We start from the raw sequence: 71,471 nt of genomic DNA on the forward strand, positions 1-71,471 counted from the left end.
TCTTCCCATTCCTGATAGGCCTTGGTTGGATATAAGCATGGATTTCATTGAAGGGTTGCCTAAATCTCATGGTAAGGATGTTATTTTGGTAGTGGTTGACAGACTCACCAAGTTTGTGCACTTCTTCTCTCTTCATCATCCTTTTACTGCTGCCAAAGTTGCTGCTGTGTTCATGCAGGGTGTCGTCAAACTACATGGCATGCCCAAGTCAATTGTCAGTGATAAGGGTGTTGTTTTCACTGCTGCTTTTTGGAAGGAGTTGTTTAAGTTGCAGGGCACTAAATTGGCCATGATCTCAGCTTATCATCCACAGTCTAATGGTCAGACTGAGGTTGTTAATAGAAGCTTGGAGCAGTACTTGAGGGCATTTGTGAGTGATAGACCTCATGAGTGGACTGACTGGTTGCATTTGGCAGAATATAGGTTCAATTCTAATTACCATACTTCTGCCAAAATGACCCCCTTTGAGGCCTTGTATGGTTACCCTGCTCCTAGACTTTTGGATTATGTTTCTGGTGTCACTAAGGTGGAGGCAGTGGATCATTTTTTACGTACTAGATAGGAGCTTCTTCCTCTTTTAAAATAGAATCTGACTTCAGCACAGGCCAGAATGAAGCTTTTGGCTGATCAGCACAGGTCTGATAAGTCCTTTGGTGTTGGTGATTGGGTTTACATTAAGCTTCAACCTTATAGACAATATTCTTTGCGAGTGAAAGGGTACAACAAGTTTTCTCCAAGGTTCTTTGGTCCATTTCAGATTGTTCAACGCATTGGTGAGGTGGCTTCCAGGGTGGCTTTACCAGAAGGCTGTCCTATCCACCCTGTGTTCCATGTTTCTTGTTTGCGACAGCAATTGGGAGATCAGGTTACTCCACTTCCTTCGCTGCCTTCTATGGATTCAGCTCGTCTACTTTAGCCTGAACCTGTTGCCATTCTGCAGTAGCGGTCCAAGCAGTTGAGGAGCCATGTCATTACTGAGGTTTTGGTTCAATGGCAAGGACAATCTGCTGAAGATGCAACCTGGGAGTCTCTTTATGTTCTTCACAACAGATTTCCTCACCCTGTGGGCAAGGTTCTTTGATTGGGAGGGGGGGGGGGGAACTTTGTTGTGATGTATGTCTGACCTTGAGGACAAGGTTTTTTTAAGTGGGGTGGATTGATAGGAATGTGGTGTATTGAGCTTCAGTGTATACATGTATGTTAGTTACTATGCCAGCTGTATCTGTTAGTTACTGTTACTATGCCAGCTGTATGTACCAGCTAAGAGGGGGTTGATTAGTCTAACAAATTGTAACTATCTGTAACTACCTGATTGGATTGTACTAAGCTGTATATAAGGTAGAGAAGGGTGTATGGGAAGTCAAGCAGAAAATAATAATAATTCTTTTTGTCTCATTCTTTCCTAATCACTAAATTTCTCTCTGATCTCTCTATTTTCCATTTTCCTTTCCTTGGAGGCTGGGTACCTCGAAATAACCCTTGAATAAAATTCTATCAGTTATAAGCTCACATCACACACACACACACACACACACACACACTTATATACAAGAAGAAGAAATACATATAATTTGAGTACAAATGAATACCTTCTCGCACTTCAAGTAAATCATATATGTGAAATGAATACAAATCTTTTGTGCAACTTTTTTTTTTTTTCCACTTTATATTCTACCAATCACAAATTGCCACGTATTTTTTTTTTCACTTTCCTTATAAAATAATCACACATTTATTACATAGTCTTAAAAACAGTCAAAAAAAATAAAAAAGAATCTGAAAAAAAAATTGAGTCATATATGTGAAATCTGTGTAAGATACACTATTCACGTGAAAGAACAGGCATGTCTAAGGTAGATAATTTGCCATATAAAGAAGATGTATTTTATTGTTGAAATGTTATATAAACTGTCACCTTGATTCTATCCCTGCAATACAAATTAACGCACTCATCTTTCTCAGAGATAATATTCATGGCTACTAAAACTAAAAGCATTACTGTTCGTTTGGCTCTTTTTTCAGTTGTCTTTGCTGCCCTCTTGGCTCTTCATGAATGTGCGTTTCTCTAAATTGTATAGTCTATGAGTCTATCATGCTGCTTCTTCTTTTTTGGACCCAATGTCTATCATGCTTAATGAGATTTTATTAAATTTTTTTTTGGGAATGAAATGCTAATTGCTATAAGTTCCTTGTGACTGGTAAGCAATATTTTAGGTTTTTAGTACATTCTCGTCCAAACATGTTTTGAAGAAGAAAAAAAAAAGATATGTCCACACCAAGAGGCCATGAAATTTGAAGTCTCGACAAATAGAAAGAATATCAGTTTACAGTAATTTTAATATTTCTTTTCATTGCTTTTTTCAATCATATTGCTTTTAATTTTCATTTCTTGGTGTTTGTTTTTTAGTATTTTGAATAGAATAAATATGATTTAACACCCAAAATTGATTTGTGTCTTAGCCAAATAATATGAGCAATTATTATAGAGTGAAACACACACACACACAAACACATGCATATGCATGAAAAATGATAATATATATCAATAATTATCGATAGCTGTATTGATGTAAAACTCGGGTTGGGGGCATATTTCTGAGAAATGACTACTTTGGGTAACCTAAAAACAAGTATCATGATTTTCCAAAATGACAAATTTGATTTTAGATTTGTAAAGAATAAAAATGTTAAAGAATTTGAAATAATATTTTAGCAAATAAATATTTAACACTTACAATGATCAAAGAACACCATCAATCTCGATAAAAAATCAATATAAAGTCTCTTGTGGTCGAATAAAAGATCTAGGGTTCGAACTCTGCTTACAACAAAGACCAATTGCCTGATGATAAAAAAAAAATTATAATATACAAAATGGATGTCATAAATTAAAAAATATCGTGTCTAAAAAAAAAAACAACAGAAGAACACCTTATTTGTACCGTCTATATTCTGTTTAAAAAATAAAGAATAAAAAGAGAAGAAACTTGAAACAATGAAGTGATTTTTGATTTCTAGCACATTTCTAGATTATTCTCTTGAATACTACTAGCAAATATTGCAATATTTCAATTATTTAGTAATTGGCCATAGTGAGTAATAAATTTATATTAAAAAAAGCTTAAGAAATTTTTTTTGTAAATTTATACTGGTGTTATATAGAATTTTTGTATGTCGAAATTAATAAAAAAAATAAAAATATGGATTAATTATGTGAAAAATTATATATTAGAATTCTTAGATTCAAAAATTATTAATAGTATATATGTGTTGGTGGTGCAGACAATAAGTTTCAAGTAAATACAGAACCAAACGAGGAAGTTGAGACTCTCTATTAATGCCAGTATGCGATGATAAAGCTTGTAATCAATTTTGTCAGTCCAAATATGGAAGTGGCAGTTATTCTCATGGGTTTTGCCTTAGTGGAAACACTTGTGTCAGTTGTGTGTGTCGTCATCCCTATAATAATTAACTTTCATTCTTAAGGGTAAACAAACTACCCTAAATCCAGGGGGTTGGTTGAGTTGGTTGGGCTCTCAGTCTCAAGGTGCTTGTACTGGGCTCGACTGGGTGTGCTCCCTAGTTCGAGTCTTGCTACCTACACTTTGAAAAGAATTTCCTGGACCAGCGCTTTACCCCTCCGTGGGCCCTTCCGGCGCGAACAGTGATTAGTCTCTGGTTGAAAACTTTAAGGAAACACTGTGGGAAACCAAAAAAAAAACTACCCTATAGGACTTGATTTTTATTATTAATTATAACAGAAAAAGATTAATTCCATCTCTCTCTGTATTTGAAATTTCACGTCATGGGGGAAAAATATTTTTAGAAAATTTTTAGGGAAAATAGAAAGGAATTTTTTTTTTTTTTTTTGACATAGGGTGCAATAGCTTTAATACTAGCCATGGATTAAATCCAATGCTCAAAATATTGACACGTTATCTGCCCAAGCTGGGAATCTGCATGCTTCAATTTCTCCCATCTATTTCTCTTCTCTTTTCAGTTTTCACTTCGCAATAGTTTATACCAAATAATTTCAGAGAAATTCTCTCTCGTCTCTTCTTTTTCCCTCACTCTCTGACTTCCAGAGGGATTTTGCAGGTTAGCACAGTGAGGGGAAAAATATAATAAGTTAACATACGGTCAGAAGAATTCTGGAAACTAGCATCTTGAGTTTTAAAAACTTGAGATCGATGACGAAAATCGAGGCTTTCAAACTCGAGTTCTACTGTTGCCGTGGAGCAATTTAGCCACATAGATCTCGAGTCTATAAGACTCGAGTTCTAAAAAGCAAAACCAAGTCTTTGAAACTTGATTTTTGTCAGACTTGAAAAAGAACAAACCTGAAGAAGAACGCAGCGCTGAAGAAGACGATTTGGTCTTGAGCAATGAGGAAGAACGAACAAACGTGAGGAAGAAGAAGGAAGGGAAAATAAAATGGTGGAACTCAAGTCTTAAAAACTCAAGTTCCATGTGGATTTTTTTTCACATCAGCTACCACAACTTACAAATTGAGACTTAGAAACTTGAGTTGTATCTTGAAACTCCAGATTGTTTTGAAACGTGACAGCTAACAAAATTGTTTGATATCTAAGGTTAATTGGAAAAAAATTCCTCACTTCCACCAGGGATTAATTTTTTTCCCTGATGCTCCTCTCAACCCCGACTATCCCTCTAGCATAGCCATTGCTCCACCTCGCCAGTTTTGACAAGAGCGGGCTTGGTCTGTCGGATTACCCCGAAACCGACAAATTTCTTTCCCCACTACTGCCTACACTATTCTCTGAAACCCACACTATGCTCTGAAATCTTCTAAAAGCAATAGACGGTGTCAATCAACTGCTTGTTCTTTGTCTCCGTTGAAGTCTGACCGTTCTTGGAGTGATTCATTTTCAAAGAATCTATTTAGCGGCTTTGTGCGTGTGTTTTTGGTAATGGGAAATGTAATGGTTGCAGAATTATGCTTATTATTAGTTCTAAGTTTGGAATTTTATGAGTTTTAATTAAAATCCAGTTTCTTATATTGCCTGCATTTTTTGTCTATTGTATCAAAATGCTTAAATCCTTGTAATTTGTATTCAATGGGTTATTATTATGTTCCTAATGATGAAAGTTAAAACCTTGTGGAGTCTTCTGTTTGAGTGTTTGATCAAAAAATGAATGTCCAACACATTAAAAAATGCTTTTGTGGACTAGTTTGACAGCATATATTTCATCTCAGGTTGTGAAAAAAGCATGCTTTAAATAGTTAGCATTTGGAGTTTTTAACTTGCATTTGGAGGCAATTATGCAAATTTGACTTTAAAGTCTTCTTGTATACAGTTTGTTAAAAAAAAAAAAACATTCTTTTATTGTCTTGGATGATCCATATTGAGTGTCACTTGGGTTGTACATATTTTCAAGTTCGAAATTATACAAAATGGACTTTTTCAGACTTTCACTTGTTGTGGCATCCCCAAAAACTATTACAGATGTAGACTATTGGCCATGAAGTTTGTTATTTATAATGTCTATAATGAAATTGGTTCTATAATCTTAGTCCTTATGGATTTAATTTCTAGGCACTTTGGTTACATGTTTTTTTTATAAACTTTCGGTACTTCCATAACTTGACTGACAACCATCATAGCTCATTATTGTGCTTCAAAACTAATTTTCTTATGTTCATGATGGTTAGGACTTAGGAAATTTGGTGTTAATCGTTACCATACTTTAAAGACTTCACTCTTACCAGTTACCAAGTTATCAACATAAATACGTAAATTTTAGTTTTCATGACTATGAAGCTTTTAACTTGCATTCCTTCTTCTCCAGTCCTTCATAGGTGGACAAGTTCTACACAGGCAAGTTTTAGAAATGGGATTTAATGTACCCTTGCTGCGGAGTCAAAGTTACCAACAAGTTGATCTTCATGCACGCAAGACTTTTTTTTTCCCTCTTTTCTAATGGAATTATGTATTGTGATGGTTGAAAAAGTTATTTATTATCAACTATAATATTATTATGACCTTGTAATCAAAGTGTATATATCAATAAAATTCTTGTTAATTATTATGGCTGAGTAAAGTGTACAATTCAATACAATTTTGTTTTTTGTATTCTTTTGAACCATTGGATGGTAGGGATGACTTCAAAATTTGGCCGTTCTCTTCATCTATTAAGAATTAATTATTCTTTTGGATTTCAAAAGTGTAGTTGTCAAAAAAAGAATAAATAGAAGCATTATTATTATTAGAACTCTTGTTATTATTATTATGTTCTTGTAATCAAAGTTTACATTTCAATAGAAGTTTTTTCATTCTTGGATCAAAATTGTTCTACTAGTTCAACTTGAAGCATTAGAAATTAAAAATAAAATCACACAATCAATTGCATTCTCAAAATAATATCATGAAAGGATAAAACATGTTAGTACATTCTCTTGGTTTAAACTCTACATTCTTGTAAGATTGTTGTATAAATAAATAAGGAAACTCTTGCGTCAAAATTAGAGAATACATTCAATGTTAATAGAAAATTTTATTCAGAGAAATGTAAATCCATATACAGAATGTGCTTGAGTAGCCGATAGCTTGTGATATGTCTCCAACATCACTAAAGCTCCCTCCAAAGATGGCCTTTGGTAGAGTCTAAATTTCCTCAAAGTAAGCTTTATTCTTGCATTCCAGATTAGACGTAGTGGCCCATTGTTCTAGCTCCCTTTTTGACATGGTGCTTCAATTGATCAATTGATGCATTATCGTAGGTTGATTTCAAGATACATGGTGCTTCAATTGATCATGGAATGTTTCAAAAGCTTTTCTCACAAGATACATTAAACTTTTGGCCAGCAAAGGCTAATTTTTTTTTCCTATTAACAAGAAAACAAGGGACATATGGTCATTACTCCATATAACATTTCAGCCTCAGTAAATGAAAACATAAAACAAACTAGGCTATTCATATGATCAACTATGCCTAACAAATTAGTTGCAATTATTGCTATATTGTACAAATCAGAACCATATCTGAACAACATATAAATGTCCAAGTAGAATCAAAGTCCATCGAGAAATATTTGATGTTTTATTAGAAGAAAAATAGAATCACCAAATTTTGGAAGATTATTTTGAACCAAAAACCCAAAATATTTTGGACATGCACTAACAAATATATAAAAATCTGTAATTTATTGCTTAACATTTGGGCCAAACTTGTAAAGTATGACTGGTGACAATTCAAGACAACAAAAAGTTTCCTCACAAGTTCACCTTTCTAGGGCCATAGTTTGTATGTATAATATGAACTACAACATGCCAAATATATTATCCTACTAGAATAATACACAGCTGGATAATCAATCCAAATTTAAGGAAAAAGAACATGTACTTAAGTAAAATTAGAAGGACAAAAAAGAAAAGTATTTTTTAGAATCCCTCATGACCAAGCAACAGAATTTTCTAGCTAATGTCCAAGAGGAAAAACCTACTAAAATTGCTCAAGAGGTACCAAAAATAGAAGGCTCAAATGCGACAACAATAGCAACAACAAAGAAGCAAGATAATAACAAAGATCAGAGCAAAGGAAAAAGAAAGACAACAAGAACAAGTTTATTACATAGAACAAAGCCTTTACATACCCAGATTTTAAGGCCAGCAGTCTACTCAATGTGTTTACACTAATTTAAGCATAAACACAAATTTCACTCACACTCGATCACTCACGCACACAATGACATGTATTTAGTATTTACACAACAAAACACATGCGCATATCAAAACCCATTTTGACATCAACCCCCAAGTCTGTAATTAGTGGCGGCGCCACGTTATGGTCAGGGTGTTCCCAGGAACACCCTGACTTGAAATTTATATATATAATTTTTTTTTTTTTACCCTTAAAAAATAAAATAGGAACACCCTCAATTAAAATTAGGAACACCCTCACATTAAAAAAATATATATATTTGTTCTACTTCCAAGCCAAAAAAAAAAACCCAAAAAAAAAAATTCAACTAAAATCTGAAAAAAAAAAAAAAAAAATTTGTAACAGAGAAAAAAAAAAAATGTAAGAGCAAACTGCAAACGGATCACAGCAAGCCCAACAGAGACAGATCACAGCAAAATGTAAGAGAAAAGAAAGCGAACAGATCACAGCAAGCCCAACATCAAGCCCACTGCCCACGGCAAGCCCAACAGAGACAGAGGAAGCAAACCCACGGTTTCTCAACCAAAAAAAAAAAAAAAAATTACAGACCCATCAGAAACCTCAAATCAGTTCAGAGTTCAGTACATCATCACTAAAGCTCTTCTCAAAAAAATTAAAAAAATTAGTAAAGCTAAACAAACCTAAAAAAGGAGAAACAGAGCAAGTGAGCAACGGCGCTCCCCTTCGAAGCTAGATCGATCCACCGTCCACGGTTCCAGCCGCTCATCGGACATCGGAGATCGCCAGATCGGTCTAGCTCCAGTCGCTCATCGGAGATCGGCCTCGTCGCATCGGAGAAGGAGATCGGTCCGCAACTCCGCAACATCCAGTCGCAGCGCTCATCGTCGCCGTCACCATCGCCATCGCCGTCGCCGTCGCCGTCGCCATCCCAGGTATTTCTCTCTCTTTTTCTCTCTGACTCTCTGTCTCTCTCTCGCCTCTCGGTCTCTCACTCTCTCTATACTCTCTCAAGTCTCAAATCTGAAATGAAATAGGAATAAATGAATGAAATGCCTTTAATCTTTATTTATGACTCTCTCTCTCTTTAGTCATTATTAAATTTATGACTTTGTTTGTTTCAATTGTTTGTCATTTTGTCTGTCTGTTTGTCACTTTGTCTCGTTGTGGAACTGGACCAACTGGTGATCCGTGATTGGCTGCTGATTCCAGCAGCACTCAGTTTTGCTTCTTTTTTTTTTTTTTTCTTTTTTTTTTTAAGTTAAAGTGTTACTGAGTGCTTGAAGCACTCAGTAACACTTTACCTTTTTTTTTTTTTTTTTACTTTTTAAATTTGACATTTTACTTTTGGCTTTATTTTATGATTGAATCTTATCCGTTGATTGATGTGTAAATTGAAATGTGTTGGTATTGGTGTTGCCGTATTGGACTATTTGTGTGTATTGATATTGGACTCAACTCAAAGACATTAATTGTCTTTTAGCGTTATTGTGATTTATAAAATTGTGATTGTGAAATTTTCTGATTGGTAGCTAGATTTTGTGAAATTTTCTGATTGTCTTTTAGCGTTAATAATTTAATTAATCAATACATTATAAAAGACAAAAAAAATTAAATTATGTTAGACTAAAAAACAATTAATAATCTTATAATTAATGAAACAATAATATAACAAATTATAATTTATAAAAGACAAACAAATTAATGAAACAGCTAAATAATAATTAATAATTTATTGATATTTCAAATAAACTTATAATTTATTTTTTATTTTTTTGCTAGAATTATGGACAAATACTTGATAAAAAAACCGCGTACCCAAGATTCATCTCCTGTGCAAGATTCATCTCCATCTTCTAAGCGAAGTCGTGTTGACTTTAACTTAGAAAATCTTCCTTCGAATCGAGGCTACGACAAAAGATATCATCTTATCATCCTAATAATCATGATGAAATAAGAAGATATTATTTAGGAAAAGGCCCTTGTTGACCTCCTCATGATTACCCGGTATCATATTTTTCTAGAAAGCCCCGTCGATTTAGAGTCGAATGGTATGAAAATAGAAATTGGTTGGAATATAGTATAGCCAAAGATGCAGCATTTTGTTTTTATTGCTACCTATTTGGGAAAGATGTTGGTAAGCAAGGAGGAGGTGACACTTTTGTAACGAAGGGATTCAGACTTTGGAATCAGGTTGGGAAGTTAGATTCCCATGTTGGAGGAGTTAATAGTGCTCATAACCAAGCTGTCAAGAAGAGTGAAGATTTACAGAAGGAAAAGCAACACATTCAAAGTGTCTTGGTTAAGCAATCAAATCAAGATAAAGCTAATTATCGGATTCAATTAAACGCAATAGTTGATTGCGTAAGATTCCTTTTATTCCGAGGGTTAGCTTTTCGTGGTCATGATGAATCTCAAGGTTCAAGTGATAAAGGAAATTTCCTTGAGCTTCTACAATTTTTGGGGGATCACAATGAATCTATCAATGAAGTGATGCAAAATACTTGGAAAAATTGCAAGCTTACCTATCATGATATTCAAAAAGACATGGTGAATGCAATTGCACGTGAAACATCTAAAGCCATCATCGAGGATCTTGGCAATGGGTTCTTTTCAATATTAGTTGATGAGTCACGTGATATCTCAGTGAAAGAACAAATGGCACTCGTTCTTCGTTATGTGAACAAACAAGGAATTATTATAGAGCGGTTCCTTGGTATTGTACATGTAGCAAGTACCACCGCTTTGTCACTCAAATGTGCTATTGAAGGTTTACTTTGTGAACATAATTTGAGTTTATCAAGACTACGTGGGCAAGGTTATGACGGAGCTAGTAATATGCAAGGTGATATCAATGGTCTCAAAACTTTAATTTTGAAAGAGAATAAGTCAGCATTTTATGTCCATTGTTTTGCTCATCAACTTCAATTGACACTTGTTGCCGTTGCTAAAAATCACATTAACATTGCTGATTTTTTTTATGTGGTTAGTAATTTAGTAACTGTTGTTGGAGGCTCTTGTAAGAGACGAGATGCTCTTCGAGATGCTCAATTTGTCAAAATTAAAGAAGATTTAGAGAATGGTGTACGAAGAAGTGGACAAGGTTTGAATCAAGAGACAAATCTTAAACGTCCTGGTGATACACGTTGGGGATCATATTATGAGACTATTCTCAACTTGATTTTGATGTTCTCTGCTGTTGCTGATGTACTTGAGATTATTGAAGAAGATGGGCTCTCCGACCAAAAAGTTGAAGCTCGATCTATTATGAGGTCAATTCTATCTTTTGAATTTGTTTTTGCTCTACACTTGATGAAAAACATTTTAGGGATTACAAATGAGTTGTCAATAGCATTGTAAAAAAAAAAATCAAGATATAGTAAATGCTATGGATCTTGTTAAAGTGTCTAAGCAACGATTGCAAGTGATGAGAGATGATGAATGGACATCTTTATTGACTGAAGTGTCTTCATTTTGTGCCACACATGAAATTCCTATCTTGAACATGGATGAAATATTTGTAGTTAGTGGGAGGCCGCGACGCAACACCCAACAAAATACAAATTTACATCATTATCGTATTGAGCTATTCTACACAGTCATAGATATGCAACTTTAAGAGCTAAACAATCGTTTTTCAGAGGTGAATACTGATTTGCTAATTTGTATGGCTTGCTTGAATCCAAGTAATTCATTTGTGGCTTTTGATAAGGAAAAGTTAATACATCTAGCAAAGTTCTATCCATATGATTTTCCTGGGACAGATATCTTGGCACTTGACTCTCAGCTTCAGAATTTCATTTTTGATATGCGCAACAATGACTTGTTTTTAGAGCTTCAAGGAGTTAGTGAACTTGCTGAAAAGTTAGTGAGCACGAGGAAGCATGAGACTTATCCATTAGTCTATTTGCTTGTGAAGTTAGCTTTGACCCTTCCTGTTGCTACGCAATAGGTAGAAAGAAGTTTTTCAGCAATGAAATATATAAAGAATGAGCTTGCGCAATCGAATGGGAGATCGGTGGATGAATGATTGCTTGGTTGTATATATTGAAAAAGATATAGCTTGTAGCATTGATAACGAGACTATCATGCAACGATTTCAAAATATGAAAAATCGTAGAAGGCAATTGTAAATTTTATGTATTTACATGTTTTTTGATTGTTGTTGTCAATATATAAAATTTTCTTTTTATTAGATCGTGTAATTTATACTTATTAAGGAACACCCTGGAAAAAATTCCTGGAGCCGCCACTGTCTGTAAACGGCCATCCAACTGCCATTCATTTGAAACCCAAAAATCCAAACCAATTGGCCATACCCAAAGCACCCATTTTTCAAACCCAAGCAAAATTACACAGCTCTAGTCATCAAAATAATTAAAACTGAAACAAAAAGAAAATAAAAGAGAAAAGATATTTGAGAGAGAGAGAATTGAGACCTGGTGTGGGTCCAATGAGAAGAGAGAGAGCTACGAGAAACCCATGAGAGAGGAGAAGACTACAGCGGGAAGCCCCGATGGTGGTGGTGATCTAAATACTACTATGACACGATTTGATCAGATCGTACCAAATTAAATGCTACTATGACATGATCTGATCTAATTGTACCAAATTAACTCAAAAAAAAAAAAAAAAATTTTGGTCCTAGAATTTGAGATTACAATTCTATTCTTACGCTTTAATAGCAACCAATTTAATTTCAATTATTTTCAACTTGTAGTACCATTACTCCACTAACACGAAAAAATGACTACCTAGCAAACAACCTACATTGTCGATGCACACCTAGCTAACATAATAAAAAAAAAACATTAAATTGCAACTTAACAAAAGCCACGTCAATAATTTTTTTTATTTTAAAATTCCACCTCATAAAATAACAAATTTGAAATGATGAATTTAAATAACTAAATAAAGTTAAAAATAAAAAAACTGAGCTTTTCTTGAATTTCCTTGACAACCAAACATTGCAACCCAGAAAAATACAAAATGACATAACCCAGCCGCTACTACTTCCACCGCCACTTTCCTCCACCAACAGCGAAACTCAATCTCCCAACAAGTAATCCAAACACTACAAAATACAAGAAACTTAGAGAGTGTTTGGTAAAGGTATTTAAACAACAGTTTTCATTATTTGAACAATATAGCAAGTATTTTCACAAAACTTTTTCGCCTATATATATTTCCAAAAAACTTAAACAACATTACCAAACGGGTCTCTCCTAACAGGTAATTCAATAACACAATCAAATTGTCTCACTTTTTTTTTCCAAGTATTTTCTTAGCTACCAAACACGAACATTAACTCACAAAGACACAAAAAACACCTCTCACCATATTTTGCTGCACGTCAATTAGTCTCATCGTAGCTGACCAAGCACTTGAATTTAACTTCCCAAATATGAATATGCATGTAAAATACAAAACCCAGCCGTAGTCACAACTACCACCATCAGTCTCCTCCAACACCAAATGCTATCCAAACACTAACAAATACAAAGTATGCGATGAAATGCCACAGAAAATTTTCAAACATTACCAAGCACATTAAAAATAAAAAATAAAAAAAAACCCTCGCTAACTAGCTTTCACAGAAGCATCGTCTTAGCAATATTGTACTCCTGACTCCGACTATTTTTTTTTTAAGTACAACAATCATTTTGCCAACATTTAGCAAATAAATTTTTAACAAAGAGTTAGTCCAAAAGCATACTTAGTTTATACTTTATAGGTGATTTAAATTAATTTCATCTTTCATTAATAACATGTATGTGCGTTTTCTTTTCTTCTTTTGGAAAAATTATTAGATTAGTAGACTATTAGAATTAATTATCCAAGTGTAAACTTAAAGGCATTATGTATCAGAGAGAACTCTCTATTATTAGAGGTGGCGAGAGGGACTCCGATTGAGAGAGAACTCTCTCTCTTTCTCTCTCTCTCTTGGAGAACCCCTCTTTTGCCGTCCCTCTCCTCTTTGTTTTTCTAATTTCAATTTGTAAATGATTATTTTTTCACGTGTTTTCATATGATAGGCACATGGTTTATGTTACTCAATTTAATAGAAGGTACTAATTTGACAGATGAGTAAAGTTCAAAGAGTAAATTGGTTAGGGGTGTAATAGCCACCACCAAAAATTCAAGGGGTGTTTTAGGATTTTTCGCAAAGGTTGTTTCTGAACCTTCGTGAGTGAAAGTGTGTCCATCACGAAGGTTAACACTATAGTCTAATCCTGAGAGTTGTTTGGCCAAGAAAACTAGTTCACCAAATTTTACTTCCGGTGACATGAATCAACTTTTATAGATAACTTTTTTGTGTGATTCTATAGCACTTAAACACACACACACATATATTATTTCTAATTTACATTCTTGCTAATTATTTGAGATAGCTTTTGTTCTATCAAACTTGCTTATTCACTATTATATTTCCAACAATGTATATTGAGAACGAATTATATAATGGATTGAAGGATTTGATTATCAAAGGTGATACAACCCTAGCATTGACACTCTGGGAGAGTGATTGCACTATTTTAAACTAATTATTGTTTCTTTTTTGCTTCATAATTTATCTGTATAAATATAATCAAGCTAGTATATTATATACTTCCAGTTGTCTATACCATTAAGTATCAAAAGAGAAGACTACCTCATGCACACATGGTTGCTTCTTTTTATCTTATGTTTGGTTACACTATTTATCACCAAGCCAAAACACTAACTGGTTTTTAATGTAGGCCTAGTTAGAACTCCAAATCTTTTATTTGATGATAAGAAATTTTACCAATTTAGGTAACTAGAACTTACATGTTTGGTTGCACTAAAGACTTCTAATGTGTTTGTTAGACCTAAAATATTTTCTGATCATAAAATATATATTTTATAACAAACATTTTATAGTGCTTGACTCGTACTGAAAATATTTTATTTTCTAGTGTTTGGTTCAATGGAAAGAAAAACAAAAATCCTATATAATACATCACACCCATGTACTGGTATATATCAAATATAGGCATACTTGTATACATCCAAAATTCACACATAATAAATCATGAAAGTTCATGTTCAAAATAAAGTGTTTTTGAAACATAAGCATTGATAATTATGACACTACCATACTAATATACAAAACCATAAATTTATCATAGTTCCATACCCGTGATATTACCATCCAAGTTCTAGTACATAACCATTTCAAAACGCTAAAATTGTTCCATAACCATCCAAATTCTTACATACATAACCATAATACTGCCATTAAAAACACATTTGTTCCATGACCAAAATCTAATGTTTTTCCCAAGAACATTGTTGCATATCCAAAACATGTAATATCCTGGGTTTCACCAATCCTTGAAGGCACCTAGGAGAATAACATGCCTTTGCCTTCTTTAGCAAAAAAAGTAAGCCCTCCTGTATAAGATCAACATACAAGAGAAACATGAATTCAGACATGAGCTTAGTACTTGAAGCTGAATATCAAGTAACATTAGTAGAAACATCATTGAGCTTAGTAATTCAACTTGAATATCAAATAACATTAGTAGAAACATAATTAAAACCGTATACCTTCAAACATTTGCATGCAACTAGGTAAATTTAACTTTCTCTTAACTTATCCATTTTCATGTCTATAGATTGAGTTTCTTGCTCTGTTATAAAAATTCCTTGAGAAAATTAAAAGTTCTAGCTTTGGTTGTAGAATTGTAACCAGCCCTAAAAATGACAACTTCATGGTTGTTAGGATAGTCAAATTAAAGTTTAAGAATTCTCTTGAGTTCACTTAAACTTGATTAATTCCATTGTCATGGACTGATCACACAACAAAAAAGTAACATTGAATATATGAAGTTATGCAAACTAATGTGGCACTCATTTGGAAAACTCAGCAAAATTCATACCTAGCAATAGGGGGCACGACAATTTTCTTCATTCACACGAAAAATGACCACTTTGAAAGTCTTAGTGGGCTCAATCAATTCAAAGGCACAAACATCTCCTACTTCCAGATTATTGTCCTTTGCAAATTCTTTCCAACGACAGTTGAACCTACATTTTAGATTCTCATCAGTCCTTTTGCAAAACTCAACAGGCCAGTTACTCCCATCGGAAACGCAGAGGTTGACATCGCCATGCAATATATTTGAATATTTCTTCACAAAGTCCTTTGGTATATTCTGTTGAAAAAAGATAATGAAGAAAAAAAAATTAAGGAAAGAATATTTCTTTTTCAGTGAAGAATGAAACTAAAAAGTTGGTAGCCCTGCTCTGAAAGAATGCATTGCTACCAAATTTCCTCTCTCTTAAATGTATATCATCATGCAAAGTGAACATTGTAGAACTTTTGATGATCAAGTAGCTATTAAATTGAAAGCTTACCAAATTCCGATCCAAGTACGATTGTTGAATGACAACCTTGAAATACGGATTTTTAGGTTTGAAAGCTCTTGCTTTCTGAAGTGCTCTAGCTGTTTCATTGTTGTTCAATGGCTGGATCATTCTAACAGTCGTAGAAATTCCTTTAGCGCCTTTTGCTGAAAAATTAAGTTCAACATGATTATGAAAACATAATAAACCAGGAACTTTGACTCAAACAGGATTATATGAAATTTGCATATTGGAAGTGATTGCAATTTTACCCCTTGAATTAGTTTTCATGATCTTGTGGGGTCGAAAATATGGTAATGGTGATTTATCCCTTGTTTTTGGGCTTGGTGGAAAGCTGCCTAAGAATTCAATAGCACTATAACTCTCAATATCTTCAATATTAGGAGCTATAAATTCATTATGAAGCTTGCCCTTCCCACCATGAGAAGTATTGAAATGATAGTCTATTTCTGTTGCACTCTCATCAAATATGAGTACAAAGAAGTGGGAATTTCCTTCGTATCGGAAAACTAAGAAGTGCCCCTGCTTTACTGAGTAGTACTTTGCAAATTCTGGCCAGCCCTTCTGTAACCAAACCTCACCATCACTTTCTGTCAATTCTACATTCCATTTTGCACCACTCGGAAGTTTAAGAAATGCAGAGTTTGACAGCCCCTGTCCATATTTCCTTGTAAAATTTCTAGGAATTCCCTGTGAAGAATGAGTCTATAATTAAGTTTTGCCCATAAAATACAATATGAAGTATTAAGCGCACACACATACACACACATTGTTCTTAATAGGAAAAACGTGGTTTCTGTTTCTAAACAACAATATTTACAAAATTGGAGTAATGGTTGGTTGACTTGGTTCCATTCCACTATCCAAATAATTCTTGCATCTTATCTTTATTATAATAAAATGCAAATAAAAAGCTTCATTACTTTCTACTACTATACATTTATACTCCATATATCTTTGAGAACCAACCAAGTTATTCCACTATCTTATGGTTTGCATGAATATTTACTCTGCAACTAACAATGGAAAAAAAAGAGGGGAAAGGGGAGCAGGTATGAGGAATTCTTTATATTCTTCTATTTTTATTATTTAAATCCTTGTAATGTTGGCAAACAACGACCTTTTCTTTTAAGTCCATTTATTTTTTAACATATTTGCTCATGAGGGTCGGCAGCACGTTGAGGCCAGGGTTGTCACAGGGATCTCAGTTCTTTAACATATCGTCTCGCCTGCGTGGCCTCAAACGCAAGCCCTCAAGGTATCTCAGTTCTCTCCCTTATTCTCCATCTCATTTCCGCTCTCTCTCTCTCTCTCTCCCTCTCTCTCTGGAACTGAAAAATCTGATTCATCATCGGATATTTTGAACTAAGTTCCGAATAGCGCATGCACAACAGTGACTAATATTGAATAGTTCTTTACTTGACTTTATCGGTTTGTCCTTCTGTGTATTGTTAATGTTTTATATTTTTTAACTTCACCCACCCACAGTACGTTGACTCGTCTGACCTGTGAGTCTTTGACTTAGACTGAGGCTCTTATCTCTTGCCTTTTGTGTAATTGTGTGAGTGTATATAATTGTGTTTTTATTTTTATTTTTTTTAAGGAGCGTATGTAATTGTCTGGATTGGCTATTCCAGTGGGCGTTACAAGAAAGTGAACAAGATATTATAAAAAAAAATTATGCAATAATTTTAAAATATAAAAATTTATAAAAAAAAATTATAAACTTTTATGTATTTGTATTTTTTTTGTTATTATTGTCAATATATAAAATTTTTTTTATTAAATTATATAAATTTATGTTTTTTAAATACCACGTTGAAAAAATTTTCTAGAGCTGCTACTAGATCATGTACAGTTTTTTTTAAAGAAAAAAAAAGGAAAAAAAAAACTTCATTTTCTCTATTTACAGTTATACTTAAAACTAATTTTCATTAAAAAAAAATCCAAATGGACTCCTAATTTTAGCATAACAAATCTTCAATGGCCCAAAGTGCGAACAAAGTGATAGCTAGGAAGGCAAAACTAGAATAAATATATTTGGAGGTGAAAGAGGAACCATACTGCTACCTATGAAGCACGGGTGCGTTTCGGGATTCGGGTGCGGGTGCGGGAGCGGGTGCGGGACTCGGCAATTTTTGAAAAAGTAGGGTGCGGGTGCGGCGGGGTGCGGCGATTAAAAAATTATTAAAAATATTTTTATTTATATTTTTAATATATTGCTAAACATACTTTTTTCACATTATATAAATATATACCAAATTTAAGAGTAATGGTAAATAATAACTAGAATACAAAGAGTAGGAGAGAGCCTAGCTGAAGAGTGAAGGTAGAGAGTGGGAGAGAGGCTCAAGAAAAATGAAGAGGGAGAGGGTTGGGTCTTGGTTTTTTTTCCAAACGGTGCGTTTGCACCTTTTCTTTTTTTTTTTTTTTCAGCCATACGAACCTGTCGTTATTGTTGTTTTTTTTTTTTGAATTTCGGCCGGTATCGGAATATTTCGGCCGATTTCGGCCGATATCGAAATATTTCGCCGGTATCGGCCGATATCGGCCGGACCGATTTCACCCGATTCGGGCCGAATCGGCGCGATTTCGCGCGCGTCGGCCCGAATCGGCGCCGTATCGGCGCAAATCGGCGCGAATCGCGCCGAATCGCGCCGAAAAAAATGGTTTTTTATTGCCGGACGCGGCACGGACGCGCAGGCAGCGGCGTCGCCTGCGCGTCGCCGCGTCCGGCCGCGTCCGACGCGGGTGCGGCGGCCCAAACGCCGCACCCGTGCTTCATAGACTGCTACTAAACAGCTGCTTGTATCCAAAATTATATAGACTAAAAAGTCTTTTTCTTTATCCTTTTCTTTTTCAAAGAATACCAACCCAAAAACTTAAAAACAATAATAACATTAAATAATAAAAGGAGTTCTTTAAACAATTTTATAAAATTATATTAAAAAAAATAAAAAAGAACAAAACCACTACATCAACCCCTCTTGACCCAACCCGTCCCAAGGTACTTGCAATTTGCAAGTCGCAAAGCTCAAAATATGAGGTGAAAAATTACAAAGTTTAACAAGCTAGCTAGACTCTTTGGTTCTACATGTATATCACTGATTTTGGAGTTATTACCTAACATTAGAATTGTAAACTTTTTCCCACACAAGAGAACAAGGTCATCATCTTACATTTGATCCAACTAGTTTAACAAAGTAGTAGTAACATCAAGTTCTTAAATCACACACGCACAAAGTGAGAGAGATGAATATACTTACAAGCTTCCCATCTCGTAGACAGTTGTTGAGAATGACCTTGAAAAAATGTGGAGCATTCGCCATTGCTGCTGCACTCTGTCAATGTCTCTAGCTATCTCTCGCCTTGTATAGTTCAAAAAAGGCTTCTTACTTTTGTATCTTGAGGTTGTGGGTAGTTCTTCTCACTTCTCACATATATAGTATATAGTAGCTGAACCCTTTTAGTAAAGCATTATTGTAATTAATGAGCTACCAAGTTCATGCTAGCTGCATGTGTTCTTAATGCCATTGCCAGTTATAGTTAGTGAAGAAGACGTACGCAGAGAAAGAGATCCGCGAAGAGTTCAAATTCAGTCAGGAGTCAGGAATTGCGTTTAATAGTGCACCGTCAGCATTTTACCAAAATATGAATACAATACAAGCACCCACAGCTTACCCTCCTCCTCAGTAGTCAGTCCTCACGTTCAAACTTCCACAGCTCCACCACACATGCCGCCACAAAAGCCGAACGGAGTCACTTCCGGAGCCAAAAAAACAGTGGTGAAGGGGAAAATTCAAGAAAAGTAAACCTGGCTGGCTGAGAAATCCAAGCACCGCCAACCCACTGGCACTGAGCCTAGCTAATTTACAAACACAAAAATTAAGACCCATCTCATTTTTAGTGCTCTTTTCTCAAAGAAGTCTATAACAGAACAAATTAAAACCCATCAGCTTGTTTCAAAAACTAGACAAAACCCAAATGACAAAATACATAAATTAAAACAAAAATGATGAGGAAGATGGCCATGATACGGTGCTGGGTCCTTTGTTGGAGATACGATGGATGCAGCGTTTTTTTTGTTTTTTTTGTTTCAGGCCACCTTATAGAGTATAGACTCTCACTCGGCCTCTGATAAGTGACAGTAACTTTGAATGAGAGAGATGAGACGATTCTGGGCTTGAGAGTCACGGTTTGTGGCTCAGGTGATGGCGGAGTTATAAAGCTCCACCACGAATTCCGGTCCATGGTGATTCCGATGGTTTGTGAGGCGGACTGTGGGGGTGGAGAGGAGGGCTGGATTTTGATTTTTCATTTTATTTAAACCTGATATTGTGAGCTGGTATTGAGTGTGAATGCTTGTATTCATCTGTGTAAGCATTTAATGAAGGCTAATTATGATAACTCTTTAATGAAGCATTCACGCTCGGATGACATTAACTTTTCTAAAAAGATCTGACTAAGCATTTAATGGAGGCTACTTCTGATTACTCTTGTTTGGATTTTGGTGTTTTCCTTACTCACCACTAAAAAATGTATAATATAGTTGTTAATGTTGAGTTGGGTGGTTATGCTAGTAATTCTGGTACCATAATTAATTCTATAATTTTGTTACAATTTTGTTGCATGGTGACTCATGTGTGATGAAATCATGTACCTACATAGATCTATTATTTTATTTTCATTATTTACAACTTATTAGAGCATCCACAGCAGTGGAGTTAAAAATTTAGCAATTTAGCTTCACCAAAAGTTACTTTATCTATTTTACCTACACACATGCTGCAGCAGTGGATCTATTTTAGCTTTTAACACAATAAAATAATATAAACATCACAATAAAATAATATATCTACCACAATAAAATAATACATCTCACTACAATAAAAACACCACAATAAAAAGGTAATGTGAACACAAAATAAAAAATTAATTTTTTTTTAGCTCTCATGAAACAGTGCACATCTATCTATAGATGTGCACTGTAGCAATGAGCTAAAAAAATATAGATTTAGCTCCACTATTGCATGCTTCTTTTTAGTGTTTTGGTGAAGCTAAAATAGCTATATAGCTATTTAGCTCCACTGCTGCAAGTGCTCTTATATAGGTAAATTGTAGTTAAAATTGTGAAAATGGTTGTGGTAATAAATTTATTCGTGGTTGTGCTCTATAAATATACAATTATGAAACTATAGTTAATGCTATCAGATTGTAGTTTGATTCAGATGGTGGACTAGCTACAGGAGTAAAGAATTATAATTAATGAGCTGCCTGTCAGTTCCATGAGTACTAAATGCTAATTAGTAAAAACAGAGAAAGAGAAAGAGATATATGCCAAATATTACTGCAAAAGCCAGACTCTTTATCGGAATGGTATTGGTGCCATTAACTTTTTTCTAAACTTCTGCACGCTTTCCTCACATCTCATATAATGTAGTACTTTTTTTTTTTTTATAAACTCATATAATATAGTACTGTAATAAGCATTTCAGATACTCTTGATTCCTGTCCAATTTAAATACTACTATGACACGATCTGATCAGATCGTACCAAATTAAATACTACTATGACATGATCTGATCTAATTGTACCAAATTAAATCGGAAAAATTACAAATGGAAAAATCAAACTGATAGACTTAGTCACCGAATCAGATTGATTTTTTGAAATTTCCAGATTTTTTTGGCCCATGAGATTTTCTGCCATACGTTTTTTTTTCTTCTTTTGATTCCTTTGACATCCATGTTGGTCTCTTTGATAATTATGGTTAGTCTTTGATGGAATGATGTATCTTGAATGATTTTTGTACGGAGTATTTAGAAATTTATGTCCTACTGATTTTCAACTGGTGTTCATTTATTATGCACTCCATTTGTTTGATAAAATGTAGCAATAATTACTAGCTTTGTATTTTTGTTTTATTTGAATTTTGATTGTTGAGTTTTCAAACATTATTTTGTGAAAATACTTATTTGCTTGGCAATTTTCATGAATGGGTGTTGTGATGTCATTTGTGGTGGCATTGTTTAGCTGTTGGAGATTCTAGGCAAGGGGGTTTAGAAGGGGAAAAATGAAATATACTATATCAAGCTTTGGCATGAATGAGGTTTATGTGAGAGCATAACTTTTTTTATAAAAAAATTATTATTTACATGTGTTTGATAATTTTGCATAAATGGTGTTTGAAAAATGCTACTTGAAATGGTTTTAAGATGTTTGCATAGTATAAATTAAAATGCTAAACCTTGATGTTCAGCCATTAATTATTTTTCATGGAAGAATTGCTCGTTTTCATCTCTGCAATTTAAAGATTTTTTCTTTTAGATGCAACTAAAGTTTGCAAGCTTACTTGGAATTTTCAGATTTTGGTTGATTCTTTGTAATAATAATTTTTTTTTTGGTAGTACAGTCACGCGATGCTTCTATTCTTTTGGGTTTGTTGAAAAAGAAAGAAACAATGATGCTCTTGTATATGTTATCTATCAGATTTGTTACATGTTTATCACGGGAAGCATGCAAGACCAAATTATGCAGCATTTTTGGAGAGACATATTGATAGGGATCAAGTTATACACATCCATTTTGATAAGGAGATGAAGATGAAGTTTAATTCCCATGTATTTCAATATTAGTTTAGATTGGGTTTAATAAGCTCTAGCTATCTTATAGTGTTGGGTAGATTCTCATAGAATGCTTATTAATTGCTTGTAATGTTGATTTATATTCAGCCACGTGGAATAAATAATGTTTGATTAGTTTATTAACTTTTGTGAACCATTTTAAACACAAGATTTGAGCTCCTTTTGTGTAGACCCTTGTTATCATTTTGGTGTTACATAGTTGTTCCATTGTTGCGTGTTATGAACCATTTCAGTGAGTTATGGAAGTCAATTTAGTGTGATGTCTATCATGTAGGTGGAGTCATTTTCTAATTTAGTTAGGTCAATTTAACCAGTTGTGTTTATTGAGTCTCTCGTTTTCGAGTCCTAGTGTGTCAGTTATTAGCTATTTTCTTTCCTTCATTTTAGTGGTTGTGATTCCTTGTTTTTCAAATTTAAATGTTGTAATTGCTGGTATAAAAACTTTTGTGTTGCAACCTAATTTCTTTTGTGTTAAAAGCAGCTCATTTTAGTGTTAAAACTAGCTAGTAATTCAAGTTGCATGATTGCTTGTAAATTTTACAATTGTTGCAAACTTTCATATTATATTTCTTATAAACCATGTACAAAGAAATCTCCCAACTTTTATTACTTCTTCAAAAAGTATAAAGAAAATCAAGATCCCTTAACAAAATAGTGACTAAGGCTGCGTTTGGTTAAATGTAAAATATTTTCCGAGTGTAAAATATTTTCCGAGTGTAAAATATTTTCCGGTAAAAATGTTTTTGGGAAAGGAAAATATTTTTTTAGTGTTTGGTAGCATTTTGAAAATTGTATTAAAAAATATTTTCAAGTGTTTGGTAACATTCTGAAAAATACAAATTTTCTACTGGTTTCTCACATTTTCTTAATCATTTTCTCAACTTCCAAACAAATTTATAATAGAAATTGCAAGATATAAACTTTTTAAAGAAACAAAAATCAAAATAAAACCATTAAACTTTCAAACTCGGTCAAACAAAGAAGGGGAGGAAGAAAGAGTGAGAGATTGAGGGAAAGAGAGTGGTAGCGAGAGAGGTTGAAATCAGGTCAAGGCTTTGATTTGTGTTTGGCATTGACGATGAGCTTCAACGGCAATGAGAACGAGATGACAAGGCTCCAATCTCTGTTTGGCGGTGACGACAAGCTTCAGGCGGCGACTATGAGCCGGCGGTGGCAATGAGATTCTCCCAGGTTCAAGCTCTCTCTCTTCGGTTTCACTTTCCCTTCAAGCTCGCTCTCTCTCTCTCTCTCTCTCTCTCTTTCTCTCTCTCTCTCTCATGTTTGGTTTCAACCCGTAAAACTTGATTTGAAGGTATGGGTTGGTTCATACGAGGGATGGGTCGATGGAGGTGGGTCGGTGAGGATGAGGGATGGGTCAGCAAAGGACAAGGACAAGAACAAGGGATGGGTCGACGAAGTGGCTTGCATGCGACGGCGGGGCCATGTGTCAAAGGGTGGTTCTGGGCATCATCGACAAGAATGGGCTTGAACAAGGACGACAATCTAACCAACGAGGATGTGCTTGGATTCTTCAGGTGGAGTGTGCTTAAGCTCTCTTTCACTCTCTCTCTTCAGGTGTGTATTTTTCGGAAATTCGTTGAAGGTTAAATAAGAATGGAAATGGTTTTACGGCTGAGAAGGATTATTTTATAGTTAACACATATTTGAATTTCTGTTTGACCGAATTTTCTGTAGCTACCAAACACACAAGAGGGTGTAAAATAATTTACTAAGAGTGTTTTCACTCGAAACAAACGCAGCATAAGGGATCACTTGGCCAAGACCAAATATTTATTGGGGCAAATAGTTAATAGAGACAAAGGGAGCAACAATTGAGAGAAAAAACACATCATTCTTATAGAAAACAATTGCTTACTATAATTCAATTAGATTTCTCTAGAATAATATTACAATCAATTATTACAAGTATAATCATTTACTTCTCAAGGTCACAAATGATATTAGACAATTGAACAAATCAGCCATTGGAAACCAACAACCTTGGACAACCATGCAGTGCAGAAAGTAACTCTCATCATTTGGCATATAACGACCTCCATTCCCTTCTACCAATTTTATATGATTGCACATCAACAAATTGCAAAAGTAGCTTAAACTTGGCCCCTTCGTCCCTCTACACTAGAATAAGAAACCATATCAAGCTCTCTTGTTGTTAACAATTGAAAAGCACATTTTTGTTTTGTTTTTTTTTTTTTTTTGCAACTTGAAGCACATTACTACAACTTGGACCCAAAGATTTACAATCACATATTTTGGCACATTTCTCAATACGACGAATCTCTCTCAAGACTGCACAACATACAAATAAAATATCTTAACATCACTTCAAAGTTTCTAACAAATATTTTTACAAACACCTTCAGTGCATTTCACAACTCAAACCACAATAGAAACATAGGGAATGAGAAAAAATTGATCCATTGTGACAAAATTCAAACTGAGAAATTAGTATCAAGCTAAGAATCATAGCTCTTTTTCAGTAAAAGAAGCTAAAAGGAGTAAGAAATGTATGATCTTAGGCAAATAAATCATAAAAAGAGAAAAAAAGGGGGGAAATCATAGATTTGGTATCAACATTTCCTAAATGTCAAATCCAATAGATTCAAATCCAATGCTAAAACAGCTTAGGGCAGCTAGCAGGCCACTTAATGCAGTTAACAAATAAATAGTTTTTTTTTAGTGCTATTTTGAATACAAAATCATAGCTTTTATGAGAATAATTTGTCTACTGTCTGTCTGAGATAAGTTCTCAATGATAACACACTAGCTCGAAAATCCAATTTCCATACACATAACATCACAGTTTTAGTATCACATTAACATAAAAATCCAAAAAGAAAAAGAAGGCAAAATACAAAGAGATAAACTAAAACTCTATGAAGCATTTCAACAAACACCTTCAGCAACAATAACATAGGACTCAAAGGCCACAGCAACAGCAACAGCAACAATAAAGAAGCAAGGCAATAACAAAGATCAAAGCAAAGGAAGAAAAAAAAAAAAAGAAAAAAAAAGAAAAAGGTAGAATTTACCCTTTACATAAACAGATTTTAAGATCTGCACTCAACTACTTCATGTGTTTACACTAATTTAAGCACGCTCAAGAACACAAATTTCACTCACTCAATAACTCACGCACAAAATGACATGTATTTACACAATAAAACAGACTCATATCAAAACCCATTTTGACATCAACCCACGTCTGTAAAGTGTAAACCCCTATCCAACCACTGTTCATTTGAAACCCAAAAATACAAACCAAAGCTATAACCACAACACATATCTAACACACGTAAGCTCACCATCAAACAAATATCGAATCACAGCACATTCAGCCATACCCAAAACCCCCATTTTCAAACCCAAAAATCATACAACCCTAGTAATCAAAATAATTAAAACTGAAACAAAAAGAAAAATAAAAGAGAAAATAAATTTGAGAGGGAGAGAGGAAAACTCAGTAGCCACCAGTGGTGGTGACACTGATAATAAGCACCGCCAACGGCAGTGGTGTGGGTGCAATGAGAAGAGAGAGAGCTACAAGAAAACTTTGAAAAAGGAAAAGATTAGACCAGGAAGCATCACCGGTGGTGGTAGTGTGGGACGAGCTGAAGCCCACTGAGATTCGGCCATAGATTAACAGTCTTCGAGAGATTTTTTTTTCTTTTTTCTGAAATGAAAAGAGAAGAGATAGGAGAGAAATTAAAGCACGTGGATTGCCAGCATGGGATATGACGTGTCAATTTTCTGAGCATTAGATTTAATCCTTGGCTAATATTAAAGCTATTGCGCCCTGTGCAATCCTGTAATAATTAGCTTTCATTCCTAAGGGTAAACAAACTACCTATAGGACTTGATTATTAATAATAATAATAATAGAAAAAGATTAATTCCCTCTCTCTCTGCATGTATTTGAAATTTCATGCGATGGGGGGGAAAATATTTTTAGAAAATTTTTATGAGAAAAGAAAAAGGAAAAAAAGTTGTTGACATTTTTTTATACTTTTCATAAAAGTGGTATAAAAAATTTTCTTTTAACAAATGCCCAAAGGCACTCATTAACCGGATTCAAAAAAATATAAAAAATTTCAGGACTACATAAAATGTTACAAGTTTTGCTACAATTACAGTTTGTCACATAGGATAGTTGCAGCAAAAGCTGTTCTCCTCTTCCCTCTCCTCTCCTTACATCCAACTTTAAGGGTGTGTTCGTTTGGGGTGAAAATAGGAAGAATGGAAAATAGAAAGAGGAAAATAAGGTGAAAAATGTTGTTTTTCACTATTCGGTTGAGGAAGGAAAATAAAAAGGAGAGAAAATCCGGAAGAAATTTTTCTCTTCCGGGCCTATATTTTTTTTCCTCCCAAATCGGGAGAAAAATCTGGGGAGAAAAATGCTATAGTAGTACTTTTACAAAAATGTCCTCTTCCCATCTACCCTCATTTATGACCTATGACCCTCTCACCTACCTCACATGATAACTTTTGCCCACAAACATCCTTATCACTTTCCTCTTCTCATCTCCTTCACCAACAGGTCCAAGTTCTCCTCTGTTTTTTTTTTTTTTTTCAACGTGACCTGATTTTGTAACCACCTTTTTGCTGGTTACAAAATCCTTTGCCCAATTAAATTTATATGTACATTATTATAATTTTTTTTCATTATAATAATATAAATTTATATATATGATGTGGTAAATTTTATATTATTAAATGAGTACAAATAAATCTATTTCTTACATATTATATAACAAAAGTATAATAGTCAATTTATATAAATTACATTTTCCATCATTCACTTTTTCTCTCCAACCAAACAAAAGAGTTTTCCACCCTCCCACTTTTCCACCCTTCCAACCAAACACACAAAAGGGAAAACTAAATATTTTCTATCATTTTACAATTTTCTATCCTCCAATTTTTCCACTTCTCTAACCAAATAGACCCTAAGATGTTTGGTAGAGTGAATTTTTGGGAGGAAGGAAAAAAAAAGGAGAGAAAATGAGGAGGGAAAACTTTTTGGAGAAGGAGGGGGAAAAGAGATGGTAGGGCCCAGGTGTTTTCTCTCGGGCTCACCAAAAAGTTTTCTCCTCGAACTTCACTTTTTCCAATCTCTCATTTTTCTTATCAACCAAACAAATAAGTTTTTCATCTCTCCACTTTTCCATCCTCTCAACCAAACACAAATGATAGAAAACTAAATCTCTTCTATCCTTCTACTTTTCTATCCACTCTCCATTTTCTATCATCCTACTTTTCCACTCCTCCAACCAAACTCTTAGGCATTTTTTCCTCAACCAAACCCATTTTCTCTCAAATCACACGGCCCAACCCAACTCCTTTAAACCACTCAGCCCAAGCCCACTTTGACTTATGCCTAAACCCAAGTAAACCCCCAAGCTAAAGTCCACAGGCCTATAAACCCATTCAGCCCAAGCCCATCCTAACTTTTCCTATTTATCAAAATGCCACCCAACTTTTCAAAATCACACAAAGCCTTATGGTAATCATTTAGCAATATTGATTTTATTTTTAATATAAAAAAACCCCTTATGGTAATCATTTAGCACCTAACTTTATGTTGCTAAATTTAAAATTGAAGGATGTTATTCTGTCCATCATCCATAATTATTCGCACGTGCGCACACACACACATATATATAACTTGTTATAGAATTCATAATTTGAGTGCAAATGAATGCCTTCTCGCACTTCAAGTGAGTCATATATGTGAAACAAATACAAATCCTCTATACCACTTTTTTTTGTTTCACTTTATGTTTTATCAATTATAACTTGTCATGTATTTGTTCAACTTTCTTTATAAAACAGTCATATTTTAAAATGGAAAAAAATAAACACATGACAAATTGTAATCGGTGAAACATAAAATGGAACATAAAAAATGGTACGAACGAAACATCTCACACATATATTATATAGAATCTTAAAGTTAGTCAAAATAAAAAAGAATCTAAAAAAGTAGTGAGTCATATATGTGAAATTTATGCGTAAGATATGCTAAAAGCATGGCTGTTCGTTTGGCTCTTTTTTCAGTTGTCTTTGCTGCCCTCTTGGCTCTTCATGAATGTGCGTTTCTCTGAATTCTATAGTCTGAGTCCATCATGCTGCTGCTTCTTTTTTGGACTCAATGTTTATCATGCTTAATAAGATTTTATTGGTTTTTTTTTTTGGGAATGAAATTATGAAAGGCTAATTGCTATAAGTTCCTTGTGATTGGTAAGCAATATTTTAAGTTTTTATTACATTCTCATCCAAACATGTTTTGAAGAAAAAAAAAAAAACGTCCACTCCAAGAGGCCATGAAATTTGAGGTCTGTGTTAAAACAAAAAACGTTCCAATATCCCATCCAGTAATGGGGGCTGGATATTATATATCCCAAGAATATGGTCTCGACAAATAGAAAGAATATCAGTTTACAGTAGAGTATTTTAATTATCACAGTGACATCCAATATCCAAACACAAATAACCCTAACCCCCAAAACAACTGAATCCAGTGCTGTTTCAGCCGTGCCAACCAGTAGTACTTGAAAGAACAAAAACCAAAAAAAAATAAAATAAAATCAGTTATCTTTTTGAAGAGAGACCAACCCCATCACCATGCATCTGCAAAACCATTGATCAAGAAAAGAAAATTACAGAGAGATAGAAACTCGGTGAATCTACAAAAGAAAAGGGCCATGGCTAGTTGATGAAGTGCATTGAAGTAGTTAAGTCTGCGTATCTTTTCTGTAAAAGGATTTGAGTCATGTTTTGGGTCTTCAGGGACTATTTCATATTGTATTAGCAATCTGTTTTTATTTAAAATGAGTAGAAATTTAGTGTTAGAGAGACCTTTGGCACTTAGAATAATAAAAAAATACGGGAGAAACATTAGCCATTTTATGTTTGATGGGAAGATGGACAACCTTTGAAAAAAAAAACCAAACTTGTAGAGATCAACGGGTCTGAGAGAGAGAATTAGGAGGTTTATAGGGGTTGTGAAGCAAAACCATGGATACTCTCTTTGGCTTTTGACCCAATAACTCAATGGCACAAAGATTAAAAAAATTACATTGCAAAAACCACAATTGAAAATTCAATTTATAATTTAATTGAATTTTCTCTTAGTTTTGGCTTTAAATAAATGTTGTGGGGTGCAATGATACCTTCTCAACCACATTAACAGAACCCTGAACCTATTTCAATGGTTTGTAAATGCTTTATCAACTTTGGAACAAGAGACTGCACATGCTCTTAACCTAAGGCTAATAATAATATAATATTGATGTTGGTGACTAAACATAGCTAAAATGCTATGATTAGTGGTGACTCTACTCACCTGCCAAACGCAAGACCTTACGAGGGGGTCTGTTGGTAAGAGAAGTTAGAAATGTTGGACCAATGCTAGCCCAACCAGGCGAACCCAATGAATATGCCCACAATGAGCCTATTCCGATTCATAACCGAGAGTTGTAACTCTTGAACAAATGTGAATATTGGTGAAGGCTTACAACCTTTGGCAAAGGTTGTAACTATGAGGAAAGACAACTCTTCACAGGGTTAAATTGGCCTTGAACCAGTTCAGTTCTACTAAGAATGCATACTTGCAATATTGGCTACTATCAGCAGATTTGGTGTCTATTGGCTTTATAGTTGTGGCAACTACATCAAGATCTGAGGGATTGTGGCTTGGAAGCAGTTGATGCCATTGCAACTACTGCCATTAGTCAGTAAGGTGTTTTTCTCACAAATGGACATGCACCCAGCAATACTGAGCCATCTGGGACTTCGATGATGCAAAGTTGTCACAACCCACGGCAATGAATCTGTTTCTTGATTGGGAGGAGACAAAAGGGCATTTTGAATTCCATATTAATATGAGAAGTATACATTTGATGGTCATTTACTCTCCATTTCTTATCTAAAGCACAATTAAACGAGAATTTATAATTAGTATGTAGCATCAGGATACAAGGATTACACACAATCTAGTGTCAATAGGAATCAAGCCCTAAAGAAAGAGACAAAGGAAAAAAAAAATTGACAAGTATTACTGTAGAAAGGGAGATTATGATACTATATGCGAGTTACTTCTATGGATGATTCATGACAAGAACTTGAAACTGCTTCCAAATTTCAAATTATAATGCAGGGTCATGCCAACTAATAATTAATAAGTTCACTAGCCTTTTTATTCCAATAACTGGGGAACCTCTCCAAATCAAAGTCACTAAAATTTATAAGGCAGAAATTGTTATTGTAAGCTGATAAAAGAACATGATAAAAGCCTGAACCACAAATTTATCAGGTTCTGTTAATGGCTTTAGAAAGAATAACTTTATAAAATAAATGTTGTTGATAGTAATATTTAGTCAGTATTGATAGTAACAGTAATCAATAGCAACTGGGGATCTCTAGTTGTCTAATACACTAATTGAGTGTTATAAAGCATACACCACAACAGAAAATGCAAATACAACACTAGTATTTGATTACCTTCGTATATCTAAACTCTAAGGGTGCACAATGATTGAAAAGTTCCTTTACACTGAGCATTAAGATAAACTTATAGTCTAATCCAAGCCAATCTACAATCTTTAAATTGAGGAAGTAAGAAAAAGTCAGCACTGTGATGTTTAATAAAACATAGGAACAATGTCCATTTGACTAAAAATTGTTAAATGATTTAAAAAATGAGAAATCGAGTCCAGGTGGAGCTCAAAGTGAAATCTATCCATGAATTATGCACTTCAAAACTCATATCAAGCTGTATTTTCAATGAAATCCAGGCTACTGTACAAAATTAGGAGGTAACACTGAACTTGTCTACTGTTGACAAAATAATGTGATATAACACGTTGGAAGCACATGTGGAATACCTGTACAACAAAGCTAATAACAGCAGTGTGGTTGCCAACTTCAAGTCTCCGCATAATAATGACAGATTCAGCTATTCCTATAATAGAACCCCAATATCACCACGTTCAATGTGAAATAAAGCAGAACAAGTACATTAATATATCAACTCAGTTTGAGATACAATGATACAATTATTTAAAATGAAGATATAAGATGAAGGAAAAAATTCACATATTCTTGTATAATATGTGAAGATATAATTTTATAGAATGGAAATCCTATAAGCAGGTAAAACGGTGGAAAAGGAATAAACAAACGAGACAATACCTGTGAGCTGTGACTTCATGAACAATTATAGCACCCAAGAGATTTGATTAATCTCTAATTCTTAAAAGATCAAGTTTCCTCTGTTGTGCACTTGGTTCTCCATCTGAAATTTTATCACCAAATAGTAGTGAATACTTGGAAAGAGAAACGAACAAGGTGAAGTAGACAAAGCTGAGTTCTATAAGGAGGATAATATGATAAGTTGTATACCTGAATTTCCTTCTTCCATATACAAGTTTGGGATGTGAGCAATCTTAAACCAATCATCACCTGTTTCCTTCTTGCATCTTCGTAATAAGATGGGACAGTAACAAATTTTCAGTGTATGCAATGAGGTAAGGCGACTAATCTCCACAGGCAGTGATATCACATTGGGGCATTCTAGAATTTCAAGAATTTCGAGAGATGTGAGGCTGCAAATCCACCCTGGTATAGCCATCAAACATGGACAATGATCAATTGTGAGCTTTCGCAGAGAGGTGACATGTTGAAGCCCCACTGGGAGAGACTCTAATTTCAGAAGATGAAAGAGCCATAGAGAGCTGAGGCTAGTAAGCTTTTGCCATTCCATTCCATTCCAACCATTGGATAAATCAAACACCTCAGAAGAACAAATATGAAGTTGCTCAAGTGCAGTGAGATGTCCAATGCCTTGAAGGAGAGGACCACGACATTCATATATTCGGAGAAAATTGAGAGAAATAAGATTCTGCATGCACTCCTCTGGCAAAGGTTCCTCCATTCGCCCAATTTCTAGAGACTTTAATTTGGAGAGAGGAGCAAAAGAGGACGTGTCAGGTGTAGAAGAAGACGTTGATGCCACTGTTTCTGCTGCCATACTTGCTGTCTGTTCCATTGGCCTGAAACTGCAGTAATACAGCTCCAGCTTTTCAAGAGATGGAAACAAAGGCATGGAAGTCAGTTGAGGGCATCCCCGAATACATAATTTGGAAAGCCGAGGGAATTGAGGCAGTAAATGGCTCTCTGCTATCGATGTTGTGGCTTTGGTTATTCCAACATAATTATCATTATCATCATTGAGCTCTTTCATGGGATCTCTCCGCCTTCGCCACCATTCCTTTAGATTAGGGCAATACTTGAGCTTGAGTTCATCTAGAGATGGGAAGAATGAAAAATTTGAGAACTCATCACTGTTAGATATGCACTCCAAAGCAGGCAACGAATCAAGTTCAAGAACCTTAAGAGAAGGAAATTGTTCCAATGGTAGCAGATATTGCCATTTCTCACAACCAAATAATGCAAATTCAACAAGATTTGTGAGGGATGAAAGCCAATTTGGAAATCTCACTCCCCTATACCCATATAATGATAAAAATTTAAGCTTTGGGTCAGGTTGCAAGGCTTCGAGTGATGTCTCATCAAAAACAACATCCTCCTCGTCAACTTCATCTTCAATCCAATGAAATCCCAAGGCTTGAAGGTGTCGTTTCTCTTTCAAATTTGCAGCCTCATATTCTAATGTGGCATCTTTTCCATGTCTCAGATTTATGATCTCTAGCATTCCTTTCAGCTCATTTAGTTTGTTAAGTTCCTTCAATTCACCATTTAGTCTATTAAGTTCCTTCAATTCACCATCATGAGTAGAGACTGAACTGGTATCTTTACTCATCACAAATCGTGATAACGTTTGAAGATTAGTCAATTGTCCTAGTCCACATGGCATATGAGTCAAACCTCGACAACCATCAATCTCAAGAAACAAAAGGTTGACTAATTTGCTAATTTCTCTTGGCAATTCTTTAAGTTGTACACACCCAGAAAGTTTAAGTGTCTGCAAATCTTGCAAGTCAGAAAGTGAATCAGGAAGCCTTTTGATATGTCTATTATTAGATAGATCAAGATATCTTAAATGGTTTAGCTTACCAATTGAACTTGGAACAATTTTAATCCCCGTCTCATGCAAATCCAGCACACGTAAGAACTTAGAACGTGAAACAAATGCATCGCAAGTTGACTCATTTAATCCATTTTCATGTTCACCCAAATTTTGACCGCACAACAAAAATGTTCTTAAATTGCTTGTTTGAAAAGATAGGGTGGTTAGAGATAATGAGCCTAAATGAAAGCCTAATGACAAATGACGAGTTTGTGCATCAATGTGTTCCCCATTTATGCCAGCAATGGTACTCTCCTGTCCTGCTATTAATATCAAAAGATCATGCATGAGGCCATGTATTTTGAATGATATATTGCCCCACTTATCTTCTTCAACTTCTTGAAAGAATGATCTCGAAAGTAATTCCCCAAAATACTCATTACCAATATCTTCTAGGCGTTGGTTTTGAGTTGACAATTTAATGAACATTTGCGCCATCCACAACTTAATCAGTGTTTGTTTATTGATCTTGTAATCCTTTGGAAATAAACTACAATAAGCAAAGCACCGTTTCAAATGTAATGGCAGATTATCATAACTCAACTTAAGTGTTGATAGGTCACTAGTTTTTCCTGGATCCACTTTTGAAAGTCCACCGTTCTTAAAGGACAACCATTCTACTAAATTTCTGAAGTACAATAAGCTTCCTATAGTCTTTAGGGCAAGCGGGACTCCTCGGCACTTCTCAACAATTTCCATTCCAATTTCCTTTATCCTTAAATTCTCCGGTTCTTGTCCTTCTGCAAACGCCTTTTTCTTAAATAAAGACCAAGATGTGTGTTTATCTAAACCCCTTAAAAAGTATGGTTCGATAGTTTGTGTAGTCATTGCAACCTTTTCCTCGCGTGTAGTCAGCAATATTCTACTACCACTTGCACCACTTTGTAATAATTCCTTTAATTCAAGCCATTTTTCATAATCATAATTCCGAACATCATCTAACACAAGTAAGAATCTCTTTCCAGCAATTTCTTCCTGAAGATCATTTACTAATACACTCATTTCAAGGTTTTTTGTTTTTTTCCCTCTTGTAAATGCTAGAATTTCCTCAACAATGATGCTTACATCAAAATTATCGGAGACACACACCCACAATCTTATCTCAAAATAATCTGTGATTTCTTTATCATTAAATATGAATTGAGCTAATGTGGTCTTCCCTAACCCTTCCATTCCGACCATCGGAAGGACTGCAACATTCTCTTCAACATTTACAACATTCTCTTTAACATCTACATTGGGATTCTTTAGAATTCCTATAATATTCTTCTTATCATTCTCTCTCCCAATAACATCTCCATCGCGTACAAAATAATAAGTCTCTCTATCCCTATTCAAAAAGTGTGTATGCACAAGACGTTCCACTACATCGACCACCATCCTATCATCTGCTATGTCATCTAACCTCTCTCTAATTGCCTTAATCTTACGACTCATTTTAAGATCATATGCAAGATAGTTCAGTTCTGAAAAGGAAATGAAAACCTCTTTTGTCTTCTTTATCTTCTTCTGGCTCTGGCACAGCATTTCCCGTCGTGAAACTTCATCAGAGAACTCCTCCAGCAAGTCGTCTGCTTGAAAAAATGCATCTTTCAGCTTTCTCACCCATTCACTCAGTTGAGGGTTCCATGCCTGCTGCTCTTCTACATCTAGAACCACAGCTTGGATTGACAAACACCTGTTCCTCAGTTTTTCAAGCTCATCTTTCACGTCCCAGCGTAGTCCATTCTCATCAGCCAGGCTGCCCGATTTGCCAATCACTCCCTCAACAACTTCAATCAATGTTACTTCTGCCATTTCTCACACTGCTAGCTGAATGATTGCCCACTCTTGAAACAGTCAAAACTTAGTCTCGGATTATAGGGGAGATGGTCTAGTGTTTTTGGTGTACCTAAACCTTAAAATTTGAGGGAAATTAATACATTAGCTCCTGTTAATAATTGTAGCAGAATATTCCAAAAAATATTCCTTTGACCCTGAACCATGTAATGTATTATAAAAAACATTGAAATTAAATATGTATGCCTTTAGCATAAAGGCAAACATGTGGGTAATGAATAAATATGGATGCCTTTATATGTTGATTGGAATTATTTATGTCTATATTCGGTGTAAAGTAGAGTGTGGACCATAACACCATCACTACTATTGTTATTTCTTGATAGAAATCTATAATACCCATTCCACTCTAAATTGAGAATTGGCATTATTCATGTCGACATGTCTGTGTACAGTAGAGTGTGGACAAGATTAAAGTGGTCCACACTCCCTTTTCCACAAAAAAAAAATAAATAAATAACAAACCCTTTACAGCTTGCAGACTTAAACGAACAAAAAAAATCATAGAGGCTTAAAACAAATCTGAAGCAGAATCTTTAGAGCCAAGCTGAAGGGAAATGGAGAAAGAAGGGTGAAAATGCAACAAAGTTGGAACAACTAAAGCTTTTTAAAAAAAGAACTTATTAGTAATGAGTACAAAAACTTGGGTTTGAGATTCAATTTTTTGGCCTTTTGATTTTAATAAAATTAGTAAGTTGCCGTGTGATGTATAGATAATATTGTAATGTTTTATAATTTTTTTTTTTTGGAGAATATTAAACGTATATTATAGCATATTTATTATAAAACTTTCTTAGTAATGAGTTCATCATAAAAAGCAACAACTATAAATTGCACACACATATCAATCAATATATATATATATATATATATATATATATATGTATATATAAACAGAGATCTCATTGTGTGAGGGTCTAAGCTTTTGCCAAGTGACACCTCCTATGAAGTTTTTCTACAATCATCCAACTCTCCCATTAATTGCCTGAGTTTACATCACAACTCTCTCTCTTCTTCATGTCTCTTAGTATACCAAATGTTTCAGTTTTTTTTTTTTTTCTATATAAAAGGGATACTAATAACCAATGAGATCGAGATAAATAATCTTCTAGCATTTCTATAGCCTAAATTACACAAATCCAAATCTTTTATTTACTATAATCATTATTATTTTATTTTAATCTATGGGAATCCTTATTATTTTATGGTGATGAATTTACATACAAACATCTCATAAACAAAGTCTGCCTCCTCTGTTAGTCTTTTTTTTTTTTTTTTGTACGGCAAGTTTTTATGTTAGTTATATAAAAAGTTTCTGCCTTTGTGATTGTGTAGATGCATTAATCACAACTTGCCTCTAAAATGGCATTTTGGTTTTTGCCTTTTTGTTCTCACATAATATACATTATCAATACTCTGCTATAACGATTAATGTAGGATTTTCTAAACCTTTGACTCCCCAACCTCTCTCTCACGTTTTGCCTTCCCCTCTCAACTTTGACTATATTCCTCTATTCTCTTTCTTTCTCTCTTAAAAAAACTTTCTTTCTTTCTTTTTAAAAAAAACCTTTAATAGTTAAATTTCCTAAACTACTACTACTCTCAAATTTTGTTTCCATACTAATAATTTTTTACAACACCAGGCCAATGAAAGAAACCTATTACTCTTGTGATCTTTTGTTATAGCCAGTGGCTATCCATCGTACACTAAGTGACCTTGACATGTATGAGTTCAAGCTATCTTTTGTCGAGTTCAAACTATCTTTTGTCACTTTCAAAAATTCATTTCTTCACTTACAATCGGTAAGGTTAAGATCGTGAGATTTTGTGTTTTACTATTTTCTTTTATAGGTTGTGTTATTGTGTATATCAATTTTCAAAAGATGCTTGAAGTTTAGAACTGAGAAGTCGATAATTGTTTATTGTAGTGTAAAAGTTTCATTGTAATTGATTTTTCAAGATTGTTTAATCTTAGCATATGACTTGAGTAGACTGGTCTTTTCAAAATAAACAAAAGCTAAACCTGTTGTAAATCATAAATTGGATTATAAGGATCAAGCCATCTAGGGTGGAGGGTTTTTTTTTTTTTTTTACAGGATAAAAATTCTACTCTAGCTGTGTGAAGTTCTCTCTTAGAGACTTGAACTCTAGCCATTTCCTCCAATACTCCATAAGTACTTATACTTGTGGAATGACCATCACTCTAAAGATGTACAATGGTAAGGTGGAGGGGATTTAGTCAATGGCAATTGAATTTGCAGAGGAAAAACAACACGACTGTTCAATCCGCATTCTTTAGACTCCAAAGCTTCTTTTTAGAGTAAGGCTCTTGATATTTCAATAAAGAAATACATATTGACTTTTTTCCTACAACAAATTGAGTTTTGGGTTAATGGTTTTTTTTTTTTTTTTTTTGAGTTTTGGTTTAATGATAATTGTATAATGATCTATATGTTGTGTGTGCTTTCTTTTATATGAATTTCAATAATGTATGAATCAAGGATCTTAGTGTTTGGTTCATTAAGGTTTTTTTTTTTTAAAAAAAAAATCTAAATTTCATCTTTATTTCATTATTTTGTTTAGCTTTTATTACTTCTTATAATGAACTCATTACTAAGAAAGTTCTATGACAATTATGGTATAATATATGTACAACATTCTCCAAAATTATCTTTAATAAAACATTACAATATTATCTGTGCATCGCACGGGAAACTTACTAGTCTATTATAATGATCCAATTCAAGTAATGAGCAATAGAAAAATTAACTTTGGAGTAACATTGTATAGTAAAAGTTAATAAAAAAATATTAATTCATTCCATATTACTGATCTTTATCATGTGATTTAATAAAGAGCTTTGATGAAACAAAGAAAGATCAGTAGGCTGAATGCTCTAGGCTTCAATGGACTAGTGATTGCTTAGAAGGCCTGAAAAGAAAAACACACAATCAAAGGTGATCGGAGTGGACCGGCCAACAAACCTCCGATGTTTAAATTAGTTTCTCTCTCTAGAATTCTAGGGTTTCAACTTAGGAGTCGTGAAAAACTTCACTTCATTTGATGTGGATGAGTCCTTATATAGTGAGCTTTGGAGTAGTTACTTGTTTTGTAACTACCCTAATATTCGTGGAAAGTTTAGACTTAACTTCCACAACTACCGTAGAAGTTAGAATGTTTAATCTTATTTTCTACAACTGCCATAGAAAGTTAAATAGGAAGTTAGAGCGATGAACAATTATCTTGCTCATGCTTCAAAATAGTGGCACGCAGTCCGATTTAAAGGATTTGGTAAATGAATCTGCATCTGGAAATTTCCTAAGTATTAGGGAGTCGTCTAGGGACTTTCCAGATGGATGACCCCTGCGCCCATGGACAACCGTCCTATGAGGGATGACCTTATAATTCTGGGATAGCCATTCTGCTCTGGGCGACTCTTATGGACGAATTGGAGTTGATTTATTTTTGTCCACCATCAATTGCTACCTTGTCCAAGGGTCGTCCAGTGTACAGTAGAATTCATTGTTGTCTTTGGACACGTGCCTTCATGTTAGTAGTTAGACGTCGTGCCATGTGTCATCATTTCTTTGGTTGATCTTACTTGTTCCAGATTGTGCCATGTGTCATGATCTCATTGGAGACTTGTCGCGTTGATTTATTTTCCCAATAAAACTGCCACGTGGCGTCTTATGGTTGTCTGCGCCGTTTCATATGCCAAACTTTGTTGCCTATAAATAGTAGAGTTCCTCTCCTACCCTTTTACATTTCCTAAATTTTCTCCTTTGACACTTGTCTTCCAGCGCCTCGTTTAGGAGTCTCTCTGCATCTTTAGGCCTTCTTTGTCTAGAGCAAGATAATTTCTCCATTCTCGTCTTTAGGTTTTCCTTTTCTGTCAAGATGTCTGAAATTACCATTTCTTCGTCTAGTAATAGCATCAATAAGGAGATAGACGAGTACCATGACACCATTAGTTATAGTGGTTCCGGTAGTGGTAATAGTAGCAATAGCAGTAGTGGGGGAAATACCACAGACGAGCAATATACATCTGGCATCCCTGGGGTTCCTTTAGAGGTTCTCTAAGAACAGCTTAGGATGAGGGCAGCTTCTGGGTCACAAGCTAGCACCTCGACGAGTACTCCCCTGTTCGTTTCCTTAGACGAGGTAAAGACTGTTTATAGCTGTGTCGTAGGCGTCCATTTCAAGACGGATGAAAAAAGGCTAACTTCCCTTAGGACTTGGTATCAAATTCCAGATGACCTTAACCCTAAGTTAGTTGTTCGTGGGGAGTGGTGTTGTGATCATCATCTTGGAATAGGTGTTTATAAAGCCTATCTTTTAGGAGGGATTAGGTTACCTCTTAATGCATTCGCTAGAGAGTTTCTTACCAAGTTAGGTTTAGGAGTATGTCAATTTAATCCCAACGCATGGACGTTAGTCGTCTCTATGCAAGTTTTGTGGAGGGAAGTGTTTAAAGGGGACCGTCCTCTCACTATGGATGAGTCTCTCTACTGCTACAAACCCTTAGAAATTAGTCAGTCTCTTGGCTTTTATCAGTTCACAACTAGGGGAAAAAACTGTAGACTAATAAAGTCACTTTTAACATCTGATAGAAACTGGAAGACGGAGTTTTTCTTCATCTCTAGTTTTTGGGCTAGACACCTTGTTGAGGTTGGCAGGGATCCATTCGCCCCTATACTGGAGAAATAGGGAACTTTCGTCCAAAAGGTATGTTTCTTTATTATTCAATATTTTCTATCTTCCTTTTATAATCGTCTAACTCGTCTCTTCTTTCTTTGGTAGCTGTTAGCAGACCGTCCTTGAGCAACTTCTACCTTGAACACGTCCAAAGAGCTCGTCTACACGCTGACAGGAGTTTGCATTCATTAGTTACCCTTCAGCATCTTGCCACTTGGTGACTAGGTCCTGAACCTTCTCCTAAAGCTGTAGCCCACAAGCTTACAGTTCGTAAACGTAAGTTTTTACTTAAAAATTGTTTAAATATCACCTTTTAGTTGATGCTAATACTCTTTCTTTTCAGGGATGGCAACCATGAAGGAAAACAAAAGAAAATGGGTGGTAGGTGAGGAGACCTTACCAGAGACAGTCTCCCAGCCTTGTCCTTCTATTGGAGATAAAAGAAAAAGTTTGTCCAAGATAGTGGACCTGAGAAACCTCCCTAGTCGTCGAAAGGAAAAAAGGGCTAAGCATGGATCGTCCAAGCTTGGGGTTGTCAAGCCAAGTGTTATTGCTCCCCCTATATCCCAATAGCCATCCATTGAAATTCACGATGTTAACTCGTCTGAACCAGTTGAGGTAACTCTGTCTGTCATTGCTGCACCTACCTCGTCCCAACCTCCTCCAAGAATTCCTATGAATCTTGTTGAAAATGAAGATTTGGCTTGGGAAAGGTTAAAGAGTGTTGTGATTGATGAGGACATGGTTGCATACTATGACATGTCCTTGAAAGAGTTTGAACATTCTGGCGTTCATGATCTTTTCAAGGTATGTAATTTTACTTTTACCTCGTCTTATCATTTTACATTTTCCTCATCTAATAGAATTTTTTAACCATTCTTGTAGGCCATGTCAAAGTTCATTGCAACATCTAGGTAGGCCACAGAGATGGACAAGGAGAGGATCAAGCTTGAGATGAGGATCCAGAAGGTTAAAGACGACTGTAGGAAATGGGCTGAAAAGGAAGCCAAGGCTACAGACGAGGTCAAGGAACTGAAAAACCTTGTCAAGAAGCTCAAGGCTGACATTGTCAAAAAGGATACTCGTCTTGACCATCTTTAGAAAAGGAATGACAAGTTGAGCACCTTTCTGGAGAATGCCAAAAAGGACATTGTTGAGGAGTTCAAAGTTTCCAGCCGGTTCACTGATCTTTTGGACACGAACTACACTGCTGGCTTTGAAGACTTCCGCATGGAAGCTGTGGAACGCTTCCTTGAAGTTGACTTCAGCTCCATCAAGCTAAACCTTGGTGCTGCAAGCTCTCTCCTCTAGACGAGTTCTGAAGACGTGAATATTGAGGACAATGCTACCACCCAGCCTACCCAGGACGAGCACAGGACTGGAGATAACCCTCCACAGTAAAAGTATGAAGTTTTACTGTCTACGTTTCTTCCCTTTTTTTGTGGGGTCCATTGTTTTAGACCATTTAAATTTATGCATAGATTTTATTCGTCCATAATCCTTAGGACAAGCTTTGATACAATTGCCTCTTAGACTTTACTTTATGGGTTTTTGAACGTTAGTCGTCTACCTTTTTATATTTTTATGAATGAATGTTTACTTCATCACTTTAACTGGCTATTGAACATGTTGTTGTATGGACGAATTTCTCTTTATTTACATTGTCCTTATTATACTGGTTTTTAAGTGTGGTCCGTCCACTCATGGAGGCATTTAGCTTGTCCATGTTAAGAATTTCTTCGTGTTCGACATTTTTACTTTTTAAATTCTACCAGTATAACTCGTCTTGTGAATGGTGTTGCTTTCACCAGCTTTACTCGTCTAGAGTTTTGACTTATCTGGTTCTGCTGTCCATAGGCTGGACAATTTGCATTTGTTTTTAGGCAAGATGTTTCCAGCATTTACTCGTCCAAATATTAGATTGTTCTGGCTAGTTATATTTATCCATGGATTTTGATCATTATTACGTGCACGTATTTTCTCGTCCATTGGTTGGATGAATACGCTTTAGGTTTTACTTCGTCCATTTGTCAAACGAATGTACCTTAAGCTTATGTTTCTTTGCTTTATCCTTACTCTAAGGGAAGCTTATAGACGTTACATCCCTGCGTCTAGAGATTTTACTTGTCTTGGGCCTCGGCCTTCTTGTGGATGAAATTATGACAATTAGATTCATGCATCATATACATTGGAAATCCAAACTGCATATATATAACATAAACATCGTCCATAAGCATGGCACATGCTTAGAAGCTAGTGTCTTTTAGGGAATTAAAAATACTTACAAATAGATAGACCAAGTCCATGACTTCGTCCATAGTCCATAGATAGCGCATAGTTTAGGAACTAATGCACCTTTAGGGAATCAAAATACAACATATAATACTAACAACAAACACAAGTAAATGCAAGCAATAGAAAACAAAAAACTTTGGCTCGTCCAGGATGACAACGTCTAGGATGATCTCGTCCAGGGTGATGCTCGTCCAGGCTGATATCTTACTGATAATATCTCCTTAAATGCTCAACATTCCAGGAGTGCTCTAGCTTTCTTTCGTCCAGGGTTTTTAAGTAATATGATCCTTGTCTCTTGCAATTAATAACCCTGTAGGGTCCTTCCCAATTAGCTCCCAATTTCCAACGGGCTGGGTTTCTGGTTGCTAAAGAGATCCTTTTTAAGACGAGATCCCCTATGTTGAAGCGCCTGGGTCTCACCATTGCATCATATTGTCTAGCCATGAGGTTTATATACCTTGTTGTCCTTCGCTCCGTGTCCATCCTTACTTCATCTATTAGATCAAGGTTAAGACGAAGTTGCTCTTTGTTATTCTCGTACTGATACTTTATCACCCTGTGATTTGCCATGTGCACTTTTGCAAGTATCACTGTCTCGCTTCCATAGGCTAGTTTGAAAGAAGTTTCTCCTGTAAGCCCATAGAACACCTGGTAGCTCGTCTGGTCATACTCCCTTTGCCCCCTTAAGTCGAGTCTTAATGATTTTCAACAAGGATCGGTTTGCAACTTCTACTTGCCCGTTCACTTGTGGGTGGGAGGGTGAGGAATAATAATTCTTAATCCCAAATTGCTTGCAGAAGTCTCTGAAAGGTGTGTTGTTAAACTGTCGTCTGTTGTCAGACACTAGTACCCTAGGTACCCCGAACCTGCATACAATGCTCTTCCAAACGAAATTTTTGACATTCTGCTAAGTGATTTTGGCTAAGGGTTCAACTTCCATCCACTTAGTAAAATAATCAATCCCTACTATCAAAACTTTCATCTGCTTAGTTCCAAGTAGGAAGGGACCTAGGATATCCAGTCCCCATTGCGCGAAGGGTCATGAGGCCATCATCGAAGTGAGATACTCCGACGGTTGTCTAGGGACATTACTGAAGCGTTGGCACTGGTCACACACTTTGACATAAGCCTTAGTATCTGCTTGAATAGTTGGTTAATAGTAACTTGCACGGACGACCTTATGGACTAACATTCTTGCTCCCGAGTGATTTCCACATGCTCGTTCATGAACTTCCCTCAATACATAGTTTAACTCGTCTGGAGCTAAGTTTAAGTAAGGCTGAGAGAAGCCTCGTTTATACAGCACCTCGCCTGTGAGGAAATACTTGGCAGCTCTTATCCTCAATTTCCTAGCCTTGTCCTTATCTTCTGGAAGCCTTCCATCTTTAAGGTAAACTATTATTGAAGCCATCCAATTTTCTTCTCCTTCAATTTGCTGTACTTCTGAAAGATCTATGCTTGGCATGTATTAGACTCTTTCATAATCGTCCATAGCTCCCCCCCGTTGAAGCTGCTTTTGCCAAAGCATTTGCTTTCATATTTTCCTCCCCTGGGAGTTAAACAAAACTAGCTTCTTTAAATTTTTTGACGAGCCGCTTTACCTTACTGAGGTACTTCTTCATTCGATCTTCCTTAACTTCACACATTCCATTCATTTAATTGATCATCAACTGAGAATCTCCTTGGACGACTACTGACTCCACCCCTAAGGACTTAACCAGTTCCAATCCTTTAAGGAGAGTTTCGTATTCAGCTTCATTATTGGTGATTTGGTATTGTAAAGGAGCTGCGTATTTCAATTTATCTCTTTTCAGGGACTTGAGTATAACTCCAATCCCTCCTACGTATAATGTGGACAAGTCATCCACATTGACGATCCACCTTTGAGCTCCGTTCACCTCATCTAGCTCATCTTGATTGGGAGTGAACTCTACAATGAAATCTGTCAATACTCGTACTTTTATCATACTCCTTGGTTGGTACCTGACGTCAAACTCACTAAGTTCTATGGCCCATTGGATTAGTCGTCCTGCGGCTTCCAACTTGTTCATCACCTTCTTTAGTGGATGATCTATCAAGACATTGATAACATGAGCTTGAAAGTAATGCCCTAACTTCCTTAAAGCCGCGACCAAAACAAATGCTAGCTTTTTCATCATGGGGATATCGTCCTTCCGCCCCTCTTAGAGATCGGCCTGTATAATAAATTGGCTTCTATATCTTCCCTTCTTCTCTAATCAACGTTAAACTCACTACATGCAGGGACACCGCTAAATACAAATATAATTCTTCACCTGGTATGGAGGGGCTTAGTAAAGGAGCTGTGGTGAGGTAGGTCTTGAGGTCTTGGAAGGCCTTCTAACACTCATCCGTCCATTCGAATGCCTTTTTAAGAACTTTAAAAAATGACAAACATTTGTCAGTAGCTTTTGAGACGAATCAGTTAAGGCGACAACTCGTTCAGTGAGAGATTAGACTTTTTTGATATTCCTTGGTGATTCCATATTCAGTATCGCTTGGATTTTATCGAGATTTGCTTCAATTCCCCTATATGAAATCATGAACCTAAGAAACTTACCCGACAAAACTTCAAAAGCATACTTGCTCGGATTCAACTTCATGTTATATTGTCTAAGTGTATCAAAGGTCTCTTGAAGGTCATCCAAATGCTTTTCCTCATCCAAACTCTTTACCAGCATATCATCTACATAAACTTCCACATTCCGTCCAATCTGTGGACGAAACATATTGTTAACCAACCTTTGATAAGTTGCCCCCGCGTTCTTCAAACTGAAGGGCATCACCTTGTAGCAAAACAAGCCCTGACTAGTAATGAAGGATGTCTTCTCTTGATCCACCTCATCCATCCTTATTTGATTGTAGCCTGAGAAGGTGTCCATGAAACTTAGCAATTTATGACCTACAGTTGAATCCACCAGCTGGTCAATGCGCGATAATGGATAGCTATTCTTGGGGCAAGCCTTGTTCAAATCGGTGAAGTCCATGCATATCCTCCATTTGCCATTAGCCTTCTTAACCATCATCATATTAGCCAACCAGTCCGGGTAATAAACTTCCTGGATAAATTTTGCTATGGTCAACTTTTAGACTTCTTCTTTAATGGCATTGTCTCGTTCAGGAGCAAAACTTCTTTTCTTTTAAAGTATGGGCTTGGGGGAAGGATAAATGTTTAGACGATAGGTGATAACACTTGGGTCAATACCTGACATGTCCTCATGACTCCATGCGAACACATCAATGCTCTTCCTTAAAAACTGGACAAGGTCTTGCTTCGTCTTCTTTTTCATGCTTGCTCCAATCCTTGTTAACTTTTTGGGGTTACTCTCGTCCAAAGGAACATCTTCTAGCACTTCCTTGGGCTCCACGGTAACCCTTCTCTTTTCTATGCTCATCGTCTGCACAAGCTCATCCATGGTCAACATGACTAGATAGCATTCTTTGGTGACTAATTAGTCTCCTTACACTTGACCTACTCTAGCTGTTTAAAGTCGGTCTTCTAATGATAGCATTGTATGAAGTCGAGTAGTCCATAACAAGGAAGTTTACTTCATTAGTTATCTATTGTGGGTATGCTCCCACCACCATAGGTAACATAATGGTACCTACTGGTTACACTTTCATCCCTCTAAATCCTTACCAAAGGCGAATTTACTAGACGAAGTTGATCACGTCCAAGCCTCATTTGTTGGAGGGCAGGGTAATACAAGATGTCTGCCAAACTTCCATTGTCTACCAACACCCTTCTAGTCGTATAATCAGCAATGAGCGGGGTAATGACAATCGCGTCGTCGTGTGAGTGGTGAATCATTTCAGCATTCTCGTCCATGAACGTAATGGCTTGTTCGTCTGCTCCCCTCATCCTTGGAGGTCGTCTAGAGAGTTGGACGTTTTGCACTACCTTTAGGTATACGTCTTCCTTGGAAGATTGCGTTGTCAAGGTCCCTCTTACAATAACTCTTATTTCTCCAAGTGGGTGCCATGATGACTCTTCTACCTTGCCTTTAACTTCTCGTCCTTGTGATCTCGTCCAAGAAAGTTTCTCAATTTTCCTTGCATAATGAGATTTTCTACCTATTACTTCAAATCAAAACACTCTTCCATGTCATGCCCATGATCTCTATAGAAGCTACAATACTTGTTCCTATTGCGCTTGTTGGTATCTCCCTTCATTTTTTCCGACCACTTCAAGGATGGGTCATCTTTGATTTGCATAAGCACTTGTTCAAGTGGCATGTTCAAGGAAGTGTATTGTTGGCTTCTCGCTGAAGAACTCGCCTTCTTGTTATCTTGGACTTTCTTCTTTCTCGTCCGAGCCTTCTTTGGATGAGGACCCTGCTCAGGATGACGCGAGAGATCTGCTTCCATTCGCTCAGCTCTCTTCCTCTTCTTGGCTATGATTGCATCCTCTACATTCATGAAGTTTTGGGCTGAATGAACGAGTTCAACCATGGTTTGAGGCTCTTGCTCATAAAGCTTATGGATGAACAAATCGAAATTAACTCCATTATGGAAAGCTGCCAATAACAACTTGTCATCCATCTTGTCTACCTTCAGGGCTTCATTGTTGAAATGAGTAATGAAGGACCGTAAGCTTTCATTTTCTCCTTACTTTATGGTTAACAGGCTAGACGAGGAATGCTCATGCCTTTTTCCTCCAATAAAATTGTTGACGAACAACTTACTCAATTCTTGGAAAGAACTCACAATGTTCGGAGGTAGCTTGCTAAACCTCACTCGTGCCGGCCTTTTAAGGGTGGTAGGAAAGGCCCTACACATAATCTCGTCTAGAATCCCTTGAAGGTGCATCGTAGTCTTAAAGGTGGCGATATGATCAAAAGGATCGCACGTTCCATCATATGAGTTCTGATCGCACGTTCCATCATATGAGTTCAAGGAGGGCATTTTGAACTTAGAAGGTAGGAGATGACTATTGATGGAAGCCTCAAAATGGGAATCAGTCCGATGGACTAAATCATCTACGGGATTCGCCCTTCTTATGTTCTCCTATATCTCGTCCATGACCTTTCTTATCTAATCCATCTCCCTCTTCAAGTGTGGCACCCTTCGTGAAGCGGTACACCTTGACTGGTTCTCGGGCTCAGCATTTTCTCCTCCCCTAACTTCTTGACTCTAAGCTTGCCCTTCCATGTATCTCATAGTGTCGCCTCCTTAAATTAATCTCCCAAGTTAACTCTTAGTTCTGACGGGTTAATTCCGCCATGGCGGCTGCCATGGACTGTATATGCTGGATGGAAGGTGGTTGCATGACAGATGCTGACTAGCGATCATGGTTGAGATTACTTTAAGCATTCCCACTCTCTTGGTAGCCTAGACTAGTGGTCATTGATCTTGTCCGAACCATGTAGCCTTTTGTCGAAGAAAGACAAATTGCAAAACACAAACTTAGTCTTCCCACAGATGACGTCAACTGATGATGCAAAGAAAGATTAGTAGGTTGAATACTCTGAGCTTCAATGAACTAGTGATTACTTGAAAGACCTGAAAAGAAAAACACACAATCAACAGTGATCGAAATGGACCGGCCAAGAACCCTTCGATGCTTAAGTTAGTTTCTCTCTCTAGAATTCTAGGATTCCAACTTTTTAGAAGTCATGAAAAACTTTCCTTCATTTGATGTGGATAAGTCCTTATATAGTGAGCTTCAGAGTAGTTACTTGTTTTGTAACTTCCCCAATGTTTGTGGAATGTTCAGACTTAACTTCTACAACTACAGTAGAAGATAGAATGTTTAATCTTATCTTCTACAACTGCCATGAGAAGTTAAGTAGGAAATTAAAGCGATGAACAAGGATCTTACTCCTGCTTCAAAATAGTGGCACGTGGTCAGATTTACAAGATTTGGTAAATGAATCCATATCTGGAAATTTCCTAAGTATTGGAGAGTCGTCTAGGGACTTTCCAGATGGATGACCCTTGCACCCATGGACGACTGTCCTATGAGGAATGACCTTCTAATGCTAGGATAGCCTTTCTGCTTTGGACGACTCCTATGGACGAATTGGAGTTGATTTATTTTTGTCCACCATTAAGCTTCATTATGAAATCTTGTTTTTTGTTGTTTCTTCAATACTCTGTTATTGCGATATGGCGACAGTTGTAAAGCTTGTTGAAAGGTATGTTATTATCATCTATTTCTTTATTTTCAATGTTTGAAGTTTGGTCCATCCTTATTTGTTCAATTTTTGAGTTTTTATCACTTTTTACTTTTGTTGCATCATTTGTGTTAATCACTAATGAATTGGCACTGGAAGATTTTTGGCTGGATCTTACAAAGTTTGAACTTGTGGATTTGTCGCTAAGATTTGTTGTAGATATTTGCACTTATATTAAATTTCAATGATGTGACAGCTTTCTTGTAAATGTTTATATATATATATATTTTTTTTGTTAATCTAGGCATAGTGTAGTGAAAGAATAAATATAGCATATTGAATTGTGTGTGTGTGTGTGTGTGTATATATATATATATATATTTTTTTTCTTCCATACCTTTTTGTTATTTGAATGTGCATAAAAAATCTTAGCAACTGTGTAATTTTCAAAACCATCATTTAGATTAAATTTCATTCAAATGAAGTAGGAAATTACATTTTTTTTGTCCTAAAATTTTCTTCAAATCATGTGGGATTCCTTTTCCAATATCAATCTGCATGTGAGGAATTTAATATATATTATGATCAATAGTTTTACAATAATTTAAATAAATTGTACCTCAGTTTGTTTTCCAGCAAGATCTTTTGCACATTTATTTAGGATTTTCTCAGCATCTCAATTAAATATCACAAAAGTTGTTTTGTCAATTGCATCAAAAACTTCTGTTTGAATCCTGTACCTGAAGTAGTTTATGATTGTATATATAGTAGTTATAGTGAAATGAATATATTATGAATAATTGGAGAGTATGTAGTTAATGTGAGTGCCTTTAATCTTGGGATAAGGAGATTTTTTTTGTTTTACATTTTGCACACCAAAATGATCCCGATTGTGGTTTGACCTTCTTTCCACAAAGCACGCACGAAATATAATACCAATTCATCGTTGTATCAATGTTGCTTATTGTTGAATTGAAGTAGACTGAAGTAAACCGAATTGGACCAAAATTGACCAAAGTGGACTAAAGTAGACCGAGTCAGACCGAATTGATGAAGTGGACCGAATACCGATCTATTATTAGCATTGTCAAGATTGTGTTTTGATATAAATTCAAATTCTTACTTCCAAAATAATCAAGTATTAACTCAAACTAAAATCAAACCAAAACTATAAGAGAGAAAAGTATGCTACTTGTAATGGGAAACTAAAAAATACAACACCAAAGCGCATGAACCCAAAATAGAATTTTAAAAATCACAATGATTCATCAATATATAGAAGAGTTGTAAGAAAGAATAAAAAATAAAATGAAGAGAGAGAGAGAGAGAGAGAGAGAGAGAGAATGACCACGTTTCAAGAGAGAATGTGAGAAAATAATAAGAAAATAATAGAAAATAATATGAGAAGAAAAAAAGTAAAAAAAAAAAATTGTAATAAATATAAAATTATCCAAGTCATGTTATGTTATGAAATAAAATAGCATTATATTCTTATATACTATCTCTATATATAATGCAATAGGATGATATCTATGAAATCAATGAGAAGAAAAATGATAACAACTTAAAAACATAACTTAATCACGTCAAAAAATCCGATTCATGCGGATTCTTTCCTCAACTAAAGAAGAGATCTTGGCGGAATTGCTACATATGAAATTGAGCACAATTTTGCAAAAAAAACCCAAAGTAGAGTTTCAAATAATACAAAAACTTATCAACTTAAGTAGAGATGCAGGAAAAAAAAATGCACCAAAAAATAAAATATAAAAAATTGAGAAAAAGGAATAACATTATGTATTTGGGAAAACTATGCATAGAATGAATTGAGAATTATAAATTTATAGTATGAGGGGGAATAAGAAAAGCAAAAAGTAAAGGAAGATAAAGGGATTAAGAAAAAGTGATATTAAGATAAATAGTAGTGGAGAAATAAAAAGATAAAAGGGAGGGAGAAAGTTGGTGAAAGTATAAGTTGTTGGGGGAGGGGGGGGGGGGGGAGGAAAGATATTTCAGCTTATGAGTTCTAATGCTCTACTCTAAGCAAAAAGTTTTTAAGCAACCTAGGTTGCAGGAATTTTTATGAAATCTAAGGAAAAAGTTTTTATGCAACCTAGGTTGCAAGAATTTTTATGCAATCCACAACGTGGAGGTTAAAAAAACCATCTAGGTTGCATAACACTTTGTTCATACTCTAAAACTCCTACACACAAAGAAACTGTGAGGTTAAAAAAACCATCTAGGTTGCATAAACACTTTGCCCATACTCTTAAGACTCCTACACACAAACAAACTATGAGGTTAAAAAAACCATCTAGGTTGCATAAACACTTTGCTCATACTCTAAAACTCCTACACACAAAGAAACGAACAGTTAGGTAGCGCAACCCACAAATAGTTTTTTTTTTTTTTTTTGGATTTTTTCTTTAATAAAAAAAAAATTATTTTTTATTTATTGATTAATATTTGAGACTTAAATTAATATTCCTACAGGTAAAGAGATATGCCTACTAGTAAAACTTGGGGTATTCTTTCACTTGGAGGTCTTAAACTATTGCCTAACTCTTCTAGTGATTGAGAGCCCCTTAAGCTATTGCTAACTCTTCTAGTGAAAGAGTTGTCTCTTAATCAAGCACACATTTCGGTTGTGGCTCTTGATAAAATTTGGAAGTGTGGAAAAGGCGAAAAGCGTAGAGTATTTTACATGCAATCCCGTAGGGATGCAGATTAAAGAATATATAAAAAAAAGAATAAAATAAAAAACAAAACAAAACAAATGAGGTAAAAATAAATCTATTTGATTTGTGTTGAACAAATTAGAAGAGGAAAAAATAGTAGGGATGAGAGAGCGGAAGCAAGAGAGAAAGAGAGAGAACAAGAACACACAAGAGTTATATGGTTTGGCCTAACGGCCTACGTCCATGGTGTAAGGCCCTAGCGGCTATTATGAGATGAAATGTAGATTTCAATAACCCTATTACGATTTTTATAGGAGTAGTAGATTCTAGGGTTAGTCTTAGATGGGCTTTACACTAAATTGGATCACTTGGACCATTACCTAACAATCACAATAATATGATATCTAACAATTTGAAATAATAGCTTGATACCGAATGAATCTTTTTCTTGAACTGAAGCTAATTTCAATACTCCCCCTCAAGGTGAAGCATGATGGTTGCTCATGCCCAACTTGGAAATCAATTCATGGAATGCTACTTTGCCAATGGTTTTATAAAAAGTATAAAAAAATGCCCAAGTTGGGTGGCATTATATAAAGTGCATAAAAGACCAGGCTGAATATTCACGGTATAAGGTGGTGTTTAAGCTCTAAAAGAACAAAGTGGTGCCATTTGATTTAGAGTTCCTCGCATGTTAAGATCTTTCTTAAACTCCATATGTTGCACTCTGTCAATTGAGGGATAGTAATATGTATCAATGCTTCTATATATACTTAGTATATTGTAACTAAACTTTTGTATATACCCTACTTAGGGTTCATTGTAAGCTATAAGATTCAACAAACAGAGATGTAGCAGCTTAAACTATAGGCTTTCTACTACGTTAGTCATCCGCTCTCTTTAGATTTTTCCCTACAATTTATTATCACCTTATTTTATTCTTTAGATTTTATCAAGCATCAAACAGAATTCACATAATTGAAAGCTGTTAGGATTACTTTTAGATGAAAAACATGTGAGAGCCAGAGAGTATTCACCTATTGAAATATTATAGTCAGCAACCAGCAAGGTGATTACAATGCTTTCAACTTTTACCAATAAACTAGTTTTTTTATTCTTTTTTTGTGGAAAATAAGTTTGACACTTAAGATTGAATTGTTACGCAGTTGACTAAGTTTTGTGCTGGCTGCCAATCTAACATGATCATAAACCATACTTTGGTCATGAGACTGATCTCAAAAAGATGAGGAACTTACTGACTACCAGTGGAGTTGGGGAAGCATTTTAAATGCCTTCTATTACGCTTTTGCCTGTTGTGTCTCTTGAAATTAAGCCACATTGGATCTTTGTCCAACATCATGTCCTTGAAAGACTTTTTTTTTTCCTTCTAATTATTGGTACCCACCTTAGATCACTGCTATATAACAAATTGAAAACAGGGGTTTGTTAGTCCCTATAAAATGCGGGGGAAAAAACTATGCTCTGTGCTCTGATAGTGCAATTAACTCGAAAAGATTGTCACATATGTCCGATGCAAGCAAACTGTAAACCTCATTCTAGATGGAGTAAAGAAGGCTATGTAAGAAAGTAATAGTTCATTAAAATCCATTAAAATAAAGACATGACTGTGTAGGAACAAAATGAAAGAGAATAGACCAGAAACATACAACATTTTGATAGCGTCAATCCTTGAAAGTGAAAAAATCAGGTGAATTCATAGTAAATTGCTGACATTGTTCAAGGCTTCGGCCACACTCCAAACTCATCACATGGACAGGAAGAGAGATTATCGCATCCGACAGTCTCCAAGAAAATCAACTTTGGGAATGATGTTTGAAGTTCATTCCAGTCCATATTAAATTCATCTAAGTACTTCAAACGTAAAATCTCAACTGTCCACTTATCATTTCCATCTTGAATTTGCCTTAAATTATTGAGTTTTCCTCCTCTGATGTAGAGTTTCTTTAGGCTCCGCAGTTTTCCTGGTATCAGCCAGCTGGGTGTTCCTGTGTGAGGAAAGCATTGAAGCTCAAGTTTCTCAAGTTTTGTAGGAAGCTCCAGTGTCTCAGGATCTCTCCTGATTACAAGTTTGCTGCTGAGTCGGCTTGGTGCTCTTGTTGGTTTTGCTGCTCCACTGTCTTGCCTTCTGTCATCTGAGTTCATGGTGCTCACTGAGTTTAGGACACCATTTTCTTGGTTCATACTATAGTCACTCCATGCTATTGCTAGCTTCTGTAGTGCCTCTAATTTTCTTAGAGCAATCAGATCTTTTTCTACAGGGAAAGCCTTGCTGCTTGTATTGATGGTCAACTTGTTTAGCTTCTTCAATCCTATCAAATCTTCAAGAGTACATGATCTTTTCAAATTACCAATTACAAACCCCTTGAGGACTTGGAGTTCTGAGAGAGAGGCTAGTCCCTTGGGCATGCCATCTAGCAAGTAACATTCTGAAATATCCAAGTGTAACAGCTTTTTTAGTGAGGCTATCCCATCTGGGAGTGCCTCCAGATTGTGGCAGGCTTTGAGATCTAAAATGCTCAAATTTGTTAGCTTTCTTATGGAATCAGGAAGCTTATCAATTCTAGAGATTCCTTGAAGACTTAAATGCCTTAAACGTTTCATACTCTTTAGTCCTTTTAAGAACTCGGTACTTTGTACTTCAATGTGATGCTGACCTGAGCTTTGCCACCTTCCCAAATATAGAACATTGACATTTTTCATCCTTGAAAACCACTCCACAATGTTGACATTTTTCATCTTTGCAAACCACTCAAATCTGAGATCAGGAAGAGGCTCATTAACATTGAATATAGTTTGCACTTTCTCCTGATCTAAATTAGGACTATTTCTTAATACCTGCTCCAAAGTTCCATCCTTATCCTTCATTAAAAATGCCCTGTTACACCGCGAAGAATTCACAGTTGGAATCCCATTAAAATGGTAATCAAAGAACCCAGCATCCTGGGCAAGCATAATAACCACACAGTGCACCAGAGGTTGCATCTTAAACCTGTTTGCAACCAGTTTGCGCCTTTCCTTAACAGGCTCAATAAAGCCCTTCACCTCAAGTTCTTTAAGGATCTCATGAGCAATATCTTCAGCTGTCTTTTTTCCATTAGTTGGAGGATCCACTAAACTCTCTCCGACCCACCAATCTATCATAAGCCTCTTCTTTACAATCACATCATCTGGAAGTACAGCGAAGGACAACAAGCAAACCTTCAGCCTAGTATTAAGGTTCTCAAAAACTTTCTGATATTCAGTGAAAATTGAGCTACATAAAAACTTATGATTCATGCGTAAGCTGGGCAATTCATCAACCACACTGTTGGACCCATTCCTTGACCATGAAAATCGACGAACAACAGAATTTCTAGTAGACATTTTGGGTAGCAATGATGGACAGTTCAACTTCAACTTCATGGAATCTTTCTTGAGTGCACTAAGCTTGGCTTGAACTTGCTTGACTGGGTATAAATCATTAGGTGCTTCTAGAACTACCTTAAAGATGTCGTCAAGGCTGCATTCAAGTTTCTTGATTGGTCCACCAGCATCATGTTCAAATTTATTGAGTTTTTGGAAATCTTCTTTAATTTGATTGAGATCTCTATGTAACTTATCAAATTGCCTATACGTAGAAAGATATTCATCGTTAAGTGAATGACTGTTGTTGTTGTTGAGATTACTACTTCCACTCTTGCCAGTGGTGTTGTTACTGCTGCTGCATTGAGGGACAGAGTTCTTGGCTTCAGAGAGACGAGCAAGCAATGTGGATAAGGAGGCGATGATGTTCTCAATGGTCAGGATTTCATTAGAATTAGTTCGTGGAGAGAGATCCACAGATGAAGACATGGCTAACTGAACAAAGTGAAATGAAAAGATGCGCTAGAAAGTAAGGAGAGGGCAAAAACTATGCCTGAATAATATACTGGCACATTTGATAAACAAACTTCACAACACAGACACAAACACTAACACACACACACACACATATGTATACAATCATAGTAAGCATGGATCAGACAACATGAACCTCGATTGAAAGCAAATTAAATCTATTAAAATTATGGTCAAATGATTAAATTCATCATTTCCTAACGACTCAAGTTTTTGCAAAAATCTATAATTTAACAGAGCAATAGGTACTAGTTTCTATCCTGTATGAGCACACGTGAAGTGAGCGTTAGAAATACATTGTTAAAATAGCTTAAACTTTTGTGAGAATGGGTCATATAACAAAATCAACCCATTTGCTTAGAAACAAATTTCCATGCAAATTAATAAACCGCGATTTTTTTTTTGGTTGCTGAATAACCGTGATGTTGGTCAATAAAAAACAAAACCCACAAATAAGAAAACGAAGGAGACAATGTAATGTAAGAGAAAAATCCCAAAATTGTTTTCAAATAAAAATATTAAGGACTAGTTAGTATGCTTCAAATATTTTCCCAACTCCTCAGCATGTTTTGACAAAAACACACACACACACAGATGACAACAGACCTTGTTGGTCTTGTAAGTTGTAAGTAGGCCTCATTAGTGTTGAAAAAAACACGCAACTTTAGCCCAAAATATTAACGAAGTGCAAGAAATTCTTACTTTTTGCTGAGAGAGGGAAGTAATCCCATCTTCTTCTTCGGCCATTTTCGCACTCTGATTCAGTCCGCATCAGAGTTTGTGAAGAAGAAACTTCATATTCTTTCTCCTCCTCCTCCTGGATCTCCCCCGTCCACATACATCCCTTTTTTTTACGAGTCACTAGAAGTCAGATGGTTATTAAAAAAATTATCTTGTCGTAAGTGTCTTTTCAACTTCCCACTTTCTCTTGTCGTGTGTGAAGTGTGGAGTCTCATCCTCCACGTGTTTTTTTTTTTTTTCTAAGTTAGTCAGTCAGATGCCAATCCAATTTATACATGAGATGGAAAGAAAGTACCCACGACAAAAAACAAAAAAAAAAAATTTAACCTCAATCATTAAATTAGAAAAATAATAAAATAAAAATGGTAAAAATTAATGTGAGTAAAATGTGGTATAATTAGAAGCATTAGTAAGTGAGAGAAAAAACATGGAAGCTGACTACTATCATGAACCACCAAGATCGAGTGAGGAAGAGGATGAATTGGGACATAGCGTGAAGAAGTTCAAGGAAGGTTCAGGTGCAAGGCAGTTCTCCCCTCCTTGCAACCTGATCAGTTACAAAGATAGCTTGATTGGTGATATTCCAGGTGCTTATGAACAGGCTTTTAAGCTGGATAATGTATGGGATAATGGAAAGGAAGTCTGATACGGAAATAGAACCACTGGTTGAAGGTATGGCTGAGATTAAGTTATCAAAAGAAACTAAGACTCGTATTAGAGCACCATGGGCTAAGGCTTTGATAGTGAAAGTGTTTGGTAGAAATGTGGGATTCAGCTATCTCACTTTCAAAATCAATGCCTTATGGAAACCCACTGCTAAGATGGATTGTGTTAACCTAGGAAAAGACTATTTTCTAATTAAGTTTTATAGTTCTGATGATTATGATAAAGTTCTTAGAGGAGGTCCTTGGTTTGTTGGAGAGCATTTTCTGGCCATTAAGCCTTGGGAGCCTTACTTTAGAGCATCTGGTGGCAACCTTACTTCAGTTGCAGTGTGGGTAAAATTTTCGGAGCTACCAATAGAATTTTATGATTTGGAAGTACTGAAGGAAATCGGTAGTGCCATAGGGCCTGTTCTCAGAATAGATTCTTACACAGCCACAGGCTCAAGGGGAAGTTACGCAAGACTTTGCATTCAGGTAGATATTGATAAGCCTTTAATCAAGTCGATTCGTATAGGGAGGATGGTCCAACAAGTGTTGCATGAGGGAATTTCTTCATTATGTTTTTGCTGTGGACAGTTGGGACACAAGCAAGAAAACTGCTGGTATCAAATAAAGTAGTAGGAAAGAAGCAACAGTAGCCCATCAAAAAGTCTAGAGCACGAGAAAAGTGAGGAGAAAGTTTCGAACCCAAACTATGGGCCTTGGATGTTAGTGACACGAAGAAAGAATTCAGTCCAGAGTGGACGAGCTAGGTCAGCTTCTAAAGAAAATCAAGGAAATGATGTCAGCTCCAATGGCAATATAGTCTTTCGGGGAATTAATAAAGAAGGAAAGGAGGCTGAAGTGATGGCAAAATCTCCACAAGCAGATTTTCCTCACAGCAACCAAGGACACTCATGTGGGAGAAGTGATTTGTCTGAGCAAAGAGTAGCAGTTGAGGAGCTAAGCCACATGGAATCACGCCAAGAAGCCTCGGGAAGTGGCATGGTGATAATGAGTTCACAAAGTGAGGGTATGAGGGGTAGCCAAGTTCCAATATCAAGAGCAAAAAAAGTCTGGGTATTAAGAGTCCGTTTAGATAGAATTTATTTTGTTGAAACTGAAAATTAAAAACACTGTAGTAAAATAATTTTTAAATGTGTGAATATTACTGTGGGACCTATTTTTAATGAAAAAGTTGCTGAAAAGTAAAATTTATGGGACCCATGAACAGTGCATTTGTGCACTGTTCATGGCTGAAAAGTCAAACCTTGCAGCTGGGTTAAAAAAAAAAAAAAAAAAAAGAAAAGAAGCAAAACGCAGACGTGGACGCAGAAACTTGGATCCAAACGCCCTCTAAGAGTGCAAAATCTCTTAAACGTCAACACCCTTCAACTAACCCCAAAACTCCATCCCCCCTTTTTTCTACTACCAGTGAGCATAGAGGCCAGTTTTCAGGGAAGGAATTCACTGACTCGGCCTGGGTGGGCGATATGGCATCAAGGGAAACCAATAACAGTGTCCAACGAGCTCATTCTCCAGATCAGGGTAGCACCGACGGAGAAGTTGAGCTGGTGCGACGAGGGATTAGGGAAGGCGTGGAAGAAAATATTCCCTATCACCCCTTCAAGCATCAAAACGGGGCTCCTCCCATTGGACCATCCTGCGTGGGGTCAGACACCCAACCCTTGGTGGATTTTCATCACAGACATGCGGCTTTGTCATAGGTGGAGGTGGAGGAACTAAGCAAGCAGAGAAGTCATCCATGGTGCCCCACTTCGATGAATCCGGGGTGGATAATCTAGGAAAGGAAGTTGGTGGATTTCAGGGGAGTGGCAACAGCCCATATGGGGAATCACCCAATGCTAAAGCTAGTGCAGATTCTAGCTCCTGTGAAGAAATGCAACATGCTAATTTGTTGCAGGGAGGATGTAGTGGGAATCCTGAAGTATATGATGGTCTAGAAATCAGAATGGAAGAATTCCAAGGACCTCTTAAGGAGAATGGGATGGAGTATGGTGGAGCAGCCACAATGAATCCTAGTTAAGTTGAAGTTCCTATTGGTCAGTTTGTGCAGATGACTATCCTAATGTGGAATTGCAGAGGTGCTCTAAACCCGGATTTTAAGAGGCGGATTTTTGAAATGGTTATGAATCACTGCCCTTCAATCATGGTAATTACAAAGACTAGAGTAGGAGGAAAGAGAGCTGAGGAGATCATAAGTGGTCTGCCCTTTGATGGCTTTATTACTACTGATACGATCGGGTATGCTGATGGATTGTGGGTTATGTGGAACAAAGAAGATGTCGATATCTCCCTTTTGGCTTTGACGGAGCAGGAGATACATGCCACTATGAAGGTATGTGCCTTGAACCTTTCTTGGTTATTTTTCGCTATTTATGCGAGTCCTCATATTGTTGAAAGACGTATTTTGTGGTCTAATATTGAGGAGTTGGGCACTAGCACACACTGCCTTGGCTAATGATAGGTGATTTTAAGGAAGTCCTTTGTGGTGAGGACAAATATGGGGGTAACCGAATAAATATCAATAGGGCATTGGAGTTCAAAGCTGTTCTGGACTCTTGTAATTTTATGGATGTGGGGTTTGCTGAACCCAAATATACTTGGACAAATAAGAGGCAGCTTGCGGATTTAATTCTGGAGATGATAGACAGATGTTTTGCTAACCCGGTGTGAAGAATCCTCTATCCAGAAGCAGTTGTAACCCATTTATCCAAAACATATTCGGATCATCACCCGGTCTTAATGTAGTTATGTAAGCCCAATCCTGATAGGGCAAATAGACCATTTTGCTTTCAAAGCATATGGTTGTTACATCCGGAATTTCCTAGGGTGGTGAGAGAAGCTTGGCTTGTAGGTAGACCGTTGCATTTGGCCACAGAGGAGTCCACTAGAAAGGCGAAGAAATGGAATTTTGAAGTCTTCGGGAACCTTTTTAATAGGAAGCGGAGGGTTTTAGCTAGATTAAATGGGACTTAAAAAGCCTTGGCTAATAACCCTAGTGAGTCTCTTATTAGATTGGAAAAATATTTGATTGATGATTATTCATCCATTCTTCTCTAGGAAGAGGAATATTGGGCCCTCAAATCAAGATTAAATGCAGCTGCCTTTGGGGGCCAGAATACTTCCTATTTCCACATTACAACTGTGGTTAGGAGGCAAAGGAATAAGATTAGATGTTTAAAGAATAGTGCGGGGGAGTGGATTGTTGATATAGAGGCGGTGAAAAAACACATTCTGATGGGGTTTGAAAAACTTTATACCACTGATTTAAGTCTTTCTCACTGGCAGTCCCCAATCTCAGGGTTTTCTTGCTGCTTCTTGTCGGAAGAGGAAAATGCTTGGGTAGGTAGAGAAGTGGTTAAGGAAGACGTTAAAAATGGGTTATGGAGTCGGAAGCCTTTCGAAGCTCCAAGAGCCGATGGATTGCACGCGGGGTTTTATCAACAGTTTTGGCATGAGGTGGGTAAATCTGTTAGTGAAGTGGTTATAGGTGTTTTTATGCAATGGGTAGTTCCTGAATATCTCAATGATACCCTTATTACCTTGTTTCCAAAATGTCAAAGTTCAAAATCCTTGAATAATTATATGCCAATAAGCCTGTGTAATTCGGTCTATAAGGTTATATCCAAGATTATAGTTAACAGGATCAAACCTTTCATTGGCAAACTAGTTGCCTCTGTTGAAACTGCGTTTGTACCTAGAAGGAAGGGTATTGATAATGTTGTGATTGCCCAAGAACTCTTCTTTGCCTTGGATAGAAAGAAGAGCAAGGAAGGCTACATGGCCATCAAAGTAGACTTGGAGAAGCCTATGATAGGCTTGAATAGAGCTTCATTTATAAAGTCCTTCAGGCCTTTCACTTTCCCCAGAATATAATAAAGGTGATTATGAGTTGTGTTACATCCACTAGGATCTCAATTCTGTTTAACGGAGGTGTCTTAGAACCTTTTTCTCTCACAAGAGGGTTAAGGCAAGGGGATCCGATATCCCCATATTTGTTTATTCTGTGCATGGAGCTCCTTGGGCACTTAATTGAACAAAAGTGTGTGGATTGGGAATGGGAGCCTTTAAAAGCGTCCCAGGAGAACATTGGTATTTCCCATTTGTTTTTTGCAGGTGATTTAATTTTGTTTGCAAAGGTGGAGGAGCAAACCTGTAAGGCTATATCAGAAGTTTTGAATAGATTTTGTGAGGAATCCAGTCAGAAGGTGAGCCTTGAGAAATCGAGAATCTATTTTTCTCCAAATGTCCAAGAGGGAGTTAAAGAGGAGATATGCACTAAATTGGGTATCCAAGCTACTACAAATATTGGAAAGTACCTTGGGTTTCCTATTAAGCACAGAGAGGCAGCAAGGAATAGATTGAATTTTGTTGTGGAGAGGGTAATGAACAAACTTTCTGGTTGGAAAGCGAAGTTTCTGTCCTTTGCTGGAAGGTCTGTCCTAGTGAAATCGGTTATGTTGGCAATACCAAACTATGTTATGCAAGGAGAGGCATTACCAATACATTTATGTGAGAAGCTGGATAAAATTAACCGGGACTTCCTTTGGGGTTCAACCAGAGAAAAGAAAAAGTTACATTTGGTTGGGTGGAATAAAATCATCCAACCGAAGGAAGAGGGCGGCCTTGGGATTCAGGCTGCAAGGGCAAAGAATGTTGCGCTCCTTGCCAAGCCATATTGGAGAATGTATCAGGAAAAGGATTCTTGTGGGCCAAAGTCATTCTATATAAATTTTGCTCCTTGGATAGGAGAAGATCTAGAGACCCTAATAAACTTCCAGCTTCTTCCAATTGGAAAGCTATAAAGACTGGCTTTCAAACCTTTGAAAAAGGTATTGGCTGGAGCATAGGTGATGGAAGGAGAATTAAGGTCTGGTCTGATTGTTGGATTAGAGATGCATCGCTTCGAGATTTGATTGCTGGTCCTCTACATTAGCACGAGAGCGATTTGTTACTCTTTGACTTACTTATCGAACAAGGGCAGGGGTGGAGATGGGAAGTTCTTTCCTTTGAGCTGCCTCAGGAAGTTAAAGACAAAATTAGAGCGATACCGCAAAGCCAAATTGGGGGAAGGGAAGATTCAATCCTATGGAGACTCTTCAAGGATAAGGATTTTTCAATGAGGTTAGCCTATGCTCTAGCTAAAACCTATCACAACCCGAACATTCCTTTTCAAGGGGTGTGGATTTGGAAGCTTGATATTTTGTAGAAGATCATCAATTTCCTTTGGTTGTGCATGCACATGAGTGTACCGGTGAAAAACACTCTTTTCAAAAGGTATCATAGAAGAAGACAAGTGTCCTTTATGCAAGAGGATGCTAGAAACGATTGGGCACCTATTGAGGGAGTGTATTTATGCCCGTGACTTCTGATGTAAGATTAATATTCCCCCTGCCATTTCTCCTTCATTTCAAGCCAGTGATGAAGTTCATGAATGGCTTCGAGTTAACTGCTTAAGTATAGCTATGCACCAATCCTCGGTTCCTTGGAGATATGTTTTTCCCTTTGCCTTATGGGAATTATGGAAGCATAGGAATAAGGTGACTTCTGAAAATATACCCCAAAACCTCAATCTGTATAGGCTGTGTATAAGTCAAGCAATAGAATATTTTTACTGCGTAGGGAAGATAAAAAAGCAAAGAAGGATGGCTGTCATCCGGTGCGTTGGGAAAAGCCTCCCTCCAATTGGTTCAAACTGAACACAGATAGGGCTTCAAGTGGTAATCCGGGATAGGCTGGGGTGGTGGAGTCTTAAGGGACAGCGCTGGAGAGTGGGTCAGAGGGTTTGCAAGGAGTATTGGATCTACTACTAGTATTATAGCATAATTTTGGGCACTTAGAGATGGGTTGCAACTGGCCATTCTTCTTGGTGTTCAATATTTGGAAGTGGAACTTGATGCTAAAATTGTTTTAGACTTAATTAATTCCAGAAACTCTCCTAATGCTGCCTATTCTTCCTTGCTCTTTGATTGCAGATTCTTGCTGGAAAAGATTCCCAACATCACAGTGAAGCATGTGATGTAAACAAGAATGAGGAAACATTTTGTAGGCAGGTTGACACAAACTTAGCTATTTTGGCTGCTTAGTTTATATATATATTCCTTTGAACCAAAAAAAAAATGTGGTCTAATTGCACACTTCACATGATAGGAGCAATACCCTAGATATAGTACTTGATCTGAATCTCTAATTTATGGTCCATTTGGAATTTGGATTGAGGAGAAGGGAGGGAAAGTAGAGTAGAGTAGAGTAGATTTAGCCCAAAATTAGTCTATTTTTATCCAACTCTATTCTACTCCCTTCCATTCCCCTCCTTCTCTCCTCCATCCAAACGGGCCCTTAGATTCGTGTCTCTCTCTTAGGGATGACAATTTTCCCCCTCCCCACTTTGCCCAGCGCGAGTTTTCCCTACCCCGCAAAGGTGGTGGGGCGGGGATGGGACAAGATTTTAGCCCCACACCACGAGGCGGGGCAGGGTGGGGATGGGTTTAAACTTTTTAGACCCGCCTCGCCCCTCCCCTCCCCGCCCGCCCCGCGTTGCTAAAGGTTATAATTGTAAATTTTTTATACCCTAAAATCCTACTCTTTAAACAAACATATTAATATTAGCTTATTTTATACTACCCAATGTGGTTCTCTGCCTTTATTTAGTTATGTGTTATATTATGTGATTTTTTTTTTATGATTGTCTTGTTAAACACTTAGATATATTATTCATTTTTTTCTAAAAATTGATTTGATTTGATGGGATAAATTTAGTTGTAATTTTAAGTATATTTTTATTAATGAAATAGGTTTCATTAAAAATTTGTACTAGTTGTAGGGCAAATTAACAAAAAGTAAAGTTTTATGGGGTGAGGCGGGAATGAGGTGAGAAAGTTTTTCCTGTCATGAGGGGATGAGGCAAAACAAAACCATGTGGGGCGAGGACGAAGACCCCATCCTTCGGCCCCACCCCGCCCTATTGCCATCCCTACTCTCTCTAACTCAACTTGACTCATTATTTTGAGTATTTGTGCAGCCATTATATTTTTATATTTTTTCATTGATTAAGGAGGGCCAACCCATACTAACTCCTTGAAGCAAAATTGAAGTAGAACTCTTATTTAACTAAAACACTAAAACAATGAATATTTGACACGTATATTTAAATGAAGAAATAAGAGTCAAATAGTGTTTGCGTTGTGGTAGGTTTTTTACTATATAGAATTTATGTGTGGTTATCTTATCTAGAAAGCTCAAGTGGGATATTTAAAAACCCACAAAAGTTGTCAATGCATATTTCAGTTCCTACAAATTAGGACATCAATGTTAAAATCTCTAATGTTTATTTAAACATTAAAATCAGCTCTCTTATTTACCTCACTGTCTTCACTCACAACTCATTATCTCTAAAAAATCTCAACTACATGTTTGACCTTGTCAAATCCTGTTCGAGGGCCTTTTTCAGTTGCTCGGCCACGTGTGATCCATTGGAAGGGTGACCTTGCTAGACCCGAGTTCATTTGGGGAGTTGCGTCCGGAACTCAACATTGGGCCACGTGATCCAACGGCTACCAGCGTACTTTTAAGCCTACAAAACCATTAAAACCAAAGTCTAAAAATCACAATAATGGTTGAATAAATATGTAATATGTGTTTGATATAATAACTTTGATTAGTAGTTGTAATAGCAGTTGAAATAAAGTAATTTGTATTTAAAGGTGAAGTAATCATGTACTCAATAATGTAAATTTAAATATATGGAAGCAGAGTCACTTATCTTTGATAGTTTGCAGCTCCAGCTGTACAAATTTTATGAGTTGATAATATCCTAGCAGAATGAACCCAGTGGTAGAGAGATAGTTTGCTATGATAACTTCAAGATTGAGAGGGAAACATGGGTGCAACTGGAGGGAGAGAGAAAGTGTCCAGCTGTGTGTAGGGCTGGTTAAGCTTGCCCCTCTTATCATGCACTTAAATGAGTTTTCCCCTTTAACAATGCTCTTTTAGTTGTTGTGAAGTTATGAATAGTGTTGTCTTCCATGAAAAGAGTTTTGTATGGAGTATTTGTGTCTTCTAAGAGAAAACCTTTGTGTAAGATGGATTTGTGCCTTCCATGAGAAGGGCTTTAGCATTAGAAGTTTGTGTCTTCCATGAGAAGGGCTTTTAGTATGAGCAGGACTAGCCCTTCCCTTAGGCAAATTAGGCAATTGCCTAAGGCCCCCAAGTGGAAAAGGGCCCCAAAATTTTAGAAAACAATAGGTAGTAGGGGCAACAAAAAAAAAAAAATTTCAGATAAAGTTTTATTTTCAGCACATCCTTTTAATCAAAAAATAAAAATTTTGGTAGATCCGGTTATACATTAGTTCTAAACAAAATCATTACCCAAAAATAACATTATTATCCTCTAGACAAATCAAAAATCAACAAGATAAACTATAAATCCGGTCTAAGAGATTAACCACAAAACAATCACAAATCAAAACAAATAAAACATCTCAAATCCCTAAAATTTTTAGTTTTACCGTTCCCTTAAATTCCTCTGCCTGCCTTATTCTCTCTGCTTTCCGCCTCCGGCCCCTCTAGGTTTTGATTTCTCTCAAGTCTCATCTCTAGTCTGGGACTTTGCTATCAAGTTAGGTACTATTTCTATTTGGGCGCTTCAGGCTTCAACGCTTGGCTTCTTTTTTCTTTTTTGATGAATGGGCGATTGGCTTCTACACCACACGTTTTATTTGCTTGGACTTAAGTAACTTAAGATAAAAAATTGGGCCGCCTTCCTCTGCCTGGATGTGTTTCACTTTGTCTAGGCCTTTTAAAAAAAATAAAAAATAAACCCTACGTTTTTTTATTTTTTGGGTTATAGATATTAGATATGATTTGTTTTGTGTTTTTTTTTTAGGTGGATCTTATTAATAAGCCTTGTGTTATGGCTATGCTTAAATTTTTGTTATGCTTGTGCTTAAATTTTTGTTATGCTTGTGCTTAAAATTTTTTTTTTTAATTTTAATCTTGTGTTTTTATATATATATTTTAGTTAGTGGTAATATATTGAATAAGTCTTTATTTATGCAGGTTTAAATTGCAAAAAACTTGTAATTGTTCGGTGAAACTACAACAATATTTTTTATATAAATCAGGTTCTATTTCTCATTTACTCTACACTTGAAAGTTATTTTTTATTTTAGTCTTTATAAATATATTGTTTGGTTAGAAATGTTAGAAGAACTTATGTAAGGTGTCAATTTGATCCCCAACCCAACAAGGAGGAGGACGTAGGCCCAAAAAACCTAATACAATAAATTTATAGAGTGTGGGCTAGAAATCTTGATTCTAATGAGCTTCAACGATAATGACAATGACCCAAGATCACAAAACAATATAGACGAACAAGTTTATAAGATGAAGTTTATCCTCGGACTCAAGCCGACAACCAAGTGTTTATATTTCTTCTTATTTTAAAGATTCTTTACAAATATCCTCCTCCCTTTTTTATAGGACTTCTCCCTCTCTTATAGTCCCTTCTTCTTTTCCCTTAATTCAGATTGCTCCCCTTGATACTTGTCTCATCTGCATTTTTTGGAAGTCCCTAGGTAATAGCTGTAAGGCTAAAAATCACTGTTCAGGTATCACTTCCTCATAAATGCGGTCAGAGACTTAGGTACAGAGCATTCAATGCGGTGGTAACAGCTTTCTCTAAGATCTTTTCTTTACCCCTCTTACTCTCTGTGCCCTTTTTAAATATATCTTCATTCCCAAGACCTTTTAAAATATCATTCTAGCTAACATAACGTACCACTTGATCCTCACTACACTCAGCCAAGGAGGTGGTCTTCCTCGAATTATTTACATTCACCTCATCCGCCACATTTGCTTTTGGGGCTATAAGTTTGATATCGTTATTACCATTAACCCATCCTCGGACAAGCAAACGTCCTCGGCTCAAGCCCATGGCCTAAAAAAGTATCTTGGGCCTTTTGTCCTCATAACTTAAATACAAAAATTTAATTAGTCAATTTGCATTTCAAAAGGCAAGAAAAATGTATTTTAAATGAAATATATTATAATATAAAAATATTAAATAAACATTAATTTAATTAATATATAAGTATAAAAAAAGGCCCCATTTTTAGTTCTCGCTTAAGGTTCCAAAATGTCTAGGGCCGGCCCTGAGTATAAGTGTTTGATATCTCTTGAGAAGTGTGGAGATGGTAAAAGATATAGATACTTTGTAGAATGTAGTATTTGTAATATGTACGATATATGGAAGTATGAGAGATATGGAGGTTAAAAATAGTAAAAATATGAGATTATAACCGTTGAAGAAGTTGTAGAGATTGCTTTTTAAGAGGAAAGATTTTGTAAGAGAAGAGTATGAAGATGTGTTTAGGTATTTGGAGATAGGAGCAGTAAGATAGGTGTATTTTCTAAATATGGAGAGTGAGAGAATGAGTATAAAAGGGGTAATAGTATTGCAGTGTGTTTAGCAATGTTACTGGGATTTACTACTGGGATCTTCTGCTAGAGGAGTAGTAGAGATTGCTTTCCAAGGGAAAGATTTTGTAAGAGAAGAGTATAGAGATGTGTTTAGGTATTTGGAGATAGGAGCAGTAAGATATGTGTATTTTCAAAATATAGAGTGAGAAAATGAGTATAAGAAAGGTAATAGTGTTGTAGTGTGTTTAGCAATGTTGCTGGGATTTACTGCTGGGATCTTCTACTGTAGGGGTAGTAGAGATTGCTTTATAAGAGGAAAGATTTTGAAAGAGAAGAATATAGAGATGTGTTTAATTATTCGGAGATAGGAGTAGCAAGATAGATGTATTTTCTCAATATAGAGAGTGAGAGAATGAGTATATGAGAGGTAATAGTGTTGTAGTGTGTTTAGTAATGTTGTTAGGATTTACTGCTAGGATCTTCTGCTAGAAAATGTATGCATGCTTATGAAGGATATTTATGAGCTAAGAGCTGAAGAGTTTAGTTCCTGATTTGGAAACTAAAAAAAACTTAGAAGCTCAGAACTTCATTAAGAGCTTGAGAAGATCATTAGAGGGAGAGAGTAGAGAAGCTTATGGAAGAATTGTTCTTCTCCCTTGGTATTCCCTTGAGGTGTTGATGAAGGGTTCTGTTTATAGCTGAGTTTAAGGGGGTATTTTAGCAAATAATTTCAGTCAAAATCTGTCTTAAACAGCAATGAATCTTTGGAAACTCCATCCTACGGTTTGGCCAAAAATGGTATGTTTAGGTTTAAGGTGTTCTTACTGTTTTAGGTAAGAGCTGCTGGGGAAAGAGTAGCAGAAAAGGAAAGTATTTTAGCAAGAAAAAAATAGTTACTTTAGTTGGTTTTAGTTCTTAACTAAATGAGGAAAAAATAGTAATGTTAAGGTTGCTGGGTTAGCTGTCACAACTGTTCTGAAAAAGCTGTCTCAGCTGTCATAAGATAGTTGTCCCAGTTGTCATAAGATAGCTATCACAGCTATCATAAGTCGGCTGTTGCTTAGGGCAGAAGCAAATGAGGTCAGATGTCATGCTGCTGGGATGGATATTTCATGGATTTGGCTGAGAACGGTAAGATCTCTTTTAAGGGTATCTTGCTATTTTGGGTATAGTAGCTGGATGCTGGGATTTCAGCATTAAATGGCTGATGATATCACTTCCAGCCAGGTGTCAAGTGCTAAATACACTGTTGAGGTTCTGCTAAAAAGGCTTCCTTTTTTTGGGTGTTTATAGTTTTGGTCCAAGGTTCCATTACAACACATTTTTAGTAAATAATAGAATGATAGGTTGATAGTTAATAAAGCTTTAGAGACTTAGTCAAGGTCTCATTGTGTTGTGACTTAATCTTGGTGAGCAAGAAGAGCATTTAGTGCTCTACTCTAGCAGCTGGCAAAGGGATAGCTAGTCTGATTGTGGCAGGTAGCAGCTGGGTATTAGAGATATCATGAATATTTTATATATTTGAAGATTAAAGATAATCAATCAAATTAGGTCATGTGTTTAAGTTGGATTTTAGCTGAAAGAAGTAATGTAGTTTATGTAGAATAATATAATTAAGTTTCTAAATTTGTATAGGAACAGTTGGAGATTGAATGAATAGTTATTTTCTCAGCATTTATATGGCTAGGGATATTGAATATTTGTCATATGATGAATATTAAGTTTTAGAAAAAGAGCAATGAGGAATCTTATCATTTTAAGTGTTATGTGGTAAAAGATGCTTACTATATGTTACCCGCTACACACGGACTCGTCAGAGTTGAGGGAGTTGGAGAAGACACACCAATCAATATGTTTCTTTTATCAACTTTGAACCACTAGAGCTTTACTGAATATACCTCTTGGCCCTCCATACCACGACTCCCAAAGTTTCCCCAAAAGACTCATGAACTTGAATCATAAGCCGAAGATAAGATAACATACCTCGGGTTTTGTTGTCGTTTTGTGTGAATATGGGCTTTTGTTGAAGAAGCCACTTTCCATGAATATGAGAGAGGTAATATGGGCTATGAGCTTTGATTCATTGTGTGAGCCCGATCCATATGTTGATGTTGATGATATCATGAGTTATGATCCCAATTGATGAAAATGAAATGTGGACCATGAATCTGCCTCTTGAAGTAAGGATCTCACGAGCCACATGAGCCCAATCCATGTAGTTGAATGAAATATGAACTTATTTGGGGTTTTAAATAGATTTACCCAAAAAAATCAATAATATGTTGATGTGGCATGAGTTGCCAATGAAGTAGTGCCATGTAGGCTGAAAAAAGAGTCCTCAACAAATCCCACACAACCAATCATGGCCAAAACATGCAATTTCATTATTCAAATAATTTTATTAATAATAATTATTTCATGTACAATATTGTGTAAGGTAATTTCTTTTGAGAATTACACACATTGTGGGTTATTTGACCACACAATTCAGCATTCATATTGTGGGCTATTTGGCCACACAACCCAACACTCCTTTGATTCATTCAAACAATCAATCAAACAAAACACACCATCCAATCACTTCAGTCAACTCTTGACAACTATATATGCTCTCTCTCAATGCCAATCTTAGGGCCTGTTTAGATGGCAGGGGAAAAGAGGAGAAGTGGAGAAAAACATAGTAGAATTAGCTGAAAATAAGCTAATTTTGGGCTAAATTCACTCTACTCTACTCCCTCTCCTCCCCCCCCCCCCCCTCAATCCAAACAGACATGATATGTGTTCAATTTTGCCATGAGTTCCGATGGTGTCAACTCCGTCGGAGTAAAACCATTTCTTATATTTTTTGTGCATTACAACACATATGAGATATATATGACTACAGTACCATATGACAATACATAGATTATTGGATTTGGTTTCAATCACATCTTGTTTATATATTCTCTCTCTCTCTCTCTCTCTCTCTCTCTCTCTCTCTCTCTCTCTCTCTCTCTCTCTCTCTCTCGTAAAAGAATCAGTTAACATATGACTATCCATTTTTAAAAAAAAACTTTCACTTTTTCATTTTATTATAAATTTTTTTCTAAAATAATCTACTAATGTATGCTCTTAAATGCCTTAGTAAAACTGATAGTAAAAATATCTAAAATTCTTCCATTGTTTAAAATAAATTGTAGATATGAAAAAAAAAAAAAAAAAAAATTTCCTTCAATATTATATAAATAATTTCAAAGACATGGGTCTAGAATTGATGTATAGTTTTTCTTGTTTATATTCTAGAAAGAATACACCCGAGAAAATTTGCTTCATGCAATAATAAATTTAAATTGGCCGGCAATGAACTTTAGGAACATATGCGAGCGAGAGCTTGATCCAATAAAGTAATAAATAATACAAAACCACATGACTCCATATTTAATTTAATGAATCAAGTGATTTACCTTATTCATTCATTGTCTTCTAGACTTGTTCTTGCATTTTTTTTTAGCGAAATACTTAGATTGTGTTTACGTACCCTTGCGGAAAGCATATATTAACCATGTTTGCTGCCACTATGATTTTAATTCTCAGTCCTACTCCAACACCACTTTTTGTACCCTTGAAAGACAAAAGCTAACGGGGGCCAAAGATTTAGATTGGGTTTACATGCCCTAAACCTTACAGAAAGCATATATTGGCCATGTTTGCCATTGTGATTTTAATTCTCAATCTTACCCCAACTCCATTTTTTGCATTCTTTAAAGGGAGAGGTTAACGGGGCCAAAGATTTAGATTGTGTTTACGTGCCCCTAACCTTACAGAGAGCATATATTGGTTATGTTTGCCATTGTGATTTTTATTCTCAATCCTACTCCAACCTCACTTTTTGTATTCTTGAAAGGAAAATGTTAACGTGTATTATAAAATATTTGTTAAGAATGATTTATTATGGGATTCAACTAATAAAAAAATTTGGCATAAATTGATGAGGGACCCAAAAAAAACCCCACTTTTTGTATTCTTGAAAGGGAAATATTAATAGGCATCGTAAAAGATTCATTAAGAATGATTTATTGTGAGGTATAACTAATAAAAAATTGGTATAATTTAATAAGAGAACTAAAAATATTATTGAAGTGATAAGTAAAATTTAAAAAGTTAACTTTATTGGCTCTACATCGTATAAAACTAGTATAAATTTTGATACAATGCAAAGTGGTGTGATATAAATCTATTTCTTAGTATACACCATATATTACGTTGCCCCGTTAACACTATCATTTAGTTGGATTTGACAGATGGGAATGTTGGCATGTAGCCATGTAGGTATTCTCTT

The 71,471-nt window shown here is 35.9% G+C and overlaps 6 protein-coding genes across 10 annotated transcripts in view; 3 read left to right on the forward strand and 3 right to left on the reverse strand.

The window, feature by feature from the left end:
* The window catches only part of LOC142614597 (uncharacterized), an 8,319-nt gene extending 3,775 nt beyond the window's left edge, over positions 1–4,544 (forward strand). For both annotated transcript variants that reach the window (XR_012840478.1, XM_075787151.1), the window contains exon 2: positions 4,086–4,544. The gene's annotated coding sequence lies outside the window, so the exon portion shown is untranslated. The remainder of the gene's footprint in view (positions 1–4,085) is intronic.
* Positions 4,545–9,733: 5,189 nt separating this feature from the next.
* On the forward strand, positions 9,734–11,593 carry LOC142616096 (uncharacterized). Its single transcript, XM_075788983.1, has 3 exons — positions 9,734–9,778; positions 9,835–10,890; positions 11,354–11,593. The coding sequence occupies exons 1-3, from the start codon at positions 9,734–9,736 to the stop codon at positions 11,591–11,593; spliced, it is 1,341 nt and encodes a 446-aa protein (XP_075645098.1).
* A 3,229-nt stretch (positions 11,594–14,822) lies between these two features.
* LOC142614726 (B3 domain-containing transcription factor VRN1-like) lies at positions 14,823–19,412 on the reverse strand. The gene is made up of 5 exons (XM_075787280.1): positions 19,299–19,412; positions 16,284–16,722; positions 16,024–16,178; positions 15,546–15,821; positions 14,823–15,057 (listed from the first exon to the last, which is right to left on the reverse strand). Exons 1-4 carry the CDS (start codon positions 19,359–19,361, stop codon positions 15,546–15,548), a joined length of 933 nt encoding a protein of 310 aa, XP_075643395.1. The 5' UTR covers positions 19,362–19,412; the 3' UTR covers positions 14,823–15,057.
* A 9,634-nt stretch (positions 19,413–29,046) lies between these two features.
* On the reverse strand, positions 29,047–35,673 carry LOC142614731 (putative disease resistance protein RGA1). Of its 2 annotated transcripts, XR_012840529.1 has the most exons (4): positions 32,101–35,673; positions 31,891–31,993; positions 31,584–31,660; positions 29,047–29,328 (listed from the first exon to the last, which is right to left on the reverse strand). XR_012840529.1 is itself a non-coding variant. In XM_075787287.1 (3 exons), the coding sequence occupies exons 1-2, from the start codon at positions 35,582–35,584 to the stop codon at positions 31,938–31,940; spliced, it is 3,540 nt and encodes a 1,179-aa protein (XP_075643402.1). In that variant the 5' UTR covers positions 35,585–35,673; the 3' UTR covers positions 29,047–29,328; positions 31,891–31,937. The 2 variants fall into 2 exon arrangements, 1 of the variants encoding a protein (XP_075643402.1); XM_075787287.1 differs by lacking the exon at positions 31,584–31,660.
* Positions 35,674–52,612: 16,939 nt separating this feature from the next.
* LOC142614423 (disease resistance RPP13-like protein 4) lies at positions 52,613–56,203 on the reverse strand. Of its 3 annotated transcripts, none has more exons than XR_012840434.1 (3): positions 56,028–56,203; positions 53,096–55,286; positions 52,613–52,842 (listed from the first exon to the last, which is right to left on the reverse strand). XR_012840434.1 is itself a non-coding variant. In XM_075786947.1 (2 exons), the coding sequence occupies exons 1-2, from the start codon at positions 56,070–56,072 to the stop codon at positions 53,166–53,168; spliced, it is 2,166 nt and encodes a 721-aa protein (XP_075643062.1). In that variant the 5' UTR covers positions 56,073–56,191; the 3' UTR covers positions 53,009–53,165. The 3 variants fall into 3 exon arrangements, 1 of the variants encoding a protein (XP_075643062.1); XR_012840433.1 differs by having other exon boundaries at positions 52,613–52,845; positions 56,028–56,191; XM_075786947.1 differs by lacking the exon at positions 52,613–52,842 and having other exon boundaries at positions 53,009–55,286; positions 56,028–56,191.
* A 1,870-nt stretch (positions 56,204–58,073) lies between these two features.
* On the forward strand, positions 58,074–63,049 carry LOC142614539 (uncharacterized). The gene is made up of 2 exons (XM_075787075.1): positions 58,074–59,069; positions 62,710–63,049. The coding sequence occupies exons 1-2, from the start codon at positions 58,788–58,790 to the stop codon at positions 62,818–62,820; spliced, it is 393 nt and encodes a 130-aa protein (XP_075643190.1). The 5' UTR covers positions 58,074–58,787; the 3' UTR covers positions 62,821–63,049.
* The last annotated feature ends 8,422 nt before the right edge of the window (positions 63,050–71,471 follow it).

This window comes from Castanea sativa, chromosome 11, assembly GCF_040712315.1.
Source record: "Castanea sativa cultivar Marrone di Chiusa Pesio chromosome 11, ASM4071231v1".
In the NCBI taxonomy this organism is placed as follows: domain Eukaryota; kingdom Viridiplantae; phylum Streptophyta; class Magnoliopsida; order Fagales; family Fagaceae; genus Castanea; species Castanea sativa.

Coding starts and splice junctions, on each gene's coding strand:
- LOC142614423 (XM_075786947.1), bottom strand. CDS start 56,072: ATGGCCGAAGAAGAAGATGGGATTACTTCCCTCTCTCAGCAAAAA. Junction 55,287..56,027: donor CTTCCCTCTCTCAGCAAAAA/GTAAGAATTTCT, acceptor CACTTTGTTCAG/TTAGCCATGTCTTCATCTGT.
- LOC142614726 (XM_075787280.1), bottom strand. CDS start 19,361: ATGGCGAATGCTCCACATTTTTTCAAGGTCATTCTCAACAACTGTCTA. Junction 16,723..19,298: donor GTCTACGAGATGGGAAGCTT/GTAAGTATATTC, acceptor CATTCTTCACAG/GGAATTCCTAGAAATTTTAC. Junction 16,179..16,283: donor CATGAAAACTAATTCAAGGG/GTAAAATTGCAA, acceptor TTAATTTTTCAG/CAAAAGGCGCTAAAGGAATT.
- LOC142614539 (XM_075787075.1), top strand. CDS start 58,788: ATGACTATCCTAATGTGGAATTGCAGAGGTGCTCTAAACCCGGATTTT. Junction 59,070..62,709: donor AGATACATGCCACTATGAAG/GTATGTGCCTTG, acceptor CTTTGATTGCAG/ATTCTTGCTGGAAAAGATTC.
- LOC142616096 (XM_075788983.1), top strand. CDS start 9,734: ATGCAGCATTTTGTTTTTATTGCTACCTATTTGGGAAAGATGTTG. Junction 9,779..9,834: donor CCTATTTGGGAAAGATGTTG/GTAAGCAAGGAG, acceptor CTTTGGAATCAG/GTTGGGAAGTTAGATTCCCA. Junction 10,891..11,353: donor ATGGGCTCTCCGACCAAAAA/GTTGAAGCTCGA, acceptor GCTTTTGATAAG/GAAAAGTTAATACATCTAGC.
- LOC142614731 (XM_075787287.1), bottom strand. CDS start 35,584: ATGGCAGAAGTAACATTGATTGAAGTTGTTGAGGGAGTGATTGGCAAA. Junction 31,994..32,100: donor TATGGAAGAAGGAAATTCAG/GTATACAACTTA, acceptor ATAAAATTTCAG/ATGGAGAACCAAGTGCACAA.